Source organism: Sphaerodactylus townsendi, linkage group LG07 (assembly GCF_021028975.2).
Source record: "Sphaerodactylus townsendi isolate TG3544 linkage group LG07, MPM_Stown_v2.3, whole genome shotgun sequence".
NCBI lineage: Eukaryota > Metazoa > Chordata > Lepidosauria > Squamata > Sphaerodactylidae > Sphaerodactylus > Sphaerodactylus townsendi.
The window spans coordinates 62,982,900-63,054,988 of NC_059431.1; the positions used below are offsets into that span (position 1 = coordinate 62,982,900).

General features: G+C 42.2%; 2 protein-coding genes across 2 annotated transcripts; both read left to right on the forward strand.

Moving 5' to 3' along the window:
- Positions 1-1,052: 1,052 nt before the first annotated feature.
- Positions 1,053-21,392, forward strand: SLC27A6 (solute carrier family 27 member 6; the record flags this gene model as incomplete). The annotated part of the gene is made up of 5 exons (XM_048504364.1): positions 1,053-1,149; positions 17,480-17,678; positions 18,042-18,139; positions 19,982-20,112; positions 21,216-21,392. Coding segments are annotated over 5 exons (702 nt in total), but the record flags the coding sequence as incomplete, so codon positions are not given.
- Positions 21,393-28,020: 6,628 nt separating this feature from the next.
- On the forward strand, positions 28,021-38,854 carry ISOC1 (isochorismatase domain containing 1). Its single transcript, XM_048504365.1, has 7 exons — positions 28,021-28,026; positions 29,896-29,970; positions 30,060-30,608; positions 35,647-35,766; positions 35,874-36,077; positions 36,306-36,422; positions 38,379-38,854. Exons 1-7 carry the CDS (start codon positions 28,021-28,023, stop codon positions 38,523-38,525), a joined length of 1,218 nt encoding a protein of 405 aa, XP_048360322.1. The 3' UTR covers positions 38,526-38,854.
- Positions 38,855-72,089: the final 33,235 nt, after the last annotated feature.

Consider the following 72,089-nt stretch of genomic DNA (forward strand, 5'->3'; position numbering starts at 1 on the left):
GTAAGAGAAAAGTGATGTGGTAAATTAGTGTCAGTGTAGGTAAGCATAAGGTGGTGCCTAGTGGGGGAAAAAATCCTAACATTAAATATATGCTTATGGAATTTGAACAGGCAGTGACTCAAGGAGGTCTTTGGGATGTAGTAGAAAATTCAATGAAAATGTTGATTCATATAAAAAAGGCAAAGTCCATGCTGGGGACTTGCAAGAAAAGAATACAAAATAAACAGTCAATAGTTCAATGTCCTTGGTTAGATCTAGGGTACTTGAGAATACTGTATACAATTCTAATAGTTGTATCTCAAAAAGGGGTGAGGGGAGAGGGGGAAAAAGACCATCATTGCAGAGCTGCAAGATAGCAAAGAAGAGATCAACCAAAATGATCAGGGGTCTGAAGCATTTTCCTTGCTAGGAAAGGTTTAAAAGGAGGGTTTTTTTTTAAGGTAAAGTGATTTTTGTTTTAGATTAAGTGGGAAACTTCTAGGGTTTGTATAGTTATGCAGGGGGTAGAGAAGTGGATAGAGAGAATGTTTCTTGCTTTCTCATAATGCTGGAACTGTAGGGCACCCAATGAAGTTGAATAAATTCAGAGCAGACAAAAGGAAGTACCTCTTCACTCAACAAATGATTGAATTGTGGAATTCATTATCAGTGAATAAACTGATAGCTGCTCAGTTTAAATAGGCTTGGATTTTAAAATGGATTAGACACTTTTGTGAACAACATGTCCAACAATGGATGCTCACCATGATGAGTAAAGGCAGCAGTCACATTCATAGGCAGTAGAATCCTGAATTGCAGTGCTGTGAGGCAATATCAATGAAAGGCCTTGGCCTCTTTGACCTTTTGGTAGTCCGTGGGGCAGTTGCTTGGCTATTGTATGAAGCAGAATAATGGACTAGATGGACCACTGGTACACTGTATTTTACAAAAGGTTACTTTTAGGTAAGTAGAAGGGCCTTAAAATGCTGTATTCAAACATTCAGTGTTAATTCAATTTTATACCATTGACGTCACTGTGCGAACATTGTTGAATCTATTTTTATTTCTGTTTTTTTCAGCTCTTTTCTCCTTTTGACTTAATTAAGTATGATTTTCAAAAAGAGGAGCCAGTCAGAAATAAACATGGATGGTGTGAAAGAGTTAAGATTGGTAAGGATTTTTTAAGGATAGGCCCAGCAATTTTATGATGATACGGTGCTCCTCCTTGGTGCTTGTCCTATCTAAATTCATCAGGATGGGGACTATATTCTAGTGATTGTGCATATCTGTGGCCTTGAAAACAAGGTGATTCTTAATCTTATGTTATTTATAATTTATATATCATTTTGATTTTCAATGCCTTATCCAAGTTTTCATTTAATTTCAGTGATGTTAATGGTGTTTGTATATATGTCATTGTTACCAGCAGGAAAATAGGAAAAATATTTTCCTGAGCCTGCCCCCGAACTACACTGGCTAAGGATCAGAGCAAAGAGACCAGTGTTGTCCAAAAGCCTCCACAAGTCCTGGAAAGAACATGTATATACAAATGTGCTGATATTTCACATGGTTTCCTTCTTGCCTTTTTCCCTTTTAAGGTTTAATGTAAGCCCCTCAGTGTTGTATTTATTATTTGCCAAATGTTTAGGATTATACTTTAGCTAGGTTCTCCAGTTGCTTTAAGGTTTTGTTACTGCTAATTTAGGATTCTCTTGCTTATATGTTTATATGGGCTTGTGCTGTATTGGAGGTTCTTTGTTATAAGGTTAAGGGATTCTATAGAGTTACTTTAAGTGATAGACAAGAAGAGAAATGGATTAGAAATATTCTTCTTACTTTATTGTAATAATAGAAGAAGCCTCTTAGGATTTTAGTAGTTTTATTTTAGCTAGGTAACAAGGAAGTAGGTCAGAAAATGCAAAGTAAGGACAACTCCTTCTTACAATCTGATAAGTTTGTCAACCTCAACAAAAGACCTTTTTGGACTTACAATGAGTGCCTTGGCTGTTTGAAGGACATCACCCTACTTCCCATTGGACTATTATTTGAATTTTCACTTCTAGGATCTCAAGACCCATTGGACTATTGAAGTTTCCAATTCTAGGATCTCAAGATTCATTGGCAGCCTTTTCTTCTGGGACTTAATCCCATCAGCAAAAACAAAAGACTGTCTTCCTCCTCTTTGTTTTAAATTGTCTGTATTATGTGGCAGGGGACTGTCCCCTTCTGATTGGGTGAAAAACTGTATAAAAAGGGTTGTGTTTCATTCTGTATTGGGCCGTCTGGCCTGGAAAGAGCTTGAAATCACAATAAAGAACCTCTGCTCTGAAGGCAGCCTGCCTCTGCATCCACTCACTGCTGCCAAAGCTGAAATCACTCTGAAATCACTATTGCTCATTGCTGACAAAGCTGAAATCACTCTGAAATCACTTTCTAGTTACCCCTGGCAGTGGGTAACATCATGATATACTACATTTATACGTATATTTTATAAATATGTCATTACTATTTGCTGGAATTGTTTCAAGGGTGTGTGTGCATATATACACACAATTTATTAATTTGCACAGTTTTAAATGTGTTCTTTATTTTATAACATCTAAACACTGCTGCCATCTGGTGGCCACACTGTGAACCATTTTGTTTCTCTTTAAATTTAACCTTTTAAAAAAGATATTTTTTCTAATATATTTTTTTTGCTTGGAGGGCAGCTTTTATTTCCTATTGATATTTATAGGAGATGAGGAGGGTCAGAGAAATTCTGCTGCACACAACACTGTCTCTCTCTTTGAGGTCTTGGAGCCCAGATAACTCATTTTAAAGCCTGTTCTATGGCAGTGATGGTGGTGAAATTAAGACATCTGTCACCATTGTGTCCACCCAGTGTAGGCCACCTAAGCAATCAGAGATCTATTGAGATTTTGTCCAAAGGAGGAGATAGACTGCCCAGTGGCCCACTATAACCAGTTCGCCCAACACTTTATGGATAAAATCCCTCATATGCATAACTATCTGTCAGTGATGAGGTTAGATAGTGCCAGCTAGTCCAACTGTATGGTATACTTTTCAGCTCTTTCAGGATGAAGATGTGGATAGACTTTTGGAAACTTGAGACCTACCACTTGTTTGTATTATCTTTTCCCATCCTGGTTGCTTAAATCTGCAGATTTAGATATCTTGGTTGCTCGGTGGTTCATATTTTGAGGGAAATGGAAAGAGTGAAATTGTATTGTTGAAGTCTTTCACGGCTGGATTCAACTGGTTCTGGAGGTTATATGGACTCCCCAAAATCCACAAGGAATCCATCCCAGTCAGACCTATTGTGAGTGCGATTGGTTCCCCCACATATGAACTGGCAAAATTCTTGACTTCACAGTTACAAAGCCACATTAGACTCACAGTGCATTATGTTAAAGACTCAGCCCACTTCATCGAGAAAATTAGCAATCTGCATCTCAACCCTAGCGACAGACTTATCAGCTTTGATGTTGTCTCACTGTTCACCAAAGTTCCAGTGAAAGACACACTTGCACTCATCGGCCAGATGTTTCCAGATGACATCACAGCTTTATTTCAACTTCCTAACAACTAGCTACTTCCAATAGGACAATGATTATTATGAGCAGACAGATGGGGTGGCCATGAGAAGCCCCCTCAGCCCAGTGATAGCCAATTTTTACATGGAACATTTTGAGAAAGAAGCCCTCAAAACAGCACCCAGGAAACCTGCAACTTAGTTCCGATTTGTGGATGACACTTTTACAATCTGGAGTCATGGTGAGGAGGAACTGCTGAATTTTCTGAACCACCTTAACAGCATCCAATTTACCATGGAAACTGAAAAAGAAGGAAAACTGCCTGTAGAGAGAGTGCCTATGTTAGCTTAACCGTAGCCATTTTGTATGTAGTCTATGATAGTAACCGTTGATGATGAACTTTATAATAGTTCAACTTTACTGCTATGGCCTTCCTGGCTCCTTTGTTGTGAATCCAAAAGATTAAGTCATGAAAATAATTGCCTATCTTTGGCTTCCCACTAGCTTTCCCATCCTGGTACTGAGTAATGGTTAATTGAAGGTCTTGGCCCAGCTGCACGAAGTTTTGCTAACGGTTCGAACTTCAATAAACTTTCAGCCACAACACCTGATAAGAATGAAGACTTACATCACCTGCCGTAGTTAATTAGCACTAAATCGTGTTTGGCCCACTAGGGCCACCTGATATGCAATTCCCCTATATCTGCTTTTCCATAGTGTAACAAAGGCAACTTTTTTCCTTGCTTCCCCCCTCCCTTTTTCACTCCCAATATCATGGCAATGCTACACACCTCACGCTGGCTAGAGGCTGTCTATTGAGTTATGAGAGCTGCTTCATCTTTTCTTTTACCTGCTAAGCAATGGAGAAATTTTACATTTTGATTTTAGTAGGTTCAGTGATCTTGTCTCTGTTTGCTTTTATTCAATTGATTGTATGCATAGTATGCCATCTGACTATCGTTTGTTGAATGAAGCTGAGTTCAATAAACTTTAAGAACTTGTTTTAAAGAAACAGTCCTTTTTTTTCTGAGCTGTGTGAATGTTCAAAATCCTGACCCACGTTTGAGGAGAGTAGGTCGCTCATCCTCTACACTGCCTTCTTTAGATGTCTTGGTCTTTCGCAGACCCAACCACCAATTGGGCCACACAGTATACAGAAAACCGACACACACAGACCGGTATCTACATAAAAACTCCAATCATTTCCACAACAGAAAAGGGGCATAATCAAAACTCTGACAGATCGTGCAAAACGAATCTGTGAACCTCATCCCCTCCCTGATGAAATCAACCATCTAGACTGGGCTCTGCAGGCTAATGGCTACTCCACAACAGAAATCAGAAGAGCTTTAAGACCAAGAGAACCCCAGAGGACTGAGGAGAAACAGCCTACCACAGGAAAAATATTTCTACCATACATCAAGGGAATCACAGCAGATCAAATAGGGAAAACTGATGAAAAAACATCATTACCTACATACCCATTTTCAAACCCACCAAGGAGAAAATACAGGCCCAGGATGCTACGGCCTCAGCAAAGGACAAGAGAGACCCCCTCACTTCTGCAGGAGTATATCGCATACCCTGTAGCTGTGGAAAGGTCTACATAGGAACCACAAAATGCAGCATTCAGACCCATATTAATGAACACAAAAGACACTGTCAGCTTAACCATCCTGAAAAATCTGCAGTTGCAGAACATGTGTTAAACAAAACTGGACATAACATTTTATTTGAGAACACTGAAATTTTGGACAATTCAGAAGCCTACTATGTTAGACTGTACAGGGAGGCCATTGAAATTCACAAACACCAGGACAACTTCAATGAGAAAGAAGAGACTTTGAAGATTAGCAGGACCTGGCTCCCAGTATTTAAAAAATGGACTAATAAACCCACCCGCAATACAATGCACTCAACCACACCTTTGCAAAGCAAGTTCCACCCAAACAGTTAATGATTGGTTCCCCACCCTGGGACATGGACAATATACCATACTAAACTTTCCCTTCTCACTTAGACACAGTGAGAAACAGACTTTTCTCTGTGATATACCTCTGAAGATGCCAGCCACAGATGCAGGCGAAACGTTAGGAACAAAATCCACCAGACCACGGACACACAGCCCAGAAAACGCTCCAGAACCAGTGAAATTGAATTGATCTTTCTAGATCTCTCAGTGGCCTTTGATACCATCAGTGTTGTCCTTCAGCACTGCCTACTAGGGTTGGCGGGTCGGATCCGGCCAAACCGCAATTTCGGCCGAGATCCGCAAGTTCGGCGAGTTTTAGACCACCAAAGGTCCGAACTCGCCCTCTCCAAACTATGCCCGATCCGAACTCAGTAGTTCGGATCGGGCCCTTCCCCCCGAGCGGCGGCTCTTCCGAGCCAGCCGGGGAAAACACTTTCTCACCCCAGGAAAGTGGTGGGCGGCAGCGGCACCCGACTGCCTGCCGGCTGCCTGCCACCTCCCCAGCCTCCCACCTCAGCCACTTCCTTCCATTCGGAAGGATTGCCAGGCTGGTGGGGGTGGGGAGGGGGGGAGAACCAGTAAGAAAAAGCCAGACTCCGGGGCAAAGCGGCCGGCGGCGGCGGCGGCGGTAGCCGCCCGCCCTCCCAGCCCCCGGCCTCCCAACAAGGCAGGCTGGAGGGCAAAGCGGCGGGTGGCGGCGGCACCCGCCTGCCCTCCCAGCCCCCAGCCTGCCAACAAGGCAGGCTGGAGGGCAAAGCGATCGGCGGCGGCAGCACCCGCTTGCCCTCCCAGCCCCCGGCCTCCCAACACCAAAGCCAGGCTTGGGGGCAAAGTGGCGGGTGGCGGCGGCACCCGCCTGCCCTCCCAGCCCCCAGCCTCCCAACACCAAAGCCAGGCTTGGGGGCAAAGCGGCGGGTGGCGGCGGCACCCGCCTGCCCTCCCAGCCCCCAGGCTGCCAACAAGGCAGGCTGGAGGGCAAAGCGATCGGCGGCAGCGGCACCCGCCTGCCCTCCCAGCCCCCAGCCTGCCAACAAGGCAGGCTGGAGGGCAAAGCGGCGGGCGGCAGCGGCACCCGCCTGCCCTCCCAGCCCCCAGCCTGCCAACACCAAAGCCAGGCTCGGGGGCAAAGCGGCGGGCGGCAGCGGCACCCGCCTGCCCTCCCAGCCCCCAGCCTGCCAACAAGGCAGGCTCGAGGGCAAAGCGATCGGCGGCGGCGCCACCTCCCTGCCCTCCCAGCCCCCAGCCTCCCAACACCAAAGCCAGGCTTGGGGGCAAAGCGGCGGGCGGCAACGGCGGCACTCGACTACCTGCCCTCCCCAGCTCCCACCTCTGGAAGGATCAGGCTCGGCAAGGGGGGGGGTGAAACAAACAACCATCCCCCCATGCACCCCACCAGCCACTTCCTTCCACTCGGAAGGATCCCAAGGCTCGGGGGGGGGAACCACCCCCACCCCCACCCCCACCCCCACCCCCACCCCGGCCCGCCGGCAGCACCAAAAAAGGAGAAGGGATCCCTCAGGCGCTGTCTGCCCGCTGCTTCCTGCTCCTAGCCAGCCCAGCATCCCAGGAGCTAAGAAGATCACGGGAGGCTCTGCGGGGCAGGGGGGGGAGGGAACCACACACACACACACACACATGCATGGCACCCCCAATACAGCCCTCCCACTCCAAAAACACCAATTCAAACCCACCCACAGTTTAAAAGAAAAAAAACAAAGAATTGGACCCCAGCTGCTGGCAGCTGCCTCCCAGCTGCCAAGGGGAAAACTGTAAGGAATTCCATAGAAGCAGAAATAAAAGGCTTTTTGGTGTAAAAGACCGTTTATTCAGACATCCTAGAAAGCTCACGTACACGACGTGGCAGGAATAAAGTCTCCCGCCAGAAGCACAGGTTATAACTCTGTCCATCCCATCCCCCCTCCCGGTTTCTCATGGGAACGGAGTTCTCATCTCTCTCGAAGAGATAAGGCCTCCACCAGAGTCTCCGCCGCAGATGCTGGCCCATCGCCCGGGCTATGGAATTCAGTCAAGGCCAGGCGGCTGTTCTGAACATCAACACCATTGAATCCTTTACAAAAACAAATTAAAGCAACCCACCCCCAAATAGTCCTCCAACCCCTCCCCACACCCCACACCCCAAAATCAACCCCACTTACCAAAAGAACAGCTCCCTCCTGCTGCTGCTGCCTGTTCCAATTCCAGCAGACACTGAATGAATGCAGGCCAGGGCAACCGGCTGCCATATAGTGAAGAAATGCAGTAAACTGTAGTAAAATGTAAACACAACCAAGAATCCCCTGCACTTTTTTAAAAATGGTGATATTTCAAAACAAATTTCTACTGAACTAAATATACATTTGCCTTATCTAAGAGCTGTGCCTAAGGGATCCCACCCGCCCCCTGGGAATTTATTCCCCACCAAAGAATCCACCTTCAGTTCAACCTACCTTTTCTGTGATTGCTTGCAATTCTTCTCTTAGGCCCCTTCTGCACATGCAAAATAATGCATTTTCAAACCACTTTCACAACTGTTTGCAAGTGGATTTTGCCATTCCGCACAGCTTCAAAGAGCACTGAAAGCAGTTTGAAAGTGTATTATTCTGCATGTGCGGATGAGCCTAAGAGAGTCTTCTGGTTCCCACTCTGTGCTTCATCCAGGGCAGCAATGGGTGGAGGGAACAAAGAGAGACTTCATAAATGGATTGAATTCCCTGTGCCAGGTGCAAACCAACAAGATCATTTTCACGGGGATGATCTCCTGTGCTACCTACCTTCATTACATTGGTGCTAAGAACATAAGAACATAAGAACAAGCCAGCTGGATCAGACCAGAGTCCATCTAGTCCAGCTCTCTGCTACTCGCAGTGGCCCACCAGGTGCCTTTGGGAGCTCGCATGCAGGATGTGAAAGCAATGGCCTTCTGTGGCTGTTGCTCCCAATCACCTGGTCTGCTCAGGCATTTGCAATCTCAGATCAAAGAGGATCAAGATTGGTAGCCATAAATCGACTTCTCCTCCATAAATCTGTCCAAGCCCCTTTTAAAGCTATCCAGGTTAGTGGCCATGCACCTCCTGTGGCAGCATATTCAAAACACCGTCTACGTTGCGTGAAGAAGTGTTTCCTTTTATTAGTTCTAATTCTTCCCCCCAGCATTTTCAATGTATGCACGATGGTTCTGGTATTGTGAGAAAGAGAGAGGAATTTCTCTCTGTCAGCATATTTTACCCCGTGCATAATTTTATAGACTTCAATCCTTATCCCCCCCCCCTCAGACGTCTCCTCTCCAAACTAAAAGAGTCCCAAACGCGGCATCTCTCCTCTCATGGAAGGGTGCTCCAGTCCCTCAATCATCCTGGGTTGCACTTCTCTGCACTTTTTCTATCTCTTCAGTATCCTTTTTTTGAGATGTAGCAACCAGAACTGAACACAATTACTCCAAGTGCGGTCGCTGCGTGTCTTTATATAAGGGCATGACAATCTTTGCAGTTTTATTCTCAATTCCTTTCCTAATTATCCCCAGCATAGAGTTTGCCTTTTTCACAGCTGCCATACATTGAGTTGACATTCCCATGGAACTATCAACTAAGACGCCTAAATCCCTTTACTGGTCTACTTGTGACCTTTGATGGCACTGATTGTAAGCGTGTATGTGAAGTTTAGTTTTTTTTGCCCCTATGTGCATCACTTTACATGTTTGCTACATTGAACTGCATTTGCCATTTCTTAGCCCACTCCACCTAATTTATCAAGGTCCGCTTGGAGCTCTTCGCAATCCTTTGTGGTTCTCACCACCCTACATAATTTGGTATCATCTGCAAACTTGGCCACCACGCTACCCACCCCTATTTCCAGGTCATTTTATGAGACAGGACAAAGAGCACTGGTCCCAATACGGATCCTTGGAGGACACCACTCCTTAAATCTCTCCATTGTGAGAATTTTTCCATTTACACCCACTCTTTGCTTCCTGTTTCTCCAACCAGTTTTTAATCCATGGGAGGACTTCCCCTCTTATTCCTTCATTGCTGAGTTTTTCTCAATAGTCTCTGGTGAGGAACTTTGTCAAAAGCCTTTTGGGAAATCCAAGTAGACAATGTCCACTGGTTCCCCCTTATCCACATGCCTGTTTACACCCCTCAAATGAGTAAGTACCCCTGATGATTACATTGTGGTTTTCTGATACACTTACCTTGTTTCCTATGGAAAAATGTGGGAGGGGGGGGATTTAAACTAGCCAATGAGGAGGTAAGTCCAACTGCCAAAACCAATCATTAGCCAATCAGGGGACAGTTCTTTTCCCTGGGATTCATTAGGCAGCCTGGCTGGAGCCAAATGCATAAATATGGCTACACTTTTTGGTCCTCTACCTCACTGCCAGTTTCAAACAGGGTGGAGACACACATCTTCAGAAGAGAAGACATCTGTGCCCTGATTCTACACTGTGGTGACTGGAGAGACCTGGCCTTCCCTGGGACCAGAACTTCGTTGGATCAGCAAGCCCTACACCAATCCCTCCCCAGTGGCCATGTGGTCTGGGGAGATGTGGGAGATGGACCTGTAACCCAGGCTTGTCCCATCCGTGCCCCAAACACCCCCCAACACCAATCTGGATTCCCTGTTAGGTACTTTTCCCTTGCAGTGACAGGGGCATAATTTTGCTTAAGCCTCAAGGTGCACCTCGCACACCTAAACTGCACAGGGACCAGGAGAATCCAGAGGAGTGCCAGTCAGAAGCTGCTGCCAACTCATCATCCATGATGAAGTTTATGGATGTCCCTGAGGCCCAACTGACAGTTTTTCCTTTGAGTTCTGCACAGGGAAGATGAAGTTGTTGGAAGAGCACTGATGAATAAGGAGCAGAAATCATGAAGGTGAGTCTGAAAAGGTTTGATGAAGCCTCAGCCAAACTTTATTGAATGATTTGCCACACATATACATCACGCCATGTGTGGGGAAAGTTCCACTGGTTACTGTGCTGAAGTCCCTGTTTCTGTCTTACTTTTCCAGGAAATGTGCTGATGAAGAGTGAAAGAACACCACCACTACAGTGGCCTTGTGCAGCTCAAGCCAGTCCCTCCTCTGATAGTGTTCCCCAGCAGATGGGAAGGGTGGGTGCCTTCTGCTCTGTTCCCTGGAAATAGAGAAATTGGAAATGAGTCCTCTTTCAGTGGGTAATGGAACCCGTTCTCTGTAAGGCAATCCTATGACATTTCCTTGTTTTTCCCTTTCATCTACAGATGCCTGGACCCCAAGCTGACAGCCCAACAGCAGCGTTCTGGGGGGGAAGGGGGCCCAATGATGAAGCGCCCAGCCACATGCAGCCTAATGAGGGTGCAACCTGCACAGAAGGTTTGTGAGTATGCGGAGAGGAGGACCACGGTGCAGTGAACCGCCCTTCCTCTCATCCCCTTCTGAGGGCTCACTTCCAAGGAGTAATACGCTGTTGTGGTGGACTGTCTCTGCAGCAAGAAGTTAAGGTTGAACTTGACAGAGACACTTGACAGCTACAGGTAATGGTTTGCATGTGTTCTTCTTGCAAAACCTCCCAATCTGAGTACATATGTAGACAGATGCCCTGCTTTGGGTTTGGCGTTTCCAGTGGAAATTATGTTGGGGGGAAGGGGTGAGCAGGTAAAAGAGGAGGCCTCAGGCCAGAATGCAGCTTCTGCTCAATTTAGGGGAATTGTGTTTCCTGTTTCTTTCAGGAGGTTTTGGGAAACAATGGGTGGAGCCAGAGCCATCGAATTCCAAATGTGTGACCAGGGTGATGGTGATGAGTCTCACCTTTTTTCCTGTAATGGCTTTCTGATGGCTTCCATTCATCACACTTCACAAGGGATAGCCATTGCCAGGGTGGATTTTTTCCAAGGATTGCTTCACTGAATTTGTGTGAACAAGAAGAACTGCACCTGGGCCCCACAGTGGACTGGATGATTGGACAATGACATTTCAACAGGGGCTCAGGTGATTTTGCTAACAGCCCAGTTGGAATGGACTTGGTTGGACATTTTGGAAGAAAGAAGACAGCATAGAGGCTCCCCTTTGAGGGAGAACTGCCTGGACAGAAGAGAAGACATCTGAAGCTAAGACTTTTTTTTGGGTGGGGTGGGGGCAGAGTTGGGTGGCGTGTGCAAATGTTACTGTTGTGCATACAGTGCTGTTGCTTTGTTGAACAGAGTTCTACGGTATTTCAATTCACTAGTCTGGCGATTCTCTGCTGGAATGACGGAAGTTCTGAGAGAGCTGGGACTATTCTTTTTTAAGTGCTTTTTTTTCAAAAGTATGGCTTATGCTGGCTTTTTTGGGCTGGGCCATTGTTGCAGGTTGATTTAAGTGAGCTGCAGTGCTGCTTGGCAGAGTCACAGGACCAAAGAGCAATTTAGAGTGGTCAGCTTCCATGTAAAATATGGAGGAGGTTCTGTAGGCAATGTGTTATTTACGGATGCGGTATGGGGAAGAGTACTGAGAATACCTCAATGAACAATGTAGGTTGTGGGGTGGGGGTTTATGGGCTGTGTGCATATGATGTGTAACCATGTACAAACAGAGTTGGAAGACTGCACTAATAGGGAAACATTGCACTATTTGGAAAAATGTTAAAAAAATGCACTAATTTGGAAAAAATGCTAATAGTTAATTTTCTACATAATGTTGGAGGCTTCACCAATAAAAGTTTACTTTGCACTACCATTTGTGGCACTGCTTCCCTTGATGATAAACTCAATGTGCCATGAGGGAAGATCATATCAATACAAAATTGCTGTCACATTGCCAATTCCTTTCTGGGCAATTGGGTTGCTGTGGTCTGGAGATTGTACTGTTTGTTGCTGCTGAGGTTTTGCCCTGTGCCTGTGGGTGGTGCTTGAGCAGGAAGTGAGAATGCAGCAAAGAGGCCTGTGCATGGCTAGGAAGCCTGTTCTTCCAAGTGTTCTGTGTGTCCCTGGGCTTGGGTGGCCGTGGGGTCTGGAAGGGTGTTGTTCCCCTCATTTTTGAGATTCCCCGTTTTGGCAAGTGACTTTGTTGCATTGATGTCAATGGGAAATTCCTGGGGTGTCCATGGGGTGCCAGATTTCTGAAGGCACAGCCTCCAAACTTTCAGGGTGCCTTCAAGGCATTGTTCTGGAGCATGCACCCCCCAGGTTTGGTGCCAGTTTGGTTCAGGGGGGGGGCCAAGTTATGGATCATCAAATATAGCCCTAATATTGCATTGTTTGCAATGGGCGGGAGCTGATTCAATATAGGGGCCATAACTTGGCCCCCCCCAAACCAAACTGCCCCAACCCTGGGGTGCATGCTCAGAATAGTGAATTCTGAAGATACCCTGAAGAGTTTTGTGCCAATAACTCTTTAGAAAAATGTTTTACTCACTGCCACACTGGACATGGAGGTCTCCACTACCTGGAAATTGACAAAAAATTTTTTTGTTCCCAGCTACTGGACACCAAACTTTCAGGGGTATCTTTGGAATACGGTTCTGATCAAGCAATCCCCACGTTTGGGTAAGAAGTTTGGTTCAGGGGGCCAAGTTATGGACCCTCAAAGATAGCCATAATATTGCATTGTTTGCAATGGGAGGGAGCGATTCCAAATATAGGGTCCCATAACTTTGGCCCCCCTGAAACCCAAACTGCACCAAACCTGGGGTGCATGATCAGAACACTGCCCTGAAGACACCCTTCAATTTTCAAGCCGATACCTTTAAAAATGCGCCCCCTGCAGGCACCCCAGGAATTCCCCCTTTGAAAGCAATTGAAAAAATTCAATGCAAACCACAGAATCTTGGTCAAAAATCCTAGGGTGCCTGCAGGGGGTGCATTTTTAAAGGTATCGGCTTGAAAATTGCAGGGTATCTTTGGAATATGGTTCTGATCAAGCACCCCAAGTTTGGTGCAGTTTGGTTCAGGGAGGGCCAAGTTATGTACCCTATATTGAATCAGCTCCCTCCCATTGCAAACAATGCAATATTATGGCTATCTTTGAGGGTCCATAACTTGCCCCCCCCGAACCAAACTGCACCAAACTTGGGGTGCATGATCAGAACAGTATTCCGAAGATACCCTGCAATTTTCAAGCCGATACCTTTAAAAATGCGCCCCCTGCAGGCCAAAACATGGAAAAACAGCAAAAAAATAAAAACGAACCCGAGAATCTCGGAAATTCGGGTGTATCCGAGCCTGGCATTCTCAGATATGGGGGAATCCGACCCCATACATCCGAATTGGGCCCGAATCCGAACCGGGACCGAATTTTTTTCCCATTTACCAACCCTACCTACCTGGGCTGAGACTGGGAAGCACCATTCCGTAGTTCCCAATTCTTCCTGGACGGTAGGATTCATAAGGTGGTGTTGGAGGATTGTTGCTTTACCCTGCGGAGTCCCACAAGGTCCCACTTTGTTCTTTATTTAACTTCAACATGAAAACATTAGAGATCTGGGTTGGGTTGTTATCAGTGGCATAGCACAAATAGGGACATCCAGGGACATCTGCCCTGGGCATGCCCCCACCAGGTCATGTGGGGGGGGGGCGCAAAAACGCTCCCACGCACCTGGTTGTAGTGTAGGTGCCCAGCCACTTCCTCGGGCTCCCCTCAGCCGGCCCCTGCCTACGAGGCTCCTAGTCTTCCATTTTCTGCCCCCCCCCCATGTGTTCCTGTGCTATGGCCACCCTCACACACCATCATACCTGCAGGATAAGGTAAATGGTGGTGTGGAGGGTGCAGCACGGGGGCCTGTGGGGGCAGAAAATGTAGAGGCTGCCCCGGGCGCAGCTTTACCCAGCTATGCCTCTGGTTGTTATCAATATGCAGATAAAATTTGGCTCTATCTCGTTCTTCCAGTTGATCCCAGGGAATTCTGTAGAAATTATGAACTGGTGCCTGGAGACAATCTTGGAATGGACACTGGCTAATAAATTGAAGCTTCACCCCAACTTTAAACCTGGGGTTTAAAGTATCACCCATAGTGGATGGATTTGCATTCCCCATTCTGGATGGAATTGCACTCTCCTTGAAGGAACAGGTCTGTAATCTGGGGGTGCTCTTTGACATAGGATACTGCTGGATAAGCTAATGATAACAATGCCTTAACAGTCCAGGTGCTTGGGAGCAACAGCCGCAGAAGGCCATTGCTTTCACATCCTGCTTGTGAGCTCCCAAAGGCACCTGGTGGGCCACTGCGAGTAGCAGAGAGCTGGACTAGATGAACTCTGGTCTGATCCAGCTGGCTTGTTCTTATGTTCTTATGTTCTTATGATAGCTGTTTGCTTTTTACTGGCTTAACCTTTCCTGGGTAGGTGGAAGAACTGATGTGGGTACTGAGGTGTCTGCTTTTGTGGATGGGATTGCATTTCCCCGCAAAGATCAGGTCACAACTTGGCAGTTCTGCTGGACCTAGGCCTCCTCTATATGTTCAGGTAGTAATGGTGGCTTTGATTGGTGAGCCATCTGTGGCCTCTCCTGGTTAAAAGAAATTGTCTGTTTACAACACCATTAAATGATTAAAACCAAATTAAAACTATTAAAACAGGACACAAAGGAGGGATCACTACAGGAATGCCAGGTGAAACAACAAACCCTTCACCTGCTAATGCAAAATAGCTATAGAAGGGGACAGAAAAATCTCCTTGGGGAGAGAGCTCCAGAGTGTCGGTGTCATTACTCCGAAGGCCCAGATGAAGCTGGTAAAATGCACTCCTGGCCACAGCTGACATCTCCTTATCAAGCTGTACATAAATGGTTATTCCTTCAAAGAGAGTGCAACCCAAACACAAAGGTGATAATTTAAATTCTGGATCAGACCTTCTGCCCACCACTAGTACTTCCACCTTGTCAGGATTATGTTTCAGTTTAATAGCTCGCATCCGCTCCAAAACTGCCTCCAGGCACTGGTTCAGCTTCCCTCAGATCAGCTGTGTCATCTACATATTGGTGATAATTGATCCTAACACTCCAGATGAGCTTGTTGACAGCCCCCCTTTCATCTGCACACTATCTCTCCCAGCCTGTGTGGATGAACTGCCAGTGTAATACTGTAAGCAAGTCCCATGAAGCACACACCAAAATGGGGAGCACACCACGTTTCGTGTATCACATACAACCTTGCAAGGTAAACACAGCAGAGAAAAAAGCAGCCTGTGCACTTGAGGCTGAGAACGGCCTGGTAGGAACTACACTTCCCAGAAGATCTTGTGAGCCCCAAGGTCTCCTGGGAAGTGTAGTTCCCACCAGACTGTTTTCAGCATCAAGTGAACAGGCTGCTTTTTCCAGCCTGCACTTTCAGGCTGAACTAGGGGGTGGGGGGGCAGAAAACGCAGAGTGTGCATGGGGGGCATTATGGCCCAGCTATGCCTCTGGATTTCTGTAATCAAAGATAGGCTTCTTTAGTAATGGACACACCACAGCCTGTTTCATCCTCGCTGAAGATAGCATTAACCACCTCTCAGATCCAGTCAGGCAATCTGCCTGGCAGATTTAAGTAGCCAGGAAGGGCAAGGGTCAAAAAAGCAGGTGGTAGGCCTTGAACCTATAAGGATCCTATGCATATCATTAGATTTAACAAACTTAAAAGTATTCCAATCAGCACCTTGGTGACACCCTCTGCTTAAACTGAAAATGGATTGAAAGCACATTATTCAGCATATGTGAAAGCACCCAATGTTAAGAATTCAAATGTTTTCATAAAAGCTTAAAATGGAAGCAAAGATATTCTAATAGTATTTGTGGTGAAACTGGCTTGCTTTTGGCTGGCAGGCCCTATTTCGCACTCTGCACACCCCCAGGAGTTGCCAACTTTTCCTGGGGAGGGCTAGCTTTCTCTCTGGGTATGCTGCTGCCACCATCTGATCATTTGAGGACTGCCCGCTGGGGAAGATCAAGATTTCCCAGCTTCCTTTCCAACTGCGTGAGGTCCCAGCCTCAGTTTCCCTTTTGGTTCCCCTCTCCTGGGTTCCAAAGGGTAAATTTGAGGTCCTGGAGGAAAAGCTGCTCAGCCTTCCTCTATCTCCTGTTTAAACAGCGTGTCCAAGACAGTGGGGCATACATGGTACAGAGAACTGTCCTCCACAACTAAGGTTTTTTAAAGTATTTATTAAAAGTAAAATAGTCACAAGCATCTTTTAGCACCGCACCAGATGAAGCAAGGGTTTACAAAACAAAGGAGATAAAATGCAAATCCCCTTCCCCTATCATTAATACATACCCTGGCTAGCAGATGGTGGAAAGCAGGGTCGGTCCTTAAAGCTTAAAATGTTGCAATTTGCAAAGAGCTCACATTACCTGGCACATGGTCCAGAAAATGACTGCCGCCTTCCCAGTTCAGGCAAGAGCTCTGCTCTCCTCCAGAGAGACCTGAGCAAAGAAGCCTTGCCTCTCTCTTCCCCCCAATTTATCAGATCCCAGATCCCACCCTCCTTTGACCAGGTCAGGCTGGGCCAAGATATCTTTCCCCCCTAGGTCAGGCAGTACTTCCTGATATTGATGTGGGATTTCTAAGTCCTCCAGATCTATGCCACCTGGTTGGAGAAGGGGAGGAGGAAAAAAAGGGAGTATTATTTGTGTACCTTACCTTTAATGAACCTAAAAATATTATTGAGGTGTACCTCCAGCCAGGAGTTAAATGATCTAGTACAGGAAAGCTAACTAGACATCTTCGGCTTCTTACAGTCATGCCTATATCTGACCCTGTGGCTGCTAGTATTCAGTACCAGTCAGTAAAGTTCATAAGGGACTAGGCAGTGCTTCAGGTATGCTGGTCCCAAGCCATATAGTTTAAAGGTCAACAACAGGACCTTAAATTGTGTCTGGAAACAGATTGGGAGCCATCATAGATGGACCAAGACTAAAGTGGTATGGTTCTTATGGCCTGTTCCCATCAACATCCTGGCTGCAGCATTCTGAATGAAATTTCCATTTTCAAGGACACCCCCATGTAGAGCACATTTTAGTAATTGAATCTAATCTAGATTTATGATCTTCTCTATATTTTTGCTCACAGGTGAGGCTGGCCTTCTAATATCCAAAGTGACCTCAAAGAATCCATTCTTTGGCTATTCTGGCAATAAGAGAGATACAGCAAAGAAATTGCTCTGTGATGTGTTTAAGAGGAAAGATTGCTATTTCAATACAGGAGATCTGATGGTCCAAGATCAAGATAATTTCCTTTACTTTTGGGACAGGACAGGAGATACATTCAGGTAGTCACTAATAGTCTGGCTGATCAAACTGCACACATGAAAACATAATTTTGCTTTTGTACTTTGCGCACTGAGATGATGTCTAAGACTTTCATTTTGATTCAGCTGATTATCTGACAAACTGCCAACAACATGCAGTGTTACTAGTTTCAAGGAACATTTTGCAAGGAAAAAAAGTATATGAATAACTAATTCTAAAGCAAAAATGAAAGAATTTTTAGCACCAATCCCATTTGAAACAAACATATCTGGTACCTTGTAGCCCATAAAAATGGGCTTAATAAACCTAGTAAAACATTAAAAACTTGACCCATGACTTTCATGAGTTAGTATGCATATTTACCTGTATATGCTTTAATTTAGATGGAAAGGGGAGAACATTTCCATTGCAGAAGTTTCTGATATCGTTGGTATGTTGGATTTTATACAGGAAGCCAATGTTTATGGGATTTCTGTGCTGGGTAAGAATGCTTATTCTGTGTTTTTCTTTCGCTTATGCTGTAGTTCCTTGACATGCTTACTTTGTAAATACCATTACTTCAGAAGGTATACTTCTTTATTAAGAGAAAACTTTTTAGAAATCAATCCTCTGATCAAATATGATTCTCAACATTACAAAGCTGAAGTATTATCAGATTTCATTGCTAAATGGAAACAACACATTTTAGAAATGCTTCTATGAATGGAAAAAACTGTGGTTTTTTTCATAACCCAAAGAAATGTCTACAATTACTACCAAGCTCAGGCAAGTATATGTATTTTAGTTTTTGTGAATATATTAAATCAGAAATGTAAAGGTGAATAAAAAAATTTATGCTTTGGTTTGAAGCTTTTTATCAACATATAATGATCAGCTTAGAATGAAACACTTACACTTCTTGAGCCCACTATCATGTTCACAGTCATATCTAAAGGGATATTTTCCCATCAACATAAATATGAAAAGCGTGATGAGGATTTTCAAAAACCTACCCTGAGCCATTGGGATCTTGGCAGGGGTGGATTGGTTGAAATAAATGGGCCCAGAAAAGGGTATTACTCCTGATAGAAGGAAAAAAGGAAGGAGGAAAAAAGTCCACCCTTTCCCCCCAATGGAGGGGAGAAGGGAAGGAGCAGCTCATACTCACAACCTTAAGCAGTTCACAGTGGATGATCCTGTGTGCTTGGTGCATGATGGCGGCTACTGATTGGGGTGGGGGCGAGCGGGCAAGGCAGGGAGTACTAGTTTGTGGCAGCTCCTTCCCTCTTTGAATTGGACCACCTTTGGGCAGGACCATCCATATTTTAAATAGATGTTATCATGAGGAGGAGGAGGAGGAGGAGGAGGAGGAGGAGGAGGAGAAGGAGAAGGAGAAGGAGAAGAAGGAGAAGAAGAAGAAGAAGAAGAAGAAGAAGAAGAAGAAGAAGAAGAAGAAGAAGAAGAAGAAGAAGAAGAAGAAGAGAAGTAATAGTAGTAGTAGTAGTTTGGATTTATACCCCCTTTCTGTCCTATTAGAAGACTCAAAGGGGCTTACAATCTCCTTTCCTCCCCCCCCCCCCAACAAACACCCTGTGAGGTGGGTGGGGCTGAGAGAGTTCCAAAGAACTGTGACTAACCCAAGGTCACCCAGCTGGCATGTGTCGGAGTGCATAAACTAATCTGGTTCATCAGATAAGCCTCCACAACTCAAGTGGCTTAGCAGGGAATCAAACACAGTTCTCCAGATTAGAGTGCACCTGCTCTTAACCACTATACCATACTAGCTCTCGTATCACAAATGCCTTTTTTAAAAGGTGGCATAAATTAGTGTTCAGATGGTTTATTGAATCCACAAGACTATAATCTTTGTGCCCTTGCAATCCCCAGGTTGGATCTTAGTGTAGTATGGCAGAAAAAAAACTTACATAAATTAATCTACACATACACGTAGCTGCTTCCTGGATGTCCCAACATTCTGTCATGAAATGGCATATGAAAGCACAAGGAGGAAGAAAATTTGGCAAAATTCCCTTCATTTCTGCCTGATCAATTGAAAACTCACAGCACTATATTTTCTCTGTCAGCAGAACATGTAGGCAGTGGCAATTATGTCTAATTCTCACTTTCACCCCATTACTCCCTATGCCATGGAGCATTTGTTTATATTGGCTTGATCCTCAACAGAGGATATTCAGGGTACTGGGCTTGCTATGGAAAGGAGAAGATGGGAAAGGTAAGTTTAATTAACCTTCCCAATTCTCATAAACATAGTGTATACATTTGATAATTGGAACTGTATCAATCATTGTGGATTTAGCATTAATTCTATAACAATTTCTCACAGGTTATGAAGGGAAAGCAGGCATGGCCTCTGTCGTCTTAAAGACAAAGAAATCTTTAGATTTGGAAAAACTGTATCAACATGTGATGACATATTTACCCAGCTATGCCTGCCCTCTATTTTTAAGACACCAGGTAATGTATGTGTGCGTGCGTGCATTACTGACACATTTTCATCAGCAGTAGAAAGTCACTGATCCACTTAGCAATCTATTAATCTGTACGGACTGAAAAACAACAAAACAATACATTCAGAGAAACCTATCTAATGGGTATTTCAGAGATCTGTAGTACTTTTCGCCCTATTTACTCTCTCCATTAATGAAGTGGAATTATATGGCACACTAATGAAAACCTCAGATTAGACTAAATTGGGAGGAGTTGTACCAGGGAAGATAATATAAAGGGATTAGAGAGATTAAAACATGGATTGAGAATGGAAAAAATGAGATTCAGGGTAGTAAAGAAATAATGCTAGAAAATAGAAATACTGCAGATAATCAAGTTGCTTTGAAAGACCAGTTATTGGGCTGTGTTTTTCATGATGTGTTCTGATTCAGTAATGGGCCATATTGCCCATTACATCAGCATCTCCTACTAGGTCTCAGCTTGGATCCTGAATCTTGAGTGGGGACATTCTATCTTTGGATTTTGTCAATGCGATATCCAAGTCAAGAGATTCTGCAACTTGGTTCAGACTAGTAATTTGGGAAGGATCAGTAATTTGGGAAGGATTAGTACAAAGTGAAGTAAGTTCTGTGTTGAGACTGAGGACCATACTGAACAGAACACTGGGATCAATGCTTAGCTTCAAAAAGCAGAGTAAGGGTGGTATGGATATATGTCATGACAGAAAAAAAAGGTTAACTATCCCTTTGTGTTCATCATGGTATTTGTACAGTTTCACACGAGTTCTGCTCATGTGCAGGCCAACTATGGAGATATTTTTGAAGCTGCAAAGAAGCTGTGGGAATTCTCTTTCCCCTCCTCCATGCCAAAGTCTTATCTTTTTCAGCATGAAAAGGAGAAGGAAGGGATGCCCCTCTCTCAGTTCTTTTTCCGCTGTTGAAATAAGTAATCTTTTTCAATAGATCTTTCTCCAGTATAAACTGAATCCTTTATCATGGAAGGATTTAGGTAGCATACCACTGCAGAATTTCTGGTAGACAAAATAGTCTGTTCTTCATTCAGTTTATTGACTTTTTCGACAATAAGCAAAAATCCTCTCCTTTTTGTAGGAAATAATGGCAGTTACAGGAACTTTCAAGCAACAAAAATTTCAGTTGATGGAGGAAGGATTTAATCCATCTACAATCAGTGACCCACTTTATTTTTTGGACCATTCTAAAAAGTGTTATGTAGTATTAACCAAAGAACTGAATGATAAGATCTTATCTGGGCAGATGAAACTTTAATATTTATTTATTAACAACAGTTCATGCTAACTGCATCACAAAAGATAACAAAGAGCATATTTCTCAGATTTATCAAGGTGATGTTTTGGGTAGGAGTTTATGAAAATGTATAATTCCATATTTTGGATGATTACTTACTATTATCATTATCTGTTTTGATCATCAGTTTGTACTAATTGTTTTTTTACGTCTTAGAACATAAAATATGATTGAATGTTCCATAATATTATCTCTCATGACTTTCATATGAATGTCATCATAGTTAAGTTTCCTCCCATATTCTTATGGAAGATATGGATGATATTTAAAGAAAAGAATAAAGCTACAATGCAGTCATCTGATGTTGCGTTTATTTAATGAAGACAAGTTTATTTAATGCAGACAGATGGTAATTGTTACACAATAACAAAAAATGGTTGGAAAAAATGAAACTGCTAAAAAGTGGGTAGAGAATAAATAATAATATATCCCTAACTCAAAGGACACTGATTTGAGATTTTTGTTTCTAATATGTGTATATATTAAGTGCCATTAAGTCACTTCCAACTCATGGCAACTCCATATGCCAACATCCTCCAAAACATCCTATTGTTAACAGCCTTGCTCAGATCCTGTAATTTGAGGGCTATGTATTCCTTTATAAAGTCAATCCATCTCACGTTGGGTCTTCCTGCTGCCTTCAGCTTTTTCTAGCATTATAGTCTTTTCCAGTGACTCTCGTTTTCTCATAATGTGACCAAAGTAGCCTCAATTTAGCCATTTAGCTTCTATTTTATTTTACACTAGCGGGCCTGGCCACGTGTTGCTGTGGCTCAGTCTGGTGAATTGGAAAAGAAAAGGGGAAGCGAACGGTTCGAACATGTGCCATTGCACAATGCTTGCAAGGGAGGGGAGGGGTGAGGGGCCCCTCACTCCCCTCCCTCTCTCCCATTCCCTTGCATGGCACCCCGCCCCGTCCCTCCCTAACGTTCCCCTTCCTCTGCTAGGGTGGGTGGGCCATGTCCAGGTGGCGGACCCTGTCTCTTTCACTCCCTTCCCTTGCAGGTGAATTACCTACAAAGCTTTAAAACAGTGCTGGGGAGGTGGTTGATGAGCATTTACATTGGTGTTCAAATTGGTCATGAACGTTTGGAATGCAACAATACAACAACCTTTATTAGGCATATTAAAAATAGGCTCCAGAGCGTTACAGACATTTCTGAAGTACAAATCAAAAGTACATTAAAAACACAGACAGATAAACTGTATCTAGCATTGGATGTTACTTAGAAAATTCTGTCACTTGTAAAAGAAATGTTGTTACTTTTTCCAAGAGCATGGCCTCTGTGTTATTTAACAAAGCTCCACAACAGAGTTGTCAGAGTCTCTTTCAGATTTGTCTAAGACCCGCCCAGGAGAGAAATTCCTAATACCCACTTATCTTGGACAGTCAAGTATAATGTGAGCAAGCGTCTCCACTTGGTTTTTACAGTGTGGACAGACCCGATCCTGGAGAGGGATAGATAGGGTAGCTTAACTCCTTCTGTAATGGCCGATGGAAAAGTATTGCATCTGGCCCTTATAATAATCCATCTCTGTTGGGGTTCAGTTAATAGTTCAAGATATTTGGCTATGTGCCCCTGTTCTGGTACTATTTTGACAGAAAGGGGTCAGCATGATTTATTTGCTTGGCCCAGCAAGATTTGGTATTCCTGTTCTAGAAGTCTGCTTTTTAAGGTTTGCAGAATCTCTCTGGGTGACAGCATACAGAGATCTTCAAGTATTAAACCTAGAGAGTGGATTTTTGATTTAAGAAGTTGATACCATTCAGAGGCAAATAGGTCTTGGGACAAATATATGTTAAACTGCGCCATCATCAGAGTTAAAACATAGTTTGATTCAATACTTGAAATGTATTCAGCCATGCTCTTTTGTTCTTCAAAGTAAGGTTTTGACCTCAGTTTCTAAGCATTGAGTACAGCATAGTATGGTGCAGAGTGTGTGGTACCCCAAAGTATTTTTGTAGAGGAAGCCAGATTGTATTCTTTTCCAACTGAGTTGTTCCCATGCAGCTATCCACTTAGGGGAACTTCTATAGGAGAAGTTAGCTTGAATCTACCTTGGAGTTGAAAACCTTTAGAGCTGCGGGGACATATCCCCTTCCCCTGGAATGAAAAAAACTTACCACCGCTGAAGCAGTGTGATAGCTTCCTTTTATAGCAGTGTCTCTGTGTCTGGCCCAAGTGGCTTTGTGATGAAAGGTTAGGCCTAAATATTTAAAGGACTTGGATTGTTCAACCTTAATCCCATTGATAAGCCATCTGGAGGGCTTAAACACATTGGAAAAAATGACAATTTTTGATTTTTCTTGGTTTAAGGATAGGAAATTAGATGTACAGTACTCCATAGTTTTTCTAAGAAGCCTTTTAAGACCCACTTGAGACCTAGAGATCAGTATCACGTCATCAGCGTAAAGTAGGAGTGGTATGGGTTTGTTTGAAAGAGCGTTTGGTCCAGCAAACCCCCGGACCCTCCCTCACCTTCCCCTTCCTCCACTAGGGTGGGCAGGCCATGTCCAGATGACGGGCCCCATCTTTTTCACTCCAGATGGCAGCGGTTTTCAAGGAAGGCATGGTTGTTGCCCTTGTATCAGAGGGTGTTGCTTGGGCGGCCAGCAGATGGCGCTGTTGCGGAACAGAACTGTGGTCCCAACTGTCACAGATGTGGCATGTACACAATAAGTGGCACAGCTGTGACATGTACACAACAGGAGGTGTGGAAACAGCATGGAAACCTGGCCGCACGCAAATGCGACGTTGTGTGAAAATTTCAAAGCAATCGGTCCAGTAGTTTGGGAGATTACCTGTCAGCAGAAAAACGCACTGATAGATTTTTATATATATAGATTACTGAGGCAGAAGTTCCTTTTATATTCTGCTGCTTTCATCACTTCAGTGACCTCTGCACTACATCTGTATTTTAGCCACAAGCCTTATTTTAATTAGTTTTCTTTTCTGTTCCATATACTCCAGATCACGCCTACACAGCCCTGAAAACCAACAACTAGCTGATTTCAGCCATGAAAGCCTTCAACAACACACTATTCCCTATATATTCTCAAAAATGAATGCTCTGAATTACAGTGTGTAACAAAAATCACTGACTTAACTGCTGTTCATGTAAGGTATTTTCTTAAACAGTACAGGAAAAAAAACCTGAACAAAGTGATATGTGAAGACCGTGTGTCTAACTGGTTGTATTTTTCATAGTATTCTGAAAACCTTTTAAAAATGGATTTAATACGCTGAAATAAATAAAGAGAAACAGGGTAGTTATGTTTTACATTTTGTTGAGAGTAGGTAACCAACTGGCCAAGAAAAAATGTCCTATCCATTTAATAGAGGTTCTGTTGAGAATAGGGTAACCAACTAGCTAAGAAAAAATCTCCGGTCTATCTGACAGAGCTTTCTTGAGTGAAAATGACCTTGTCAGCAGGGCAGTCCAATTCAGCTGGGTGGGGACAAATTCCCCTCTGGCCCGGTGCACTTCTGTGCTGGCATGAGTGCTCATCTGCCAACCCAAAGGGCAAATGCACCAACAAGGGTGTAACTTACCCTAGTGGGCAAATGCTGCACAGCATCATAGTGCCCGACAGTGATGTAGGTATAGATTTTTAATGGGGTGGGTTTGGGGGACAGGGCCATGTCCCCAACCACCTTGGGGGCATGGCCATGCCTCCCCAAGCCCCACCCCCAGCCTCAGTGCTTATAAAAGCAGCTCTCCAAGGCCAGGGACAGCAGACTCCCCTGCTCCGCCCACCCCGCAACCCCGCCACCGACTGGGCTCCCAGCTGGCAGTCCCTTCTGCCCTCCCCTCTGGGTAGAGGCATAGCTAGGGAAAATGGAGCCCGGTGCAAAATCTGAGTTTTGCGCCGCCACCACCACCCCCCGGCATGGGCGGCTGCTGTGAACTGGAATCCACCCCCAAACAGCATCACTTTCAATGGTGTTTAAACTAGGGAGCCCAGATTCTCCTTTTAAATCCACCTTAATGGGAGAATCTGGGGTTCCCAGTTAAAACATTGAAAGTGATGCTGTTTTGGGGATAACTTTGGACCCCCTGAACCAAACCTCACAATTGGCACCCGACATGGAAGATGCTGCTTGTCTCTAGGCCACTAGCACTAGCACAAAACCCTCCACTGGTATAACCTGGGACATTCTGGGGCTGGGCAGGGGATGAAGCTGATCTTAGTTGGCTTCCACTACCCATCCAGCCTCTTTGCACTGGTAGAACCAGCCTCAGAGATACTATATGTTTTCGGTGGCATATCTCAGCTTTCCCCTGCAAGTGATGCTTGGAGGCTTTTCTTTTCAATTTTGGGTTTTCCAAGCTACAGGAAAGACCTCTGGAGAGGTGGGGTGGTGTAGTGGTGCCATCCCTGCCTGCAGCCTCCTCTGGATTGGGTTATAAGCTTTTCATGGCATGGACACAAATAACCTCACCTAAAAATTACTTTAGATCAAACCAGTATTAAAGAGACAGCTAGAAATACCATTTTCAAAGCTGGCAACTCTAGTTAAATTTCTCTCATATTGCTTTAACAGTACAGCAGCGCAATCATAAACATGGCTACACCAAAGCTACCCATAGATCTGGAAAAAAGCAATACGAGTAATGCAGACCTGTTGCTGTTATAAAGCATAGTTGCCATCTCCATGCCCCCTAAACACACACATTTTTCTGAACAAAGTACAGCTATTTTCTGTTAAAGTGGATTGCTTTTAGTTAGTACACTTAGTTTAGTCCTCAAAAACTGAAGCATTAGCAGAAGGGATGTAATTCTGGTGTAATGGCCTTTTGGATGAGATCAAGTGTACCCCTATAATTTGCTGATGTATTAAATGGAAATCAATCCAATTATCTTCTGGTTTTTAGTTGCAGCTATAATGGAACAATGATGTTCCATTGGAACAATGATGCTGCCTTGTTATTTTAAGGATTTGATATTATAGTGGTTATTCATAATTTATTGTTTTATTGGTCTATGTGGCCCTTGTACACCGCTCAGAGCCCTTTGGGGGTGAGCGGGTTATCAAATGTAATAAACAAATAAATAAATACAACAACAACAACAAATGGTGAGGTGGGGAGTCATTTAGTGTGCATCTCTGGAAACTCTGCAGAATCATTGCAGCACTGCAAATCTCTGCTAAACTTGTTCCACTAATTTCCAGTGGCCAAACTCATTCCAGAATCATTTCATTTAAACCAACAAGAATTAAAATTCTTAATTTTGTCTGAATCATGATCCAAATGTATATTTTAGAATTCTAAAAAAATCACAGGACTTTTTAATTCACAATTACTATGATGATAATTTAGGGAGTAATCTTAATTAAGTCTATTTGAAATAAATCTCATGTTATCCAATGAGGTTACTCCCAACAAGGTAATGTTGGGATTATACCTTAGTTAGGAAATAAAACAGAAAATGTATTATTTGATTCAATAACTATTTACCAATGATACGGTTCTTGTATTGATTAACTATAAATCAGGAGGTCCTCAGCCAGATATACTAGTGAGTTAAGCTGTTTACTGATTAATGTTTTGCTGCTGCTCTTTGGGGGTGCATGTCTATAGTGAGCAAAAGTAAGATATTCAGGCAGAAAAAAGGACCGAAAGTATAGATGCTTCTCACCAAAAGGACTCGAGATATGTGTACATATTCTGCATAAAGGTGTTGCTCCCTTTAGTATAAGAGCTTTTACACACAGCTTACCACAGGTAGATGTGTGACAGAAAAGGTGGCATAGATAGGACTGCTGCTTTCATTGTTGATCCTCTGCCTTGTTTTTTTATTGAAGAACCTACAGAGAAACTGGCATATGAATGTAGAAAGAAAAACATGCAGGAAAAGTATATATTTTATTTAAGGCCTTAGATTTGTCAGATAAGATTTTCTTTTGTGTGGAAACTCTCTTTCACTATTTCTGACTGCTAGTTCATTGCACTGAGAATGGTCCTTTTATGAATTTGATGTTGAAGTAACAAGAGAGGTAGAGCATTGCCACAGGAATAAGATAGGGAGCAAGGATATGAAAGACAACCTAATCTTGGTTTCAAGCTAGGAAAGACTTCCTTGAAGGCTACTTTACAAGTGAAAAAGTCATGCAGGTGCCTTCCCAATATACACTTGATGGGAAGTTGCTATTGGCAGCAACCTCCAACATGTTCAAATACATACTGAACTCATTTGCTCATAGGTGAATGGAAAAGCCAAAGGGTTACAGAAACAAAATGTAACCGCCATGGAGGATTTTCAGGCAACCTCTAACAATTAATAACCATATTATTTTAGAAAAATACTGGTCATATGAAGTTTAATGTTTTCAGTGAATTTGTGAATCAAGCAGAAGCATGTAATTTAAAATATCTCAAGTTCAGCAATTGATATGTGTCAGCAACTTCCTTTTCTGAACTAAATCCTGAAAGCAATTACTCTACTGCTGAGTTATAATGAATTCCTTGAGGCAAGAAACAGATTTCAGATTTAGAATTGTGCTCTCCTTTTCTACCCACATATTCTTCTGTAATAATAAAATGATCCGTCCGTTTGACTGTGGCATGAATACGCCATCAGAAAATGCAGGTAAGAATCTCAAAATTGGCCCCCAGCTTCAGGTTAGTTGCAGTGCCAGAAATAATGGGAATCTGAATATTCTGGGCAGCATAACCACCAGAAACACACACTCTTCCCCTCCCTCCATTAGAAGGAATTGTCTCTGGCAAGCACAACCCAAAAGGCAATAAAGCTAGGCATCTGAAAACTGGACACAAAGTTGAGGCAGTGCCAAAATGAAGGGACATCCTGACCTGGGGTATCTACAGAAGCATGCCAATGTTATTCTTAATGGACACTAGGGTGGTCTGTGGCAGGCATAATTCATCTGAAAATAAAGCTAGGACCCTCAAAATTGGCCACCAGCCTCAGGATGATAATGGGAGTTGTAGTGCCAAGCATTAAGAGAATTAAAACATTCTGGTCCAGGATACTTGCCAAAGAACATGCCCCTGAACTATTTGCAATGGGAGCTAAGATAGTTGGTTATGCAAATTAGACAAATGAAGCTAGTGGTTTCAAAATTGGTCACCAGTTTTAGGATAGGTAGGAGATGTTCAGTGCTAAAAATGAAGAGAGGTGTATCATCCTGGCATAGATTATCTCCCCAATATTCCTCTAGTATTTGGGAGAAGCTAGCAAGGGCAGGCAGCCTGGACAAGAAGAGTGAACAACATCCCTTCTTTTATAATACAAAAGGTGTTTAGTATATACTATCAGAGGTTGTACAGTGTAGTGGTTATTACAATCATGCTGTAATCAAAGAAATCAAGGTTCAAATCTCTACTCTGCCAGGTGAGATTGTAAAGTGACTTGGGGCCAGTCACAGCTTCTCAAACATTTGTTTGCCAAGAAGGCTTTATCCTATGCACTAGGGCCTAGGGCAGTGATGGCGAACCTTTTCGAGACCGAGTGCCCAAATGGCAACCCAAAACCCACATATTCATCGCAAAGTGCCAACACGGCAATTTAACCTGAATACTGAGGTTTTAGTTTAGAAACGCCTTACTCGGGAGTAAGCTTGGTAAAGCAACCGTGCAACACGTCGAATGGGTGAATCACGACCCTAAGAGGGTTTACTCGGAAGCAAGTCCCATTGCCAGCAACCGAGCTTACTCCCAGGTAAACGATTGTGCCCAGGCCAGCCTAGATGTGTGTGTGTGTGTGTGGGGGGGGGGACTCTGTGCACGCGTGCCCACAGAAAGGGCTCTGAGTGCCACCTCTGGCCCCCGTGCCAGAGGATCGCCACCACTGGCCTAGGGAATACTACAGCATTAGTATCACTTTTCTGCACTGAGGCCCAAGTTCGAAACAGTAGTAATAAGGAACATTATCATGTTATTTGTTATTATTTACAAATTATATTTGTTTACAATGCAGTCATACACTTTATGCAACTTACCACAGATATACCTGGGCTAAAGTGGAGAGGATCTCTCTGTCTGATCTGCTAACATACCTTAAGTGACTGGTGCAAAACAGGTGAGCAAATTAGTCACTCAAAGCAAATGACAATTCTGAAATGAGATGATTTGTAATTCCTTATTCAGCCTAGAGTTGCAGAAAAAGCCTGAATAACAAAGTGAAGTTTGTACACTTTTGCATTTCACAACATACTCTTGCCAGATAGTTTCCTGAGAAGCTCCAACATTATCTCAAATTTAAAAGGGCTGTTACATTAAACTTCAATGTGAAGGACACTTTCTTCGGAGTAAGTGCTATTTAATACCATGGGAATTACTTCGGAGAAGGTCTGCTTAAGATTCCTCCTCTAGTGCACCTTTTGGGGGGCGCCTCCTCTATGAACCGTAGCATTAGTAAAATTTTACAAAATGTGTGTATATTTGGGGGAGGTCCTTTTTCTACAAGCGCTTTCCTTTTATGTTTTGACATTTCCAGAGCTGCCTCCCAGCAGGTACAGTGGCCCCGGCGGCTGACAATCGAGACCAGCAGCCTCTTCCAGACACTCAACGTGTATGCAAGTGCTAGGGGACGTCCGCTCTGGAGCAACAGGCACGCGGTCGTGACAGCAGGACTCCTGGTCTCGTGGCTGCTGGGCTGAGGCGGAGGGAGCCGAAGGTAATCACTCGTGCTCACCGGGCGGCGTCTCGCCCACGCAGAGCAGAGGAGGGCCGGGCCCATGGGGGCGAGGAGGAGGAGGAATAGGAGCGAGGGGGGGGGGGGATGCAACGACGCCTCCAGTCTGGCCCGAAGCCGGCGGCGGCGGCACCACCCGGAGGAGGAGCTGCGGCAGCCACAGCGGCGGCGTGCAGCTGCAGAGATCGCCCCTGAACATGGCGGCAGCGCAACAGCCTTCCGCGGAAGCCGCCGCCCCTCTCCCGCCGAGCGGCAGCGGCGCCTGCTCGTCGTCGGCGCCCGTGCCGGTCCTCTTCTGCTTTTCCGTGTTCGCCAGGCCCTCGTCGGTGCCGCATAACGCCGGCTACGAGGTGCTGATCCAGAAGTTCCTGAGCCTCTACGGCGACCAGCTCGACATGCACCGCAAGTTCGTGGTGCAGCTTTTCTCTGAAGAGTGGAGCCAGTACATAGACCTGCCCAAGGGCTTCTTGGTGAGCGAGCGCTGCAAAGTGCGCCTGGTGCCGCTGCAGATACAGGTGGGTGGCGAAGGGCTGCCGTAGCCAGCCGTACTTCCTCTCTCCCTCGGATTTCCCCACACGCCCACCCACCTACCTAATATCCCATTAACTGTGTAGAATGACGAGTTGCTGTTTCCCCGCCGCCTGTTAGTCCGAAGGGCTATCCTTCGTTTCCTTTTTTTCCCTCCTACAGAGACTTGGAAGGCAACAGCTTTATTTCTACTAATCAAAACAATGTGAAGCATTTAAGTGGTGTCTTTAGAGTGCCTCAAAATGTTGCGCATGTATTTTTTCCTGAGTAATTCTGGTAACACACCTGCAAACCAGGCCGGTGGATGGAGAACAGGCGGAGTTTAAGAGTGTGGTGAGGAATTCTTGACTGAGGTGGGGTTTAAGCCACGGATTTTTTTGTATGGCACTCTAGGTCACTTCCCAAAAAATCCAGCCCTAGTCATGTTTAGTTAGGAAAACCCTGATTTCAGTAGGACTTACAGCTACATATACACCTGCTCTTCTATTTTAAACTTAAAATTGCAGACGGGGTACCGTGGCATAGAGAAAGGAGAAAATCATCCAATCATGGAGTGATGATGTGTTTTCAAAATTCTTTGTCCTTCGGAAGAAAGTCTGGAAGAGAAGGAAATTGAGAAGCGATGGATTGTTTCCTCACCTGTATTTTATAATCACATAGGAAATGGCTGTTCTGATCCCTGTTGACCTCAGCAAGTATGGCAATTGAGATGGGCTTGATTAATTTCAAAGTGGAAGTAAATTCAGCAAGCCATATTTTATTAGGAGCAATATCTGAAGTTACTGTGTGTGGAAACATAAGAAGTTCTCAGTCTCTGCATTGTGAAAGGTAGAGTAGGATGGATGGTATGCCCTGTGAAAAGGGAGCTGTAAGATCAACAGGGGCAACTTTTCAGTGATCATCAAGACAAACACAGCAGTTGATAGTTACAAGCAAAGAATTTATGCTGGATAGTGTGACCTGTTTTTTTTTTTTGTGCTATAGTAACTTCTTGATCCTGTTCAGTGTTAGCTATTCTTAAATTCAGCGTTTAAGTCTGTTGAATAGACTTTAGTTCCTTGGCAGTCCAATCCAGATGGGTGGTGGGAAATGGGCTGTGGGATTGGTGCTGGGCTGCGCTGATGCATTTTTCCTCTCTGCTGGTATAAAGGACACTTCTGCTGTTGGAGAGGGCAACGGTACCAGTGGCCAGGAGCCCCTCAGCACCGTGGCAGTGAAATCTGGAAGTGCACAGCAACGCTGGTGTCCGATTGGTTGACTTCCACCTGAACTTTAGGGCTGGGAACGCAAGGGCTTGGACTTACCTTTCAGTAGCATAACTTCATTAAGCCCTATGGAAGGCTCCAGGCAACTGTTTTTTCTCTTTTAGCTGCCTCCCCACGTCCCCTGGAAGCCTTCTGGAGCAGTGCAGTACTGGTGTCCCTGGCCACCTTAAGCTTTGGATTGTGCTGTTAGAAATTTCTGAAACTTGCTTTTCACAAAATGTGTTTAAATTGAAGTGTAAGCATCTCTTTATGGCATGTAAGGGATATCTTTCTCAAATTCGCGTAGTGCCAAGAGAAACAATGTACAATGCCTTTATGAGATCTTACCTAAAAATCATGAAAGGGTACTTGCATTTTCCTTCTTGAAATGTAACTTTGTGTGCTTCTTCAGCCATTTTTAAAATGTACAGAAAATGTTTAAAGGCGTTAACTAACGTGTATTGAGTGATCTCGAGTAAGCTTAGACTTTGAATTATCAAGCAACTTCATTAACGCTAATTACATATTGTAGAGGACCTGGAAAGTAATTGCTCTTATAAGCAGAACCCTAAAGTTTAAATATGTGTAAAAATGATTCTCCTAAAATCTCTCTCTAATGCACTTCCACTGCTGAAACATTTTGTTCTGATTTATAGGATTTTTATAGAAATTGTATTTTGTACCATTTTGTAGGATTCTAAAATAAGCATTTGTCAGTACTAAGGCATTAGATATTTACATTATGGAGTTATGGAAGTATAAGTGATATCTGAATAAATGTGACTGTATCAGTAATTCATGTTGTTTGTAATTCAGTAATTCATGTTGCATGCATATTAGACATAATGGTTTTAAGCAGTGTATTCCTTGTAGACTGATAAAATACCAAAGCCACAGGTAATTTGTAATATACTATGCACATTGTCTCCACCATAAATTACATTTATTTTAATGTCAGTGAAGTGAGTTTTGTATATCTACAGCTAATCCATTTAAGAACAGGATGCTAAATAACTGGCTGTTTGGCATATTTGTGTCCTATGAATGTTGTTGAAAGGCTATAGTCTTTCACAATCTGGGTAGGCCTATTTTAACCTGGTGGAACTTCTTCTGGTGCTATGCATGGAAGATCTGAACAATACAGAAGCTACTGGATTTGTGTGTTATATTCCATGAATAAGAGAATATCCCTGGAGTGAACATAGTAGTTCTACTGCCAGCATATCATTATGATAGTGTGTATATTAATGAAATAAAGATGTTTGATTATCTGCTTTTCAACCTATAAATTATTTGATTGTTTAAATAACTTTCCATATTAATAAACTTTAATACAGGTGCCACTTTAACATACTGAAAGATGTGTCAGATAACTTGGAATGTTATTATGCAAAAGCTACCACTTTCAGAGAAGGAAAAAATAGTATTTTCACTTTTCTCTTGTGTTATGCTGTGTAAAATGTTAATAGCTAAACCCTGTGAGTGTTTCCTGCAAAAAAAATCCCACTAATATTTCAGTCTTTAGAAGAGGTTGTAGCTTTCTAAATTTGTCGAAGTCAATGAGCTTAGATTGGTGTAACTCTGTGAGACTACTATCATATTTTTCTGGGAGTAAATCCACTGAGCACTGTTTGGTATTGGGCTGTGTGTGTTCCAGGCTTCAGTCTAAAGCACATTTACTGGCAAATGGAGCAAACTAAAATTAATAGGATTTTCACATAAACATGGATAAGATTACAATTAGCTGTTGTAAAGATTAACTATCATAAATACCCTGTTTATATTTGTGCCAACTGGACCCAAGGATTGTAACATTATTTTAAAAAAGAAATAGTGAAATAATTCAGAAATAAGCAGAATCCTATAGCCAGAATCCACAGGTATATCATTTCCATATATGCATTGGATGAGGGACAGCTGCCAGTTTTTCTTCCGTTGATAGCATCTTTATGTGCTGTTACTGGTTTTTTGACCTTTGAGGAAAGGGTCAGAGATTGCCATGGCAGGGAGATGGAAAATCCTATGCTTGTATGGCCCTTTAAATTTTGCTGCCTTAATGAAAATATTTTTGCATTATAACGTGCATACTTAAATAGTCAAAATTGCAAGAAGAAAATTGCAGATTACTATTAGAGGGTTGTCTTTACATTGAAAACAAGAGTACCTTTACAGTGCTGATCTGATTTATTTGTGTCCTGTTGGATTAAATCACATAAACTTATCTATAGGGTTCATGCACGCATGTGCTTATCTTTAAAATATTTTGCACGTACACCACTGTTGGATTATTTAATAGTGATGCGTATCTAGGAAGCTTCTTTTTTAGAAACTGTACAGTCTATATGAATACAGGTGATCAAAAATTAAATCCTGTACTACTTAATAGGGTCAAAACAGAAACTAAAAGTTTACATCCAAATAGGTTCTTAGGCTTCAGTTCTTTCTGAAAAGTAAATTGAGATCTTATGCAACATTTGCTGTTTGTCAGAAGGTTGACTTAGCCAGGAGTTAATATCTTGCATTCATGGCCTTTGCCCTCCATTAGATCATCTGGACTTCTTTCTGTGTGTTATGTAAAATTTCTAGGAATAAAGGTAAAGATAACATTTTAAGAGTGAAGGATGTGATACCACCATTGCTGTCCTCAGAACATGTACAGTTTTCTCTGTCAGGATCAAACTATGGAAGAAAAATCTACAAATTTTACAGTTTCAAGGTTGTGAATTCTAGTCAGATACTATCTATGAAGTTGTCAACACAATAGCTTCCACTCCAATCTGCAATCAGTCTTGCAGTGTAACACAAATTTGCAAGTTTTTTTTAAAAAAGATGCATAGAATGTGTAATTATATCAGATAGAGCAATAAAAAGAAAGAAATTATACAATTCAACAAGTATACAAGGAAAAATACATCTCTCTGTCATACTTGTTGGTATGCATGCACGCGGCAAAGCTGGAGTCATGCAGTGGGTGAAAAACTCACTGTGACCCCTTTTAGAATGCTATATCCGTCCTGACCTAAAAGGAGGGTGAAATAATGTCGCTTGTATTCTTTCCTTTAATTTTCCATCTTTCTAAATTTATGCTGTTAAAATTTTATTTCCAAAGCCTAATATTTTCAGTTTGCTTTTAAATTGCCACAGGTTTAACAATGCATTTTTGTTGTTAACTATATTTATGACTCTGGTTGTCATTTCTTTATATGAATATTTGTTAATGATTCTTGCCTTTTAAAGTTAGTAGAGATTATGAAAATGGCTAGCTGATGGCTAGTATGTTAGCAAAAATACATGGAATGTTTGATGGAAAATTTGGTATTGCCATGAAGAGATTTTTCCACATGTAGCTATTATTAAAAAAAATTAAAATCTAAAAATTAGTAGGACACTGAAGATTTAGAATACACATTTGATACCTGGCTCAAACACAGATAAGCCATATGCAGTTAATCTTAAAAATCCCAAGAACTGCACAATAAAAGGTTGTGGTAGTTCTTCTTTATCTCAAGCTTCCATTCCCATAGTACATAAAGATGAACCTGAGGGTTCAGTATTTATTTAGAACACATATAGGGGAATGGAAGCTTGAGATAGAGAAGAACCTTAAGGCTGATCACTATAAAAACATGACTCTCATGTAAAAAATCCTATTAGATGCAAATTGTGCATTTATTATGCAAGGGCTGTCCTACTTGGATTTAGCCAAGTTTTTAAATGTATATAATATATTCTGATTTGCAATATTAAATCTCTAAAGTTTTAATGTTCTTCATTCCTTCAGCTAACTACCCTGGGAAATCTCACACCTTCAAGCACTGTGTTTTTCTGTTGTGATATGCAAGAGAGATTCAGACCTGCTATCAAGTATTTTGGAGATATTATCAGTGTAGGGCAGCGATTGGTAAGTTTACTGGGTTTCTCAGTATAGTATTTGCTGCTATTGAGTCCTTACCATCACTATTTTATCACTGATAGTTTTATTTTCATCTGGGCATTTTCCTTTTGCAGCTTCAAGGTGCACGGATTTTAGGAATCCCTGTTATTGTAACAGAACAGTACCCTAAAGGTCTTGGGAACACAGTACAAGAAATTGACTTAACTGGAGCGAAACTGGTCTTACCCAAAACAAAGTTTTCTATGGTGTTGCCTGAAGTTGAGACTGCATTAGCAGAAATTCCTGGAGTTCGCAGTATTGTTTTATTTGGAGTTGAAGTAGGTACTATTATTATTTTTAACAGATTTTCTACTGCAATAGAATTTCCCTACTTAGGTAAAGGTTAAACATTTCTAAAGCTAACATTCAAACTTGTTTTTAAACATATTTATCTGATTCTGAAAGTGCGATATACAGATATTCAAGCTGTGAACACTCTTGTGCTTTTATTTGATTTCTCTTTATGTAATTATTGTTAAAAATGTTTTTTTCCATTTTCCCTTAAGACTCATGTGTGCATTCAACAGACAGCACTGGAATTGGTGGGCAGAGGTCTGGAAGTTCACATTGTGGCTGATGCAACCTCCTCAAGAAGTATGATGGATAGAATGTTTGCCCTAGAGGTAACTACTTTGGGGTGGATTTGTGTTGAAGCTAACTAAAGTGATCGTTAAAAGAAAGGTCTAAGGTTTATAGATGGCAAATGAGGCAGCAAGAAGGATGTGCATGGAGTGCCTAATTTTCTCCTTCCCTACTATTTCTTCTTTCCCTTCCTTGAAAGATTCAACAATTTTCCTATTTTTTGTTCTCGCCCATCACCCAGCTTTCAGCTTTTTCATCTTCCCTTCTGCAGGTAACTTCTATCCATTAAAAAAAATGACTGATGCTTTGCCAGACACTGTTGTGCAGTGGGGAAATTTGTGCAAGGGGGGGGGGGGTACCTTACCTTATCTTGTATCCTTGTTCCAACACTATTTTCTCCTTTTCTGTTTCTGACAACCTTTATTTGCTTTCTTCTCTCTTTCCCATTAATCAGCCAATCTACCTTTTATCTTTCCCCCTGCCTATGGTTATAGCTATTATTTTATAGAATCATGGGCTGTTTCTGCACAGCCCAATAACAGCGCCCTAGAAACGGTAAAAACACCATCCCTGGGGCGCTGTTTGCACAGCTGTGCTCGTGCCGCCCAAGTGGTGCAAAAACACTGCTTTTGAACCTCGCTTGGGGATCGAGGTTTTTCAAAAGTGGCACCTTGCAGCGAGTGGAAGGCAGCATTTTCCCTGCGCCAGCTCGAAACACCTCCTTCTGGCTTCCGTCACTCTGTGGAGGCTAGGGGACAAACCTCCTGTGCTTGCTGCCACCTCTCAGAGATTGATCAAAAGAGCTGGATGGCAGTTAAATAGAGTTGGTGATTCACCAAAAGCCCCACCTCTCAGAAGCCTGAAGCAAGCATGTGGCCAAAAACAAAGAAAACCCCCCACACAACCCAAAGCTTTCCCAAGCCCTCAAAAAACAAACTCACAAGCCCTCAAAAATACACACAGTTAAATATTTATCTTTAAGGATAACACCCCCCCTCCCCCCAAAAAACCAGAGCTCACCTTTTGTTCTCTTTTCATTGGCCTTCTACTCCCTTCTGTTGCCTCTCAGAGATTATGAATTATTTATCACTGCCTGTCTCTACTACAGATATACAGAGATATTCATTGCATAAGTGCCACGACTGGGCGGCCCTGGAAACCTGGGATATTCACAACCAGTTTCTTTATATGCTTCTTCCATCTTCCAGTCTTAGCAAATATGAGGAAATAATGTTAGGAGATCGTTGTGGCAAGTGAAATGAATTCTACAAGTCTACAAACCTAATTCAGAGTCCTTAATAAGCAAAAAGAATATTCAGTCTTTTTGGTGGAATAGGAAATGTACTTCAAGCCCATACTTTCTAAGATAGTCTTACAGGATTATGTTGTGCTCTAGTACAATCAACTGTCCACTATTTGAATGCTGGTTGAGGCTCAAGAATCTGTGTTTAGATGCAAAGCATTCAAAAGGTCAAGTTTTCTCTAGGCTGGGTAACCGTTCAGGGAGATATATAGTAAAGGTTTATGTTTTGGAACAGATTATTTGGTCTGATGTATAAATATGCCCAGATATTTCTGAGATTGTTAAGGCAGAATAATTTTGCACATTTTTTTTTGTTACTGTGGCACTAGTTAATTTCTAGAAACTTCATCAGTTTGGTAGGTTTCTCTGAAATTCATCTGTCTTCGTTCATCATCCTTTCATTTGGGAGTTGTATTTTGAAGCTTGTTACAATGAAATGGTTTTTACAGGCATGCTTCTAGATACTATTACATATGATTTGCATTACACATAGACTGAACCTCTCAGGCTGTATTTGTACAAACTTTGAAATGTTAATAGCCTCCTTTTTATTATGGTGATTTGAAGAATAGCACAAGGGGTCTAAAACCAAGAGTTTTTATTGTATCCATTGTTTTTATTATATTCATTGTGGTAAACTAACCAAAAAGATACATGGTGTGTCCTCATCCTTTATTTGCTTCTGCTTTTTCAGCGGCTTGCTCGCACTGGGATTATTGTTACTACCAGTGAAGCTATATTGTTGCAGCTGATAGCTGACAAAGATCATCCCAAATTTAAAGAAATCCAGAACCTCATTAAAGCAAGTGCTCCAGAGTCAGGACTTCTTTCCAAAGTATAAAGAGGGTGTCCTTAAAAGTACATTGGCAGTGAAAGAAGACTTAAAGCTGTAAGTACGTGCACATATAGAGAAATATAAAATTATAAATTGGTATATTTGTGCATGGCTTTGCTGTCCAAATGCCATTGTATGCAGTTAATCCCTATTCTTAAATCTGTTTGTCTGTACTAAAATGCATATTTCTGTGAATATTCTTTTGATTGTATAAACGTGTTGTGGTTTGTTTCAATTTTTGTACCAATAATATAGTTTTGAATTACAGAATAAAGTATGTTTTAATATTCTACAAATGAAATCATGTTTTAAATAAAATGAAATATACAGACACACACCTTTGAGCAAAAAAATTATTTATCATTAGATAAGCAAACAGTGGAACAAATAGCGTAGGTACATTATACTAGATAGATGAAACTTAATTAGCCTGGTGTTTGGTTACTCATTACTGAGTGGTGTTCAAAAGACCTGTTTAATAATGTTCCAACTGGAGCAATCTGTAGGTTAATGTTCATATTAAAATTATAGTACAATAAATGTAATAGTGTAGCAGGACCATGCACAAGGTAGAAAGAAACCTATTAAACCACTTCTACTGGAATTAAGTGTCAAATTTTAAGGTACTGTTTGCAAATAATATATCTGAGTGAATAAGTGCACAATAACAAAAATGAACAAAGCCATATTCAACAGGATCAACAAACCCATGTAAATAGCATAATACATATCGACAAATAAAACCTATGTCAACATGGTGCATAAGTCTCTTAAAGAAAGAACTGAGTCCTGAATTATTGTCACATAAATTCCGTTGATCTTTGTACAGTAAAAATCCTACAGGTAGATCATAGCCTGTGTGGATTCTTCCAAAAAGCTGGAATAGAAGACTGACCTTAAAATCATAAACACTTCTGTAAATGTTATGTTCAAACTCTACCTTTCCAAGTATTGAAAAAAACTTCTTTTTCTGGTTGGTTGGAGGATTTATTTTTAATCCCTTTATGTTTAGATTTAATGAGTTCTGTCCAGCTTCTGCATTCAATCTGTTAAGCTTTGATGGGGGTGGGGGGATCAGCTTTTTAAATTTAATGTTATCTTCTATGGTTTGAATGTAATAGGGTTTATAAGGAGTTGGACATAGAGAGAGAGCCTCCATGACGTCATGCAGTATTTTTTGGCTAGAAGTAAATCTGAATAGCAGTGCTTTAATACAGGCAACTGTTTCATTTTCTGAGTGATGTTGTTATAAAGTGTATGTAGGTTTTAGATGGCTGTTTTACAATATGATGCATACTATTGCGTGCAGATGTGCGGATTCCGCTTCCCTCACAAACCAAACACACACTTAAATTCATTGGAAAAGAAATGGCCGCAGCCCAGTTTATTAACAAATAATGCATAACTCTTTTGGAAGCTGGGCAGGCATATCGGGGCACATCCTGGCCACCAGGCAGCGAACCGCTGAACCTGGTCACTGTCAGCTCCAATAGCTGACCCCTGGCCCTTCGGGCAGCGCACCGCTGAACCTGGCACCATCCCCCAATGGGGACCGGGACAGAAGGTTACTAGCTGTCACTTGGGCACCTACCCATTTGTGACACCCCCTCCTGCCGGGGTAGCGAGCTTGAAACAGGGTTTCCAGGCCTGCATCCTCAAGCCCAGCCCTACCCCCAGACCTCTTATTGAGGCCCCCGCCTAGGGAGGTCTGGCATGCAAGCCTGCCTCCCCCAAAGGATGTGCCCCTATGCCCTGAATCCACCACTGAGCTGCAGCAAGCAGCTCCCGCCCCAGCTTCCCGAGCCTGGAGCCACCAGCCTATTGCGTGCCGCCCAGCCACTGCAATGGAGCATGTCCCATGGCCTATTGCGTGCTGCCCAGCCACTGCAATAGAGCATGCCTCATGGCGTATAGCCAAATGTCCGACCCCACTCGGACAGGTGAACCCCAAAATAGCTAGCAGGATCGAGCTAGAGTGCACTTTTGTGCTAGACTCCCTTGTACTAGGGCTGATAGCACTCCACTATGCCCGCCTATGTGATAGGCATAACCATATTTTCTTGCCAGTGGAGCCGCCGATGCAGCTCTCTAAGCTGTAAACAACTAACCTGACAGCCAATGCCCCTCTGAGCAGGGATGATGATGTGGAGCCGTGGCAAGCGGTGAACCACATCAGGAAACTTCCTCATAGAGCAGCGTCGGCAGCGCATCCCATCGCAAACCATGTTGACCGAACCAGCTAGCATAACGATGAGTCCCCACCGATGCTCCAGTTCCTCTGGATCGATGAGGCAAACCAACCAGCCCAATGGTCCGAGTTGTGTCCACCAATCCATACTCCAGTTGGCTGGCTCGACGAGACTAGGTAAATAAATTAGAGAAAATTGAGGCTGAACATTCACCTTGTTAACTAACGACACCCATGGCTGACTATCAAAATTTGCTCTGGGGTGACTGTCCTTTGCCACTGCCACGGCAGCACCTATGCAGGAGGAACCCAGTCGAAAAATCCTGGTGATAAAATTCCAAGCCACCCTAAGAGTAATAGCACAGAACCAGGATTCAACTTAAGTAAAAGCAGGATCAATACTTATCCTGGAGTCTACTCAAACAGCCAGTGCTATTGGAGGGAAGAGAGTTGCTGCAATCATATTCTTTATTTTAAATTGATTAATTTGTGGCCATTAAGGTCAGAAAGATTGTTGTTCTAGCACTTTCTCATCTGAATAAGACACGGGATGCAACAAAATAAAACAAAATCTAACATCTAAACAGGGGAGACCCATCCCCGGTGAAAGAAAGTGCCTGAAATTGTTGGCCACTGAGCTGGAACCACAGCTGCCTCATTGACTGGGCATGAAGACCCTGCGGTGTGGGTTTAACTCAGTTCACCAGATTAGCGTCCACCTCTCTTTAACACCACCCCGCACTGGGTTGTAGAGGTGGCAAAGTAAATGGCCTGTGGTACTTCACTTTTTGAAAGGTGCTATCACCCAGTATAACGGAACAGGGAGGGGAAGACTGAACCCACTGCATCCAGTAGTCAAGTACTAAAGGCGGGGAGACCTGAAGGAGTCCCCTAATGCCACAAGAAAGCCTCCTGGCCAAGCAAGATCAAGTAAATCGCCCACCAATAAATACTGGAGGACTCCGTGCATGGTCGAGTGCTGTCCTAGTCCCACGGCTAATCTGGAAATGCCTCTGGCTACCGTTGCTTGGGGGCCAGGAAGAGGGAACATTCATCTGGTGACGAATTAAACTGTTGGCAATATCTGTGGTGATACCTAGAAAAAACCAGCCTTAAAAGAAATGCCGATTAGTTCTTGTAACGACACCAACTCCTGGGCTAAGCACCCAACCCTTACTAAAACAGCTGGATTATCGAACAACCACCCATGCCACGCTAGTCCCTAACATAGGGAACACTGATGGCAAAAAACCGTATGGTCGTCCATGGATTGTGCAGGCTGGGCCTAAAGGCCCTTTACAGTGCTACGACCCTGCTGACAATTTGGACGCCCTAATGGGAAAGCATATATCTGAGCCGCTTGAATTCAAGCCCATAAACAGCATTTTCCCCATAAATCCAATACTTGTGGCAAATCTAGTGAAGACACGTTTCCCTTAAAAGAAAACCCCAGCCACGACACTTGATAACATGGGGTAACCCTGCCACCCGTCAATGTCAACAATCCTACCTGAGCACTAATATGTTTAAATAAATTCAAGCTCCTGCTGTTTCTTATTCTTGCTATATGAAGTTTTGCTCTTCAGTTTAAAATTACTTTCACTGGGAGCGAACCAAAATCTTGTTCCATCTTCTGTTAAATCCACACCATTATGATTGTAAATGTCATGCAGTAGTTTAAGGTTAACATTTATGAGATTCACTTCCTGTTGTACGTGTGTGTGTTTTTAATTACTGTTAATACCACAGTGTGGAATGAACCCAGCACATGTTTTTACACAGAAGAAGAAAATCCAGCACCTGATTTGGGATAAAATCTTTTTTCTCTGTCACTAACTTATACTTGTCTTTTCTTATATTTTATTAATGCTATTTAGCAAGGTAAAATATAAATGAAAAGTAATAGGAAAACTACATGATAAATAATAAAAGTATATTTTCAATATTTATGCCTTAGCTAATTCAAATCAATCGATGCAATCCAAAGAGATAGTTTAGGTATATCAGAAGTTCTTAAAGAGACCGACACTAAAACATTCCCTTCTCACTGGACACAGTGTGTAACAGACTTACCTCTGTGATACACCTCCAGTTCTCCGGGCTGTGTGGCCATTGTCTGGTGGATCTTGTTCCTAGCGTTTCACCTGCATCTTCAGAGGTTTATCACAGAAAGAAATCTGTTACACACTGTGTCCAGAGAGAAGGGAATGTTTGGGGTATATATTGTCCATGTCCCAGGGTGGGGAACCAATCAGTAAGTGTTTGGGTAGAACTTGTTAAGCAAAGATGTGGTTGATAGTATTGTATTGTGGGTGGGGCTTAGCAGTCCAGTAACTGATTCACCTTTTCATGCCCTGCAGCAGCAGCAGTATTGGTGAATGCAAATCCTGTGTTTGGGTGGAGTCCATTGTTCATGAACTTAGCATGACCAATAGATTCATCCACAGCCCAAAGTGTTGGAATATGGTGGCGCTACTGTGCTTCCCTCCAGCCTCCAGGAAGCTTTTGGGCGGCATGGGGAGGCAGGCAAAACATCAAACCTTCCTGGACGACCAAAAGTCCTCCATGGAACTCAATGGACTTATGCCACCCTTTTGGTAGTATAAATCCAGCATGCCAGTTGCAGTGTCTGCGGCCCAAAAGCCCAGCACTAGCATCCGATTGAATACCAATGTAGCCTGGAACAGCTTGCCTGTTTTCCAGGTCGGGTGCCGCCAAGGTCTGTGGTGCTGCCCACCTCCCAGTTTGCCCACCCCACCAGTGCATTTGCCAGATGTGCTGGTGTGAGCTCATGCTGGTTCCACTGAACCATTACCCTCCCCCTTTGGATGGGTCTGAAAGCCTAGTAATGGCCACAGCTCCACTTCTTCAAGCAATTGACTTTGTATCCCAAAGGATAACCAAACTCACTGGATTACAGTGGCACCAGGATCACATTGCCTTCTGATTGGTTTGGGCCCCCTCTGGATTGCAGAATCAAGGCATTCTTCTTTCAAAAGCTGAATTAGTTGCACTAGTTTGAGATTCCTGTATAATAGCAAACATCAGGGTTAGCATTTTTTTTCCATAATGACACTTTCCTGTGAAAAAGCTGCACTGAAAATACCGGAGTAGGATTCTGAGTAAACTTGCTTAGAATGGTACTGTAAATCCACCAGTCAGTGTTTTGTTTTGTTTTTAATTTTGGTTGCCAGCTGTCTGGAGGGGAAAAAAAAACCCTGTTCCTTTAATAGAGATTTAATTCAATGTTATTCATACTTCTGTTTAATTGTGTATAATAGAAAGCTTCACCTACCCATTCCCATACATTAAGTGTAAAAGTGTCAGGACATCTTTCTCCAGATCTGTTTCTAGCCCACTTAGTTGACTTTATAGTACCTTACAGCACACACTCCCTCTCTCTCTCCCTCTCTCTCTTTCTCTGTATATATATCCTTATATATCTATATATCTATATCCTTGTGTGTATATATATATATGTGTGTGTGTGTATATATATATATATATATATATATATACACACACACACACACACACACACATATATATATACACATATATATACACATATATATACACACAAGGATATAGATATATAAGGATATATATACAGAGAAAGAGAGAGAGGGAGAGAGAGAGAGTGTGTGTGCTGTAAGGTACTATAAAGTCAACTAAGTGGGCTAGAAACAGATCTGGAGAAAGATCCATATATATATATGTGTATGTATGTAAGGATGTTTTTAGAATTATCCATTAGGTCTCTGGGAATCCTGAATATACATGGCAGTGATTGGTCATGAAAACTGTTTACTTGTTTTGTTTTTCTGCTAAGTGCAATATACTAATTGCACAGGATATGAGAGCTATGTCCTTAAACTGGATTCTCTCTTGCTGTGGTGTTATATGTAATTTTTAATTTTAGAAGTGCTCCAATTTCAATTATGATTTCTAGAAAACACAATTAGCTGTAGTACTTAAAGCATATCAACCAGTAGATATGGGCTTTTATTTAAAATCCTCCTCATGGAAATATTTGTTTAATAAAGTGTTTTGCTTATCCCGCAGGAGGTAAAAATATAGCTTTTATATGCTGTCTTAGATGCAGGTAAGAATTTTTGGTATTAATATAAACATGTTCAGGACCAGACTGCATACAATGATACTAAAATTAAGTATTCAGCTGTAGTATAAAATTACACACATAAATTATATTTATCTTCAGTTCAAGCTCCCAAATCGGTATACAATAAAATACCAACATGAACAACTTATGCTTCAGCATTTCCCCTTGCACTTGGGTTCCCTCTTATCACCGTTTCTTTTCCTTGGTCTGTTTCAGTATTCTACCTATTGCTGATCTTTTTGGAAGATTTTCAAACATACTATGTGATCAAAGGATTTATTCTTGTGATCTTGATGTGCCTGAAACCCTGACACTTTAGGATAGTTTAGAGCTTCTCTGATAATGCCTTTTCTTGTAACTTTTCCCAGTGGTTTGGAGGACTAACACATGCTCAATTTTCTGTCTGGAAAAGGAAACCACATCTTTAGCAGTTGCCAAATATATCTGCACTAAAAATAGAGCTACTGCCCTTAATTCAGTGCCAATTTAAATCTCCTATGATTCTCTTGCTATTTTAATTGTAATTTTCACTTGCTGTCTTAAAATATGTATTTAATATCTATTTGCTCTTAAGTGCTGAATGTTCCTTTTCTCTTGTATTTCAGTTATTGTTGTATTATTTTGTATAAAACTCTATGTGTTATATAGATTTATTTGAATGAATGAAATTATAAGTTATTATCCAATTGATTACTTAATGAGACAAACTAACAATAAGTAATAGTAGGATCTAATAAAATGATTCCCACTTATTTCACCTCAGATATCATCTATGGTAATGTCTGTATCCCTTACCTTAACCCATTCCTTTTCTTCTACACATCACCTGCGATTTTCATTTTTTAATTTACCCACCTCTACCCAGAACTAAAAGCTAAGCAATTCTTTGCTGTTTTTTTGATAAATTAAAAGTAGTCCAACATAGACCTCTGATTTACGATCTTATAAACTGCTGAGGTCAGACTTTACATTCTTTACATTCATAAATACATTTCCAAAGTGTCTACATTCTACCAGTAAATGACTTTAAAAAATTTATACACAAATGTTCATAATTTCTATAGAAAAAGAATGCTTTTTCTTTAGCCAAATCAAAGGAGTGACTTGCTAATACTCCATTCTCTGGATGCCTCTGTTGAGCCTGTGACATTATTGAGACCAGTGATCATGTCTTGTTACTTTGTGATCAATGGTCTTCATTTCAAGAACCTTGGATTCACCTCATTTTAAGCAAGTACTAACTCAGGTAAGTTTTCTTCTTGTTAGCTGATGTTAGTTTTGCAGTTACTCAATCTGTGGCTAAATTCTTTTATATTATCTTTGAGACATTCTCCTCTAAGTGTTAAGGTGACAATCTTGCAGTTTTACTAGTGGCCTAATTTTCTTTATCAGTCACTTTGTAATTGTTTTTTTATTTGATTTGTGATTTTATTATATGAGTCAAGACATCTGGTCAAAGGAGCTTATTGTTAATAAAGGAAAGGAAAGTTTCATAACTGAAAATGTTGAATACAGAATGAAAAGTGAAAGCAGAGCTCAAGGAAATACATCCGAACAAGAAATCCTGCTGTGATGGACATTCGCCCCCACCATGCACCAAACACATTGTGTGTAATTGGCCAATGTTAACCAGTCTTGACATGTCATGATTATCCTAAATTATGTGTAATGTATAAAGGATTGTAAAGAAGAAATGGAGAGTCAGCTTAGTGTAGTGGATCACTGATTCAGTTCCCCATTGCTGAACAGGCAGCCTGCTGAGTGACCTTGAGCCAGCCATGTTTCTCTCAGAACTCTTTCAGCCCACATAGAGACAGGCAATGGCAAACCTCCTCCAAACATCTCATCTTAAAAATCCTACAGAATCATCATAAGTCAGCTATGACTTGATGGCCCACATGTGCACACACACACACAATGGAAAAATTTATATCAACTCTTAAGCTCCATCTGTTATTGTGTTAGAGTACTATAGCAGTCCTTTGTAATCTTTTTATAATCCATGGCATACCAACAGCCCCATCCACACAATGGGGCACCTGGTCATGGCACCACAACCGCCCCACTGCGCTGTTCCCAGGAGGGCTTTCCAATGGTGACTGGCTGTTCTCATGGGTATACTTGCTTTCCATCCAGCAGTGACAACAGTAGCCTGTGCAGGAGACAGTGCCTCTGGCTGCCTTGCCAATGATGCGGGAAGTGGTGGCAGGAGTGAGGCTTGATGTGTGGCTGGAGTAGGAACCTGACAGGGAGAGGAAAAAGTCGAGTTTGGATCTATACCCCCCCTTTCTCTTCTGTAAGGAAACTCAAAGGGACTTACAAGCTCCTTTCCCTTCCTCTGCCCACAACATACACCTTGTGAGGTAGATGGGGCAGAGAGAGAGAGAGAGAGAGAGTTCCGCAGAACTGTGACTAGCCCAAGGTCACCCAGCAGGAATGTAGGAGTGGGGAAACAAATGAGGTAGGAAGTGGCAGCGGCAGTGAGGCTCGGTGGGCAGGGAGGGCAGGAACCCATCAGATAGACAAATCTTCAGGCTACTTCACCAACACTGGTGAGCAGCAATGCTCAGCAAGTGGGGGTTGCAAGAGGAGAGAGGGATCACATAGATGGCTGCAGACTGCTGAATTCACCCACACCCAGCCCCTCACTGCAGCAGAGCCAGGTGACGTCCCACGCCCAGCATCTTAAAGGGGAAGGAGGGATGGCAGAAGGCAAACAGGAGTGGGGGGGAGGAGCAGAACTTGGTAGGCAGAGTATTCTATAACAAAAAAGATCCAGCAAATGGTGGATGACTATGCAATTCTACTTTATTCTTTTCATAGAAAAGAGTATAGGGCATAACGAGGATTTGCAGGGAGCATCTCATGTCCTCCTGCACCAGAGACATACCTAGGCAAACTGGAGCCCTGGGCAAATGCCTGAGTTTGATACCCCCCACCATGGGCGGCTACCCTCCCCCACCGTGACCAAACAATGTTTTTTTTCCCCACCAGGTCGTTTCAAAGTCACCATCACATTATAGAACATCCCCCAACTCACAAATCTGAACGCAGCAATGGGCCATACCACACAGCAGAAATAATTTTTGGAAAACATTTTCAAAATAGTTTCAAAATGTTTTATTACTGCTATGAAAATATTTTATGGTGTTGTATCCAGTCCCCCCAATTGGGGGAAACAGCATCACTTTCAATGTTATTTAAACTGGGGACCCCAGATTCTCCCTTTAAGGTGGATTTAAAAGGAGAATCTGGGCTCCCTAGTTTAAACATGCTGGAATCCACCCCCAAACAGCATCATCTTCAATGGTGTTTAAACTAGGAAGCCCAGATTCTCCTTTTAAATCCACCATAAAGGGAGAATCTGGGGTTCCCAGTTTAAACAACATTGAAAGTGATGCTATTTTGGGGTGGATTCTCCCCCACTCTGAAACAGCATCACTTTCAATGTTTAAACTGGGGACCTTAGATTCTCCCTTTAAATCCATGGATTTAATAATAATAATAATAATAATAATAATAATAATAATAATAATAATAATAATAATAATAATAATAATAATAATAATAATAATAATAAACCTTTATTAGGCATTGAGAGAATGAAAGAAAGCAAGCAAGCAAGCAAGCAAGCAAGCAAGCAAGCAAGCAAGCAAGCAAGCAAGCATTGGCAGGGAGTGGATTTAAAAAGAGAATCTGGGGAAATTTAGGGGGTGCCTGCTGTCAGGGGTGCAATTATTAAGATAGCAGCACCAAAATTTCAGAGGATCTTTGTGAGACCCTACTGATGATACCACCCAGGTTTGGTGAGGTTTGGTTCAGGGGGTCCAAAGTTATGGATCCTCAAAGGTGTAGCCCCCATCTCCTATTAGCTCCAATTGGAAACAATGGAGGATGGGGGGCACTCCCTTTGGGAGTCCATAACTTTGGACTCCCTCAACCAAACCTCACCAAACCCAGGTCATATCATCAGGAAAATCTCCCAAAACATTCCTGAAACTTTGGTGCTGCTAGCCTAAAATCTGCACTCCCTGCAGGCCAAAAATGGAAAAAACACTGAAAATACAAAATCCCCCACAAACGAACCTGCAATTTTGCGCCCTGGGCAGCTGCCCACTTTGCCCAATGGGAGGAACGCCTCTGTCCTACACTATTTCCTTTTTTTTTTTATTTACTGAAAACCTCAAGTCTCTCAATGTTTACTGCTTCCTTCACTTCTTCCATCAGGAGTCTCCCTCCACCAGCAGCCTATTTTTATCTGCCTGTTCCACCTTCCCAAGAAGCCTCTACCTAGAAAAACTATGTCCCATTCTGTGGTACTGGCAGGCTCACTTGTCTGGTAGGGAACCTGCAAGGACTTGATAGGGTGTCTCACTTTCCCTCATTATCCTTCTTCCCACACTATTTCATCTTTCTTTTTTCCTGGCAACCACCATATCCTGTTTTTCCCCATTCACTAAGCTATATATAATCTACTTCCTATCTTATTTACTTAATTTATCCCCCACCTGTCTCCACAATGGGTACCAAAGCAGCTTTACATCATTATTCCCTCCTCATAAAGTACATTAGGCTGGAAGTATGTGATAAGCCCAACATCACTTAGACAACTTTCATGGCAGCCCGATGATTTAAACTCAGGTCTCCAGACACTACTCTGACCACTGCACCACACTGGCTTTCACAGAATGGCTGTTGTTGAACAGTAGCAAGTAGCCAAGCCTAGGTGTGACATGCAAGTCTTGTGGTATTATGACATCCAGTGGTTGCAGCCAGCGCTGGCCTCAATGAGTCCTCCCTCAAAGGCCACAATAGCCCTGGAGAAGGTGTTGCCCCTTCTCACTGCCTTTTACTGAAAGAAATAAAGCCTATAATGCTGTAGTAGCTTATCAAGTGCCACTGAGTGATTCTGTTTCTTATAGCTGCAGCTGTTTGTGTTACCATTCTGGGTTTTTTTTTAACCCACCAATCTTAACCTGAAAAGGAAATAAAAGAGAGTCAAATCCCTAGAGAACATACTGGTCTAGAATAGAATTGAATATTGCAGCCTGGGTGCCATTTTGGAACAAGAGAGACTTAAGTTACAATTCACTGAGAACCAGCAAGAAAAAAGAACGAAACACCCCAGTTAGAACGGTTTATCTGTGCCTCTATTCTCTGATGCTGTAAGGGCAAATTGTGATTTCCTATCATGGATACAGTTCACAGGGAAGTATCATGGCCATTGAATTTTATAACATTTTGGCTTATGGCTCTTTGCATTAGTGTGAAAAATACAACATATGCTGCTGCCCAAGAAACATAGAAAAAAGCATGCATGTTCTTCTAGTTCATATGAGACTTCATTTTTTAAAAATGGATTATTCACCTAAGTATGAAATTGGGAGTTCTGTCATGTAGCTATAGTAATGACAGCGTTCGGTGCAGGCTGCGTACACACAAACATTTGGAATATGTCTACCAAAATGAATTCTCTCTCAGGTCTGACAAGAATCTGACTGATCATCACAGAGGTCTAGGAAGACACCACAATCATGGCCTATGAAAACCAGCAGGTTCACTATCCAGTTGGGAGTATGTGCATTTGAAATTTGTATAAATGAGTACCTACCACTAATAAAATTATTGTATTTTGATAAGTGTTTACCCATCCCATGTACAGTTACTGGTTCACATAATCAGTTCCTTGTGATTTTGGTTGGGTCACATGCTTGTTGTCTCCACACATTCACATAGACCACTGTGTAAAGGCCACTATCTAAGTCAAGTTTTCTTTAAAACCACTGGAACCAAAGCTTGATTCACACAATTACCATGGGATTCTCAATCAGCTTTGAGTGCAAACTTGTTTGAGGAAATTCTTACACATTTACATGTGCATATTGTATAAAGCATTCTTTAAGATTCACGGGGTCTTTTGTGGGAGTAATGTAAACTTTCAATTTACGGTTAAAAATTGTAGTGAATTAAGACCACTTAGAAGCTTGGAACATTCTGGAAGATAGGATGTAAAAGACAAATTTAGATATGGAAAGGATTGTTGTACAGGATTGAAAGTCTCTTTACTATAATCTCCCCGTTACCATTGAGTGCATATTGTTCACACTCTTACAGTGAAGGAGATTTGAAAAACAAATGTGGGCAGCACCAAGCTCAGTTCTCCGTTTTTATACTAATGTAATGTAAATGTGACCACCAGGTGGTAGAAGAGTTAAGGAAATAAAACTAAAATGTGATTATAACATGGTATTTTAGAAAATATAGAGCTCTTTTAATCTGCAGATAGAGTTTTTTGAAACTAATATTAATTCCCATGAAAACCATCCTGTTGGTTTCTAGCTCCCAGATGGCTTTCAGCCATCTACATAAAACCACACGGAGAATTTGTCTAGCTGAAGTATCATCAATATACAGATATACAATATACAGATCAATATACAATTTGTCTAGCTGATGAATCATCAATATACAGTTTCTCGTTTTCATCATAACCAGGTAAATCTCTGAAGTGAATGATGAATGTATGAAAAGGGAATGAATACACTGAAATTTGCAGATCACCAAATGTGTGGCTAGAGGAGCCTTTTAGCATGCCAAGGAAGACCATTCCTTGCAAGCAAACATTTGTTTTCCCCACTCTGTTTTTTTTGTCATAACAACTGGGACAAAGCTTATATAGGGGGGTCCTCTAAAAATAGTTTAGAAACTTCAGTGGGTTCCAAAGAAGATTGATTCAAGGTAACAGATGGGTATCTTGTTGGGGAGGGTGGGTTATAGATGTGAATATAAAATAAAAAAAATAAAGTACCATCAAATTTCTCCTGACTTATAGGCCCTTTCCACACAGCGGAAAGGGCGCTCCTCGGAGGGGAGGGGGCCATTCGCACAGGAGCGTGCAAGCAGCCCCCGCAGAGGCCAGCGCAGAAGAGGCAGCTCCACACAGAGCTGCCTCTTTTGCATCCCTCCCACTCACCTCATCCTCCAGCATCAGTCTGGAGGGCTGCAGGGACCTGCCCATGCTGCTCTGCGACCTCCAGGGGTCGGGTCTCAGCAGCCCTCCAGACTGACGCTGGAGGACGAGGTGAGTGCGGGGGATGGGAAAGCGGCACTTTCCAAAAACCTCCCTTGGAAAGGGAGGTGGAAAGCGGCACCATCACGCTGCTCGGGGCTGCATAGGACAGCGCTGCTGTGTTGCAGCAGTGCTGCCTGTGCGAATAGCTGCCCAGGGACTGGTGTTTTTCTGTCCCTGGGCCGCTGTTTTTGGCCCCGTGCAGAAAGGACCATAGTGAACCTATGAATTAATGACCTCCAAAATGGTCTATGATTAACAGTCTTGCTCAGGTCTTACAAACTGAGGACTAGTGCTTCATTGATTGAGTGGACTCTCTTTTTCTGTTGCCTTCAATTTTTCCCAGCATTATTGTCTGTTTAGTGAGCCTTGTCTTTCCATAATGGGACTAAAGTATGATAGCTTTAGTTTGGTGATTTAGCTTCTAGGGAGAGTTCAGGCTTGATTTGACTAGCACCCATTTATTTGTCTTTTTGGAGGTTTTTTGGTATCTGTAAAAGATTCCTTCAATACTACACTTCAAATGAATCAACTTTCTTCCTGTCAGCTTTCTTCGTTGTCCAAATTTTACATGTTTGCATGGTATTAAGGAATACTATGGCATTGATTATCTTGATTTTGGTCACCAGTGACACATCCTTACACTTAAGGATCTCTTCCAGCTCCTTCATGGCTGCCTTTTCCAGTGTCAATCTCCTTCTGATTTCTTTTGCAATCTCCCTTTTGGTTGGTGATGGAACCAAGGAATAGAAAATCTTGAGCCATTTCCATGTGTTCATCATTATTTATTTTATTTTTTATTTATTTTTCGATTTATTATACCGCCCCATCCCCGTAGGGCTCTGATCCTTGAAGCTATGTAATTTCTCAGTCATTATCCTTGAAGCTATGTAATTTCTCAGTCATTATCCTTGAAGCTATGTAATTCATTATCCTTGAAGCTATGTAATTTCTCAGTCATTACTTTTGTGCCACAGGAAGAAACACACTGAAGATGCCAGTCATAGATGCAGGTGAAATGTTTGGAGCTAAAACTACCACATCACGACCACAAAGCCCAGAAAATGCCCTTCTTCTTGAAGTTCAGCTGTAATCCTGCTTTGGCACTTTCTGCTTTAACCTTCATTAGTAGCCATTTCAAGTATTCCCTATTTTCAGCAAGCCATGTCAAATATTCCCTGTTTTCAGTCAATGGCATTATCTACATATCTCAAATTGTTAATGTTCCTTCCACCAGTTTTCACTCTACCTTCATCTAAATCTAATCTAGAAGCTATCCTTATATGTTCTGTATAGAGATTGAATAAATAGGAAGATAAAATACATCATCTGACACCTTTGGCAATTGGAAACCATTCTGTTTCTCCATATTCTGTCCTAACAGTAGCCTTTGATCCAGTTTCTGGGACAGAATATGGCACAGGGTGGTTGTGTCTGTTATAGCTTTGCCAGGCACTGAAGTTCAAGTGTGCAGTTCTGAAAAGAGCTACATAAACCTCTCTGGATGAAGGAGAGAGCCAGAGAAGCCACATGTACTCCTGAAGCAATCTCCTCTAGGCAGGATCACACAGAAAGACCAAAGAGGAAGTGAAAATCTTAAAACAAGATCTGAACTCTGTACTATTGAAAGTTAAAATACATGAGTGAACCATTCTTTGAAGGGAGTATCAAATCAAAGAAAAGGCCTTGAGACTTAGGAAAGTACCAGAATTCAGCAAAAGAGGAATTGAACAAGAAAGTCCCGGTCAATCATTTGAAGATCAAAGAAGAAGAAATGGTGTCAAAGATTGAAAAAAATCTATAGAGTCACATCAAAAATCTGAAAGTGAAAGGATTGTGTAGAGACATGGTTATCTACTTCTACTTTAAAGAAATGGCAGATCAGATTTTGGAAATACGCAGAAAAATAACAATCAAGAGAGAAGACAAGGAGAACATCATCATGAGAGAGATTTCTTTAAGAGTCTTACAGAAAAGAAAAGATTATGCATTTTTGGTGCACATTGTAAGAAGAAATCATATAAGATTTTTATGGCTTAGATGGGAAGGAGTTTTTCTCACTTACAAGGGTCAACAGCAAAGAGTGCCAGTAATAAGTGCCAAAGAGATCTTCAAGAAGATTTAAAAAAGACATTACATTAAAATGTAATTCCCATGGCACCTCCATTTCCTGATACTTGAAAAGTTTTGAGAACTTTCCCCAGTAGTCTATTTCTTTCTTTTTAAAATTTTAACAGCAAGAGTCTATTGATGGAACAGTAAACTGAAGTGAAATTGACTAGGCTGGATTCTTGGATTTGTCCATGTTTAGCCTTTTCTGTACTGCTGCTTCTCCTGCACTTTTTCTGAAAAGAGAGAAAGTTTCTTCATAGGAAAGGAATGGGGCCTGATCCAAGAGGTGTTTACTCAGGAGTAAGCCGCTAGATCCAGTGGCATTTAACAACAGCAGATTCTAAGCTTTTCTTTTAAATAATGTCCCCCCGCTCTGGTTTGAAAAGATCACAGGAAAAACAGCAGCACAGAAAAGGCTAAATGTGAAATTGGGTGGTAGTTGGCTGGATTAGATGGATCCAGTGAATTTTTTTAGAGTGGTCATACCACTGCAGCCTCCCAAAGAAGATCCCTGAAGAAAGACAGATTTATAAAATCAAACGCTGTCAATGCTGGATTTTGCTATCCATGATAGACATGGGTCTAGAGGGAGGTGATAGGCTTCACAACTGACAGCATAGGCTTTGGTCTTTTCTTTGCTGAGGCTTCTTCTGTGATCATGCTGAATAAAAGGGGGCTTATTTTCAAGTGAGAATCATGGGCAGTAGCTTATATCAGTGATCTGCCACCAAAACAAACAAAAAAGAAACAACGTGGGCAGAATGGTGGGTTGGAGAAGGGAAGGAGATTGCCTAAAATGGATCTCAGATTTTCTGCTGCTTCTCCCATAATCTTTCCAAATGAAGGAATGTCTTATTTACAAGTGAGCATCATGGAGTGAAGTGTGTAGATCTCTGATCTGCTGCTGCTGAAAAAAAAATAAACAAGGGGAGGGTTGGCAGGAAAAATAGTGGATTGGGGAATGGGATCATGTAAAATGGATGCTGAAAGGCAGTGGCAGGGTAATTCTGGCACAACTGATAGCACTGTCATGCAAAAAAAATTTGTTAACGAACTCGCTCTTTTGCCACATTACATGTCATACCCCCATACCTGGGCAAGCAAAAGCCATAACTTTTGCAGATGTGAAAAATACAAAACCCACAGCAGATTAAACAAAAAAAAACTGCAGTGAAAATTATGGTACCCCAAAACAGAAAAATGCTGTGAAGTAGATATTGTGAATGGACTGCTTCTCAAGCATGCGGTAAGCAGCACATGCATAAAGAGCCTGTGAGTAACTATTCAGGCCTTGTTGACTATGGATCACTGCTCAATCAAAAATTATTATTTAGCCATAAACACTGACTACTTTAATTCTCTTTTAAAGTTCTTTTCCAGTCAATGAAACTCATGAATACTGAGTTTTCACCAAGAGAAAAACCTGGTTGAGAAATTTCAATCTGTAACAATTATTAGACTATTTTGTAATATTAACATTTGTGCATAACACTTAAGACATGAAGAATTTACAGATGTCCCACTGTGGAAACATGCCTAACTTATGGAGGATTGAGCCATACTGTTTCATGTTGCAAAGCCCTGGATCTTGTACATATATGCCAGCCAAAAGACAAACTGAATAATTGGATGGAGAGTACACAATGTAGATGAAGTCAGAGTACATGGAAGATAGATTAGATCACTTTTACCACTGAAAACTTTCATATGGAGATGACAGGCCCTTGGCAGGCCTACATTCATCAATCCACGTCATTACATGGTACTGCAGCCCAATCTGATATGGTAGTCATCCAGCTGGAGAAAAACTAATTCCAGCTAGAGAATGAAGCACAGGAAAGTGTGATGCTAGTGTTTAGCTTGAAGAAATATTGATATCAAACATGTCATTGAATTGCAGTAAATAAAATCATTATCAGAAATGGAAACAGATATTACAGGCACCATAAAATCTGTACTGAAGAACATACTGGAGTTTATATTATTTGCAGAACAAAACAGTTGCTTGGTATGATGGCAGCCATTACATCAGTTACATTATAGGATAAGGAAATGAATTTGATCCCACCAGCTTTTCTAGGAGTGGAAAGGTTAGAAGGGAGTTTCCTTTAACCACCAAAAGAGTTATGCTGGAGATCATGGGGACTGCATGGACAAAAGCCATTTGGGACAGGGGCTGCAATGGGAGGAGGAATTGGCTAAAATTGAGCAAAAAAAGGTGGCTGGATCCAATCCAAATTATTCAATGTTTAAAATAACAGTTTCTTTTAACATGTGATATTGTGACTTTTGATAGACCCCACCCCACCCTCAGCATGCATATTAAATATCAATTACCAAAAAACAAGACAAAAACTTTTAAGTGGCCACATATCTTGTTATCCAGTCAAATGTATAGTGCTTGTCCTGAAATACTGTCTGGCAAGTGACTTAGAGATCTAATCCTATAAATGTGCTTGTAGACTATTCACATACAGCTTTGCACCAGAAGTAGGCAGCTAACCTAAGCATACTTAAGTAAGGTCCAGAGCCAAATCCACATCTTCCAGTGTGGCTCTTTGGGCATTTATATGCTAGAACAACATACTACATTTTTTACATTTTTTTCGTTAATATCCTGATTTTCTCCTTAAGGGGATCCAAAGCAGCTTACATTGTTTGCCGTGCCTTCATTTTATCCTTACAGCAGCCTTGTGCGGTAGGTTAGGATTAGGATGTGTGACCCAGTTACACAGAAAGCTTCCACAGCAGTTTAGGATTTAAACCTGGATCTCATAGAGTCTAATCACTGCACCATAGTGGCTCATTTGATACGGCTAGCAGAGAGCAATATAAATACTAAGAAGGGGTTCCTGTTGAATGATGTTGCCATACAAAGCCTGACACCAGGAAAGGTGCATGAGGTGTAAACTGGAAAAATGAAGACATAAGTATACATGTAGCTGCTCTATGTTGACTCAGGTCATTGGTCCATCTTTGCTAATATTGTCTATTCAGATTGACTGTGGTTCTCTCAGCAATTGTTCCCATGACTTACTACAATATCCTTTGACTGGAGATGCCAGGGATTGAACCTGGGACCTTTTGTGCATGCCAAGCAGATGCTCTGTCACTAAACCACAGCCCTTATTCTGAAATATGAACCAAACCACAGCAAAATGCTCAAGAAAAGCTTCTGAGGCAAATAATGAAAAGAAGTCCAAGAGAAAGAACCTTGTGTGCTCTATGTTCCCTTATGTGCTCCTATGTGTGCTCCTATGTTCCTTGCTATCTTAAATAAAAGAAAAACTCTTCTAGACTTTGTTCACTGATGGGAAACTCATAAAAAAACCAAATCCTGACATTACATACCACTGACAGCATACTAAGCTTGTATCATCCTACTAGTTAGGAAGTAAGAAGATTTTTGGTCATTTGAAAGTACCCACAGTTAAAACAGATTTCCCCACTAAGAAATTAAAGCCTGATAAAACCAGGTTTCAAAAGAAACAGCACCTTTTCATCGCAGTTTCATCCTCCCCACTGCAGCATGTGCCTGAGGAGGACATCGATGTCTACCACAGTTTCAAACTGCAGCACTCCCCATGAACATGGAGTCTGCTCAGCAGCTCTGTTCTTCTTTGTCCTGATTGGCTGTTCTGTTGTGTTGGGGTGGGAATTTTAAAAAAATGTTTTTTGCGCAGCTATGTTACTATGTAGATGCATAGATAGAATTTCCCCACCTATGCGGGGAGCAGCTTTCTTTTGATTGGCTATTGTGTTGGAGCAGGAACGATAGCTGTTTTTCACATGCAGCTACATTTATCCACAGCTTCAACATTTTATAAACTCTTTATACATGCAGCTTAGTTGGCCCAAAAGTCTAATTTCTGTTCACAATTTACAGTTGGCACATAAGTCAAAACACGTTTCCATGTAGCCATGTTTCAACGTAGCCTCCACCAGGGCGAAACAAAAAAGGGCTGCACACGCTTTACGCACAGCCCACTGCACTCTGATTGGCAGGAAGGCTCCACATCACTCCCAAGGCAGGAAAATAAACCTAGATTCTGTCCTCTGAACCTTCCCACCGATCTGGCTTCGGCACGTGTTTTTTAAAAAGGTGCATTTCCATGCAGGTTTCTAAAAAACACGTGATAAAGGGGAGAGCGCATGCCAGAACCGGGATGAATCTGTGATTGGCAGTTAAGCAGTGGGGAGTTCTTGCTGAAACCTTGATATTTTGCGTATCACACAATTAATTGACCATGGAGAATCGAGCTATGATGCCTAGATGAGTCACTCTGTCTCAATCTGCTCTACTCATATATGCATGCAAGTACCATATCACATGTTTTGTCACACATTGGTACTAATGTGCTATTTTTTTCAGCATTGCAGGATGTTACAGGAGGCCAAGCTATCTTGAATGAAAAAGTTCATCTTGGCACAGATTGCTCTTCTTTATGGATGTTTAGTGAGTTCTGTCCAAACAGAAGTATTTCATGTTAACATAGGTGACAATGGATAAAGACAAACATTACATTTCTAGCACAGAGATGCCAGTTGGAAACTGTTCTCAGTGTGTTTAATTCTGACATATGTTTCCTTTTCCAGTACAGAAAAAGCTGGCTGCAAAAAAAAGACCACTGATGGGTTGACTTCAGTCAGAAACTCTCCTCCTTTCAGCCCCTGGAGCTATCAAACAGTAGAGCCTTGACTAGCGATGCAGGCCGAGGTCCTATACCCAGCCCAATAAAGCTGCATATCCAGCTGCCCAAAAGACGATGCTGTGGTCGACCACCCATACATTCTTAGCTGGACCTAGAAGAGCTGTTAGCTGTGGAAATGTGTTTTGATAGTGCTGGGAAAGTGGCCTGATGCACATTTTGTAAGTTGCTGAGCACCAATGCCCAACATCAATGACCTTACTGACCAGCATGCCCAACGCAGTCATTGTGCAGGCTGCACAGATCCTGAAATAATGGAGCCCAAACGAAGCTGGTGGGAGATTTATGGTCAACAGGCCAAGCTGCAAAACGGCGGCCAGTTGGTACTTGGATAGGTGGGTAGCAGTGGCGAAGGAGGTTAAGAGCTCGTGTATCTAATCTGGAGGAACCGGGTTTGATTCCCAGCTCTGCCGCCTGAGCTGTGGAGGCTTATCTGGGGAATTCAGATTAGCCTGTACACTCCCACACACACCAGCTGGGTGACCTTGGGCAAGTCACAGCTTCTCAGAACTCTCTCAGCCCCACCCACCTCACAGGGTGTTTGTTGTGAGGGGGGAAGGGCAAGGAGATTGTAAGCCCCTTTGAGTCTCCTGCAGGAGAGAAAGGGGGGATATAAATCCAAACTCCTCCTCCTCCTCCTCCTCCTCCACCTCCTCCTCCTCTTTTTCTTCTTCTTCTTCTTCTTCTTCTTCTTCTTCTTCTTCTTCTACTACTACTACTACTACTACTACTACTACTACTACTACTACTACTACTACTACTACTACTACTACCATCATCCGTGTGTATGAACAGGGGGCCATCAAGGTTTGGGCAAACTGCCAAATTGGCCACCACAACCTTCACTGGGCAAGGACCTAAAAGCATGGAAGCCTGCATAGTGATGCGAGCACCCCTCCCAAACTGATCCGTTTTGGACTGGTGCAATTGAATGTAAATGCTCTGCCCTTCATCGTTTAGAGACAGGGGACTAGTGCTGGTGTCATCCCATGATGTGGAGACTAATTCGCTGCTTCAGAAAGTGCCAAAAAAGGCCAGGCTAAAGGCCACCCTGAACAAGCGGGTTTCAAATTAGGATGTACAAATCTGAGGCAGTGTGTCAGCCGGCCGGGCAAGCAAGTCCTGGGAAATAGGACGGCGTCCATCCCATGATTGGGGTGCTGATCTAACCCACTCTTTCACTGCCTGCCTGTCTAAAAGGACCCCATGGGGTTTGTAACGTTGGAAGCTTTGCAGCAAAAGGATACCATCGCCAGGTGCATATGCATGGTCTTGGGTGCATGTCCTTGAGCTTCCGTGTCCCCTCCAATGAGGAAGTAAGTTAAGGCTGTTTTTTAAAATTTGATCTTCAAAACTTTCTCTGTTCCTGCACCTTACACCAATATTGTTTCACTTTCCTGCAGGCCCACCACATGTGAAAAAAGCTTCCTTTTTCTCTTTTACACTTCCAACAATAGGGTAAGTACCCTTTCTGACTTTTTGAGAGTATGATAGGTCAGAACATTTTTAAATAGTTCTCCCATGTGTCAGTATTTGGTGAGCAGCTATATATGCTTTTCCAAAATCCACTCCACTGTTCTAGTGAGATTATTTTTCCTGTATTTTCTGCCCATTTAACCATTGCCTTTTTGACTACTTCAGTTTCAGCATTTTGCCTTAATATGGTCTGGTATATTCTACTTAATTCTTTTGGGCCTGTATACATAATTACTGCATCAAATTCATTATAAGCTTTTGCTACACCCCAAATTTCCTGATCTTTTAAAAAGTAGTCTTTGGCCCCTTTCACACATGCAGAATAATGCATTTTCAATCCACTTTCACAATTGTTTGAAAGTGGATTTTGCTATTCCGCACAGTAAAATCCAGCTGCAAAGTGCATTGAAAGTAGATTGAAAGTGCATTATTCTGCATGTGTGGAAGGGGCTTCTGAGTTGGAAATACACTGGCGTAATGCCCATTGGGCATCACCTTGTGGGGGGCATCAAAATGCTGGGTTCGTTTTGGGGTATTTTAGTGGTTTTCCATTTTTGGCCTGCAGGGGGCGCAGTTTTTAGGCTAGCAGCATGTCATGATGGCACCCCAAGGTTTGGTGCAGTTTGTTTCAGGGGGTCCAAAGTTATGGACCCTCAAAAGGGTAGCCCCCATCTCCTTAGCAAAGAATGTGGGATGGGGTACCCCCTTTGAGGGTCCCTAAGAACATAAGAACATAAGAACAAGCCAGCTGGATCAGACCAGAGTCCATCTAGTCCAGCTCTCTGCTACTCGCAGTGGCCCACCAGGTGCCTTTGGGAGCTCACATGCAGGATGTGAAAGCAATGGCCTTCTGCGGCTGTTGCTCCCGAACACCTGGTCTGTTAAGGCATTTGCAATCTCAGATCAAAGAGGATCAAGATTGATAGCCATAGATTGACTTCTCCATAAATCTGTCCAAGCCCCTTTTAAAGCTATCCAGGTTAGTGGCCATCACCACCTCCTGTGGCAGCATATTCCAAACACCAATCACACGTTGCGTGAAGAAGTGTTTCCTTTTATTAGTCCTAATTCTTTCCCCCAGCATTTTCAATGAATGTCCCCTGGTTCTAGTATTGTGAGAAAGAGAGAAAAAATTCTCTCCGTCAACATTTTCTACCCCATGCATAATTTTATAGACTTCAATCATATCCCCCCTCAGCCGTCTCCTCTCCAAACTAAAGAGTCCCAAACGCTGCAGCCTCTCCTCATAGGGAAGGTGCTCCAGTCCCTCAATCATCCTCGTTGCCCTTCTCTGCACTTTTTCTATCTCCTCAATATCCTTTTTGAGATGTGGTGACCAGAACTGGACACAGTACTCCAAGTGCGGTCGCACCACTGCTTTATATAAGGGCATGACAATCCTTGCAGTTTTATTCTCAATTCCTTTCCTAATGATCCCCAGCATAGAGTTTGCCTTTTTCACAGCTTTTCCATAACTTTGGACCTCCTAAACCAAACTGCACCAAACTTGGGGGGTCCCATTAGGACAGTTTCCAGATGATACCTGACATCTTGGTGCTGATACATCCAAAAATGTGCCCCCTTCAGGAACATCCCAGAAATTTGTCCAAGAATCTTTGTTCTGCATTGAGTTTTCTGTATTGCTGTCAATGAGGGTTGTAGGCTGGAGAGGGCACATTTCTGAAGGCACAGTCTCAAAACTTTCAGGGACTCATCAGGAGACTACCCTGATGATACCCCCCAGGTTTGGTGCAGTTTGGTTCAGGGGGGCCAAAGTTATGGACCCTCAAAACTGTAGCCCCCATCTCCTATTAGCTCCCATTGCAAGCCTTTATTGGCATAGACAACAGTACAACAATAATAAAAACGGATTAAAAAGCATATACAATACAGGAAATAAATGTTAGGTTGAAGGAAATCTACTGGCATTTAGTAATTTCCAGGAGAAAGTCTGCCACTATCATACAGAGAGAAGGATCAGGATTGTCCAACAAGTAGTGTAATCTAATTAAAATGGGGAGATCTGGTAAATGTAAAGGAGTAAGATTCACATACTTGGATCTGATTTCCTTGAATCTGAGACAGTGTAGTAATTGGTGGGCCAGAGATTCAACTGACCCTCATTGATTTTTATTTTTGCTTCCTGCTCTGAATATATACTATTCACTGCCTTCCAAAAATTACCATTAATCCCTAAAAATTACCATTAATCCCTTTTTCAAAAAGACTGTTGTCAGCTCTATAGATACTTGAGTCTTTACTGTCTTATCCAGTGCACTGGCACTTCCCTTTCTTGTGGTCATCATTTCCCAGGTTAGGTTTCAATTTGTTTTCTTATTTTCTTCTCGTTCTTGAGACTCTTTCATTTGTATCGGCTTGTATCAGCTTTGTACTTCCTTGCGGGGTTCTCTCCACTTAGGCCAGTGGTGGCGAACCTTTGGCACTCCAGATGTTATGGACTACAATTCCCAACAGCCCCTGCCAGCATGGCCAATTGACCATGCTGGCAGGGGCTGATGGGAATTGTAGTCCATAACATCTGGAGTGCCAAAGGTTTGCCACCACGGACTTAGGCACTCTCGTGAGATTGTACTCCGGAAATGAGCAGCAATTGTTGACCGGAACTCCCAAGAGTCCTTTGCAGGCAGTTGTATAACCTGTTTGGCACACTGCCACTGTTACTCCTCTCACTGCTCAAAACAACTTAAACAAACTTTTTGTTTTACCTATGATCCGCAACTCCATCAAGCTTCTTCCTTTCTGTAAACTCCGGGTTTCACTACAAGGCGATCTGGCACCTTCTCTACTCCGTGCCTTCTTTGTTTATTCTGGACATATCAAGAGAACAGTAGAAAATCGATAGATAGTATTCTTTATTTGTATCTTGTATTAAATGGCTTAGATCTTGCACTGTAGGTCCATAAATCCAATATTTCATGTTTCAGTTTGTACAGCCCTCAGTCTTCTGGAACGGCTGCATCTCCCTTTCTTCACCGCTGGTCTCGAGCAGTGTCATACTAAGGCAAACTGGACCCCCCCCCCCCATGCTCCCTGGGCGGCTACCCTCTCCCACCATGACCAAACAATGATTTTTTCCACCAGGTTGTTTCAAAGTCACCATCACATTATAGAACATGCGCCAACTTACAAATCTGAACACAGCAACGGGCCATGCCACACAGCAAAAATATTTTTTGAAAACATTTTCAAAATGCTTTCAAAATGTTTTATTACTTCTATGAAAGCATTTTATGGTGTTGCATCCAGTCCCCCCAATTGGGTGAAACAGCATCACTTTCAATATTTAAACTGGGGATCTCAGATTCTTCCTAAAATCCATGCCAAAGGGGGTGGATTTAATAATAATAATAATAATAATAATAATAATAATAATAATAATAATAATAATAATAATAAAAAAAAACAAAAACCTTTATTAGGCATTGAGATAATAAAAGAAAGAAAACAAGCATTGGCAGGAAGGGGGTGGATTTAAAAGGAAAATTTGGTGAAATTTAGGGGGTGCCTGCTGTCAGGGGTGCAATTATTAAGATAGCAGCACAAAAATTTCAAAGTATCTTCATGAGACCCTACTGATGATACCACCCAGGTTTGGTGTAGTTTGGTTCAGGGGGTCCAAAGTTATGGATCCTCAAAGGTGTAGTCCCCATCTCCTATTAGCTCCCATTGGAAACAATGGGGGATGGGGCACTCCCTTTGGAAGTCCATAACTTTGGACTCCCTAAACCAAACCTCACCAAACCCAGGTCATATTATCAGGAGAGTCTTCCAAAACATTCCTGAAATTTTGGTGCTGCTAGCCTAAAAACTGCGCTCTCTGCAGGCCAAAAACAGAGAAACACTGAAAATACAAAAAATTCCAGAAACGAACCTGCAGTTTTTGCGCCCCCCACAAGGGGGCACCCTGGGCAACTGCCCACTTTGCACAATGGGAGGAACGCCTCTGGTCTCCTGTTGTTTTTGGAGGGTCTGCAAACCCGGCTTTCCACTTGGGTGCCTCCGGTAAGTTCTGTCCCTCTGGGTTTTATGTTCCTGCCCCACCAAAAGGGTGCTGGAAATTCTCCCCTGAAACTTAGGGGGGGTTGCTGATTCCAGTGGGTAGTGTCCTTCATTTGTTCAGAGACTTGTGGCGATGGCCATGTCCAGACCAGAATCTTTGTAATGGAAAGAAAAGACTGGTGTTATCATTAAGTGACCAGAAAAAACAAGTCGAAAACCTAGACAATGAAGTCATCATTGTTCAACCATACCGTCATTTGACCCATGACATTTCAATTTTTAAAAAGTGAAACAGATAGAAAAGATAACAAACATAACAGTCCCCTTCTAAAAGATTAGTTCACATTTTTGTTGATTAAAAAAATGTGAGCATCTCAGACTGATCACCTTGACAAAAGTACATATCACTGAGAAAGGCTTCAGCAGTACAGTTTGTTTCTGTAATCTCCAACTCAAGACTGTTTACATCACATTGACTATTGTAATCTCCACATATGCAAGCATTAATCTTACTTTATCTTAGACTTTCTGCTTTTCCTCATGTCCCAGTTAAATACTAGGAAGAGAAATGCTTTAAACACAATGACACTAGCAAAATACATAACAGATGGATTGAACTATTCCTGATGGTGAACATGACCTGTGTGATTAATCCTTGAACTGGCAACTGTAAATAGTTTTTGCTGACTGAATTCTGTAGTTAGATCCCTTCCAAAAGGATGAATTTGGTTTCTGGAGTTGCTGAAAACTGATAATACTATGGAAAATTGTCCTTATTAATTGCCATTATTTTATTTTTTGGAGGCTACGCAGTCCCCTTCTCCTGTGTTGTTGGCTATGTTTAATAATAAGTTGCAACACTCATGCAACATCCTGGAAGCTAAAACCATGTAAGATCACATTATGGAACTTTTAATTTGCATTGCAAATCCATAAATAAATAGATCATGGCACCTTTCCTCAATTGTTCAAACAGGTGGCTATCCCTCAACTACTTAAAAAACCATCTCTACAAATAAATGATGTGGCCAATTTATCATCCAGTATCCTTTCTAGGCAAAGCAATTGAGCAAGCAGTAGCAAACCAACTCCATGTCCTCATCTGCTCAGGCCTGCTTTTCAGTCTGGTTTCAGGCCAGACTATAGGACAGAAATGGCCCTGGTGGCTTTAGCTTGTGACCTCTGAAGATAGTTGAAGGCCATGTTTCTCTGTTGTTCCTGCTGGGTTTACCTGCTGTCTTTGACCATGCCATCCTGTTGATATATGCACCCAGAATTGGGTATCAAGGGATGTACCTTTATCTAGTTTGTATTGTTCCTCATAGGGTTGCTGTTGGAGACCAGTTATCTTCAGTTTGAGAGATGTCCAGTGGTGTTCTACAGGGCACAAACTTATTGTCCATGTTATTCAATCTCTATGTGAAGCGCTTAGGAGAAATCATCTATAGTTTTGGATTTTGGATTAAATCAGTAAGCTGATGACACCCACCACTATACCACTCTATTCAGATCCCCTGATAATGCAGTGGAGGTCTTGAACCACTGTCTGTAGTGATTAAATAGCTGAAAGTGAACAAATTGAAATGGAGTCTAGATAAGATGGATGTGATGCTGTTTGGGAAGGCAAAAATCTTGAAGGACATTGTGCTTCGGACTGAGTGGAAAAAACCTGGAAAAAGCCATTTTCCCACTGCCTCTAAAGTATGATCAGGTTTTAGAGGCAGCAGGGCAGCCAGGAGAGCAGTGTGTAGCAACCGGGTCACTCAATCCCTGCACTCAGCTCTTTCCTGCTGCCTGTGAAACTTGATCAGGCAAAGCAGCATGCAGAGGTCGGCTGAGCCAATCCCTGCATTCAATTCTGCAGATGGATTTTGAAAAAGTTAGTATGGGGACTCTGTTGCTGGGTTTAAAAAAAATTCTGGGTCTTTTAAAGTCTAACCTGACCCCCCTCACCAAAAATGGGGGAAAAAACCCTGTGCAAATCTTTAATTGTGCTTCCTGCTTTCAGTTGGGCAGACTAGGGGGCAGAGAAGCAAGAACCTGAGACACAGGTGGAGTGGAAGAGGCATAGATCTAAAGAAGAAAGAGAATGTAGAGGAAAGGAAATACCTTGTGTTGTAGACATAAAGTCAACAAACATTCACAGCTTATAGGAGAAGACTGTGGTCTTAAAGGAAATGCTTTGAGGCCAGTGAAGCAATGGCAGCAGGACAAAACAAATCCTGAAATTAACTTGTTATTGTGATTTTTAGTGTTTGCTACATTGATGGCCCTAATTGGGTAAAAAAGCATGATAAATTGTAATAAATAAATAAATATTATTTGGCACAAATATTGGACTTCAGGCCATTAGTTACAATAATGTTTCACTGCCTACCAAAATAATAGATTGTCATTCATTTAGCCCCATGTAGATCATATTGCAATAGCCTAATCTTTCACAGGCCACAGTTCCCATTTTTCTACACTTCAACTAGTCCTGTGGTGCAAGCTTTAATATGTCTAAATATGTCTACTAAAAGGCACAATTTGAGACCACTTCACAGAGATCCAGATCCCCTCCACCACAGTTGGCCATGACCCCTAAAAGAGTAATGCTGAGAGCAGAGGGACCTGCATGGATGAACAGCTATGTCCCATATGCAGTGAAGATGGAAAGGCAAGCAACACATTTGTATCTTCTGCCAGTAGAAATACCCTCAGAAAGACAGCTGGAAGAACAGGCAGTTTTGCTCACTTCCTCCTCAGTTGTAGCCACTTGTATTTCTTGGTTGGGGGGAGGGGTCAGAAGCATTGCTGAATTAACCATATTGTGCTGTTTCATATGAACAAAGGTGCCCTCCCCCCAAAAAAATTGCTATGATAGTTTTCATCATAGGGATGCATAAATTATAAGTAATTAAGTAGAGTGGAGAGTTTTTGTTTCGGTCTGTATTATATAAACAAACCCCTTATTTTCTGTAGCTTTGAAAGCAATGCTTCAACTAGTCCTGTGCTTCAACTAGTTTCAGTAATCACTAATGTGAAGACAGTTTGCTAGAGAAAAAGCCCATAGTGGAAGAATAAGATCGTTCTTTTAACAAATCATTTTAAGCTGCTGAAGAAGGCCTTTCAGGTTAAAATTTGTTCAGCATTTCTTGTGACCTATCAAAGTTTTTTTAAGTGCCATTAAAGCATAAATGCTCAGCATTACAGGATAGGATAGTGTGTTCATGTGAGACTGCACACATCCTCTATATAATGTTTCATTAACTCCAGATGATATGGAACAAAATGACATTATTTGGCCAATAATGTAAAACATTTTTCTCATGTCTTGTAAATAATACCAATTTTTTCTATTTAGTTAGCTCTGTTCATAAAAATCAGAGTCTTCTGATTCTACTCTGATTTTTATTCATATGTTTTTTCTCTTTTTTAATAGTTTCAAAAAGAAAAAATAAACAGGAATGGGGGGAAAATCTTTCTGATGAAACATATTTCCTTTTAAGAACAGTAACATTCATTCATTGATTTTAAATGAATAGAATATTTTTTTAGTGAAGCCACTGCTTTGAAAGTCCCTCCTGAAGGGGGGGGCATTCCAAACCCTATGCTTAGAACAATAGAGGCATGCTTCCATTTTAAAGTGAAATACAAAACTAATAAAGCCATATGTGTGTATTCTATCTTACTAATGAAAAGGAGTGAGGAAAATAATGAACAAAATAAAAACAAAATCCAGACTAAGAGGAAGGAGGGAGAAACTCAGCAAACTTTCCCAGTCATTAACTTATCCTTCTCCAGTTTATTTGTTTTGCAGTATGTTATACTTTGCCTTATCAAACGGAGAAGGCCCACTTTGGAGCGTGAGAGTAAAACTGCATCGTCTGTGTATAACATTAATGGTATTGACAATGCATTTAAGATGGGAAGATGACTATTAATTTCTAATAAGGCAGGGGCTAGGTCACTCAGGAAAATTTTGAACAGTGTGGGGGCTAGAACGCAGCCTTGCTTAACTCCTTTCATGATTGTTGTAATTTTCAGGACATATAAATGGGACAAGGCAGGAAGTCCATTTGGAACAGCCTACACCCTGCAAGAATTGACACAGAAATGGCTCAAACTGGAAGGTACACAGGGTAGTCATTGAGCAACTGCTGATTGTAGTGCCGGCCCCCTGCTGACCATGAGCTGTGTGCCAACTTCATGGCTCCTTGGAAGCTATGTCCCAAAAGTGTTATCAGCCAACCTTCTATGCAGGAGGTGCCCATGAAGATAACCCAGAGGCAGAAGAAATCAGTCAAATGCCGGAGGCTCTGAAAACAGCTGAGGATGTAAACATATCACAGCCAGATGAGCTACCAGCAAGCAGATACACTGGAGGAAGGGTCAGTGGAACCTAATGAATCATGAGAACAGAGGCGGCAAAAACAGAAACAAGAACTCAGAAATAAAAGAAGTGTCAGCATTGCAGCTTAATATGGCAGAAGATTCTGTGAACTAGAAACATTGACTTTAGAAGAGGAATGAATGCAGAATTAAGTCTCTTTGGAATTCTGATCTCTTCAGTAAGGGTGACTTATACAAGCCTCTAACTGGGCTTGGTTCTGTCTAGGTACAACAAGTGTGATTCGCTGGGATGCACCATATGCCTGGATTCCTCACTAAGCCACTGCCTCTGTTTGTGCCTTGGCCTCCAAACTACCTGACCTCCACCTATGGGCACCACCTGCCTTGACCCCTGGACTAACACCAAAGAAGGCTCACGGCAGTTGATGTCTACTTTCAGATGGTCTTGTTATGAGTATAATATGTGTTCAAAACCAAAAATAATACAATAGTGTCTGAAATACAGGCCCTAACAAATCTGATAAAAGTCCTGTGTAGTACAAAGCAAAGGTCCTGTGTATTACAATGAAAGTTCACTAAGCTAATTGGAACCTGGATGTCTCAAACAAGCTTTAAGGCTAGTGGAACATACATTCCATATGGCTGTGCTTCCAAAATGTACAAAAGTTTGTATAAACAGCAATGATTTGAAACTGTCAAGGACTGGAGTCTGCTCTGAAAACTCTGGTTGCTGCAAAATGAAGGACATTTTGCAATTGCTGGCGAGCCTTCTTTAGTGTAATTTGTATTGGGTTGTACTGTGTGCACTTACCTATAATTCAAATGGTTGACCCCTGGACTGCCTGATCTCCACACAGGAACATTGCCTGCCCTAACCCCTGGACTGCCTGACTTACATCTACTAATATTACCTGCTGGACTGCACTACCTTACACTATCTGCCTAAGCACTTGAGCTGCTTGACCTGTGCAACTACTCCCTGGCTGCCTCAGTCATCTGTTAGCCTGTTGGCAGAGGCGTAGCTGGGAAAATGGAGCTCGGGGCAGACTCTGAGTTTTCTGCCCCCCATGGGTCCCTGTGCCATTTCCCTCCCTGTGACCCCCACCCCATGCCACGCCCCCATGCCACATTTATCTCCTGGGCCCAGGGCACTGCCTTATCTCCTCCTGGGCCCTGCAGCAGCCCAGTCAGACTCCTGGGCTGACCTTTCCTCCCATTGGGCAAAGTGGAAAGCCCCTCCCTGCCTCCCTTCCTGGCCCAGGAACTGGCTGGGGAGCTGCGGGGGCAGGGCTGCAGCCAAGTCAGATTCCCGAGTGGGGGAAAGCCCCTCCCTGCCTCTCTTCTCGGCCCAGAATTCACTTTTCCACATTTATAACCACTAACACAAATGAATACAGATCAGCATACAAGTAAACTGTGTAGTGAAGGAAAAATCACTCTTTCACTACTTTCATAGATTGCTGGAAAATATTAACTTCACTGTTCATAACACCAACAGTGGTTTGCTTCTCATAATATTTTTCTGTTCATAATATTAACAGGTTTGCTGTTCTACTGGTAAATATGTCTAGGTTAAAGATTAGAAGAAATGAGACCTAAACTTCAAAATAAGAGTGGGTACTTTAATTGCTTTCATGAGCTTAAAAGCATCTCAGGAAAGGCAAGTGTTTGTTCAGAAAAACTGTTGTAAACTATCCAGTCTCTGATGACTTCCATATGGGTTATACACCCACCCTTGCTTCAGTACTTTTAGAAGGTGGAGGTTTTTTCCGGTTTCTACACAGCATCATGGTGCATTTGTGTACCTGGGGCTTTGCTGGCTGTTCTCTGATCTTTCTCAAACCTGCTTTGTTCCATTTTAGGAAAGATCACAGTAAAGCCTGGATGGGTGTGGGAGGGAAATTGGGATTTACTTCACACACATATTTCCTGAGACTGTCCCCACAGCAGCCATTCCAACCCACCACCCACCCCTCCTTCCCTACCACAGGGGACTTTATTTGTTTAATCTACACTAGAATATCACTATATTTGTATAACATAATAACAAAATTTGTGTATCAGGTTTTCTGAATTTTCAGCTTTCATTTCTTTACCTCTTCTGTTACAGAGATATAAGAACAAAGACATATTTCTGCAATGAAAACGGCTAGAGACTGACCTCTGTTTTTTTAAAAAGGACACTGGGAATCAGAGGCGTTCCTCCCATTGGGCAAAGTGGGCAGCTGCCCAGGGCGCAAAATTGCAGGTTCGTTTGTGGGGGATTTTGTATTTTCAGTGTTTTTTCCGTTTTTGGCCTGCAGGGGGTGCAGATTTTAGGCTAGCAGCACCAAAATTTCAGGAATGTTTTGGGGGACTCTCCTGATAATATGACCTGAGTTTGGTGAGGTTTAGTTTAGGGAGTCCAAAGTTATGGACTCCCAAAGGGAGTGCCCCCAACCCCCATTGTTTCCAATGGCAGCTAATAGGAGATGGGGGCTACACCTATGAGGGTCCATAACTTTGGACCCCCGAACCAAACTTCACCAAACCTGGGTGGTATCATCAGGAGGGTCTCACGAAGATACTCTGAAATTTTGGTGTTGCTGTCTTAATAATTGCACCCCTGACAGCAGGCACCCCCTAAATTTCCCCAGATTTTCCTTTTAAATCCACCCCCTTCCTACCAATGCTTGTATTCTTTCTTTCGTTTATTCTCTCAATGGCTAATAAAGGTGGTTATTATTATTATTATTGTTGTTGTTGTTGTTGTTGTTGTTGTTGTTAAATCCACCCCCTTTGGCATGGATTTAAAGGGAGAATCTGAGGTCCCCAGTTTAAACATTGAAAGTGATGCTGTTTCAGGGCGGGGGGATAATCCACCCCAAAATAGCATCACTTTCAATGTTGTTTAAACTGGGGACCCCAGATTCTCCCTTTAAGGTGGATTTAAAAGGAGAATCTGGGCTCCCTAGTTTAAAAACCACTGAACATAATGCTGTTTGGGGGTGGATTCCAGCATCACTTGATTAAACTTGGGAGCCTAGATTCCCCTTTCAAATCCACCTTAAAGGGAGAATCTGGGGTCCCCAGTTTAAATAACATTGAAAGTGATGCTGTTTTCCCCAATTGGGGGACTGGATACAACACCATAAAATGTTTTCATAGCAGTAATAAAATATTTTGAAAGCATTTTGAAAATGTTTTCAAAAAATATTTCTGCTGTGTTCAGATTTGTGAGTTGGGGCATGTTGTATAATGTGACGGTGACTTTGAAACAACCTGGTGGAAAAAATCTTTGTTTGGTTACGGAGGGGGAGAGTGGTCACCCATGGAGGGGCATCAAACTCAGGTTTTGCCCAGGGCTCCAGTTTGCCTAGGTACGCCACTGCTGGGAATGTAGAGAATCCAATTCACATGTGTCCCTAGAATTTCGTCCCCTCTGTCCCTCTTTGTGGAGGCTCTGTTCATAGGTATTCAAGAACTATATATTTCATTTGAGGCTTCTAGGAAAACCATTTGGAATGTTCCAGAGCTATCAACAAGGCTGAAGTATTCA

What these genes read in the sequence shown, in the direction of transcription:
- ISOC1 (XM_048504365.1), top strand. An exon ending in CTCTTCCAGACACTCAACGT is followed by an intron (nt 29,971 to 30,059) that starts GTATGCAAGTGC and finishes TGCTGGGCTGAG; the next exon opens with GCGGAGGGAGCCGAAGGTAA. An exon ending in ATAGAATGTTTGCCCTAGAG is followed by an intron (nt 36,423 to 38,378) that starts GTAACTACTTTG and finishes CTGCTTTTTCAG; the next exon opens with CGGCTTGCTCGCACTGGGAT.